We start from the raw sequence: 72,089 nt of genomic DNA on the forward strand, positions 1-72,089 counted from the left end.
TTTATGAGTTACATTATTCAAAGATGAGGTGGTAAACGGCGAAAGAATCTCATCATGTTGTCAATGCTTGTAACTACAATGGTGCTGGCCACAAGGTAACGGCAGGTTACTGTTAACTTTTGTATGAGCAGACCGGGCTCATTCTATCAAACTCGCTGGTGCAATTGATGGATTCACGTCAATATAAACTCAATGAAAGATATCACCATGACTCACAAGTGGCGGAAAATGAATATGAAAGTACCTATTTGTTCGTGAATGACCACATTCTCTCCAAACAATCGCGGGTGAGAATGGGATATTCGCGGTAATTTGAGCGTCCTTATAAGTGTTTAAAGAGGATTTGAAAAGGATTCATGTCTTTGGACCTCTTCTGTTATGTTTGTTCCTAATCCATAAGAAAAGGCTTGTGAGACGGTCTGCAGGGTATTCATGATTTTAAAAAATGTCTGGGTCTAAAAAAGACTGTATGCTATTAACCCGGAAACGTGAGACTCTGTGTGAAAGGCTGTGGTAGCCGGCCAATCACAGCCTTTGCGAGCTGTGTAGGGCCGTAGTGTTTTAAGGCCGAATTATGCTCTGTTTTAGACGTAACGCGTAAGCACGTAAGATACACAACCCCCCCTTGCGCGGTAAAATACCCCCCCCTTACGTGCTTAAGTGCGTCGCCCAAAATTCCTGACTATGCGACTAAAACACTACGGCCCTACACAGCTCGCAAATATGGAGTTAGATTAGTTTCATAATTCACAAACCAGCGAAACGCGTTTCAAACCAATGAAACGCGAGTCACAAACCAACGAAACGCGTTTCAAACGAACGAAACGCGAGTCACAAACAAACAAAACGCGATTCAAACAAACGAAACGCAATTCACAAATGTGTTTCATGTTTCACAAATGTATTTCATGTTTCACAAATGTATTTTGTTATTCACAAATATATGACCCCATGACATTGGTTTGAAACCTGACGAACACGAGTTACAAATCCCTGCATTCGTTCGTTTGGATTTTTGACACTTTCCTAACGCACACAGTTTCACAAAGGCATTTTTTCTAAAAGATATTCTCTGCAGCCTATCAGAGCTCTTCCAATTTTAGCCAATCACGTTATGGACTACAACCACCCGCCATAGGAACGGACATCTGGCTTGAGAGCTTAAGCAATGGAATCTGATACCTGCCCACCAAATGTAAGTGAAATATAGCTTTTTCATTTTATTAAACCGATTATCATACGTGGTTGAATATTCTTGAGAATGGCAGGATCCATGTTTAGTAATTCTAAGTGTTTCATAGGCTAACGTTAAAAAAAAGAGCTAGCTAGTCAATGTCTAACATAACTGTGTCCTTGCTAACATGGATAAAGCTACGCTTGACGCATTAGTTTTCTCTCTAGCCAGGTAACGTCTTACATGGGACTTTAGTGAACAAACCATTGAAACGATTTTTGTGGCATGACAAAATAATAAAATTGTGTGGCAGTAGCTTGGTAGTTAAGCATTTGTAGCTAGAAATTGGTTATTTCATGCCCGATGTAAAGTATAGCAGACATCTGGATGTTGGGATGGTCCATTCAGTTGAATTCTGAAGCACCTTATGTGTGTTTGTGCACTGTGTATATGTGTTTGTCTACGGTTAGGGTCTGCCTTTATATATCATTGCCAGACTTCTGGGTGTGTCTAGAACAACAGTGTACAGGCGGATGAAAGAACATACTCTATCGTTAAGGGCCTTGTACAGTAGTTGCAGTGACAATGAATTGGATGCTTTGATCACAGAAATTAAAAACACAATGCCTGAGGCTGGATATCGTGTTGTCCGAGGCGCTCTCCTTGCAAAGGGACACAAAATTCAATGGGATAGGTTGCATGCGTCCATGCATCGTGTAGATAGCGTTGGTGTGTTCTCCAGGCTGACAGGCCTTGGATGTGTGGTCAGAAGAACATACAGTGTACCTTGTCCAAAGTATTTGGTGCACATTGACACCAATCACAAGCAAATAAGGTATAACGGCAGTTAACAGTTTATTTATTAACATGTAAAAAATGATGTAGGCTGTATAACATCATTGTATGTCACATCATCGACAGACCATAGTAACAAGAACTGTATGAATTTAACGTTGTTTTAGAATGCCATTAACCAATTTTTGCTCTGCTAAGATGTAGATATTGTATCATGAGACCTATGCTGTTGGAAATGTTGTGTATTGTGTTTAAAATACACTTATCCATTGTTCATATACTGTTCTAGCTAATACGATTTCTTTTAATAAAGGTACAACTTTGTTATCTTCGGGGGAATAGATGGCTACTCAAGGAAGGTAAGAATGCTCAATGTTGAATACCATCTAAAACTATAGCTTATTCAAAATACATGGAATTAACACTTTTCAGACAGATGCAACTTCCATTTGGGCATTTGTTGTTTAGCTCAGGACAGTGTAGTACAGAAATATCTGTCCCTCATGTTGGATAGAAAACTAACCGATCAAAGTACTAACTTACTGTTCTATTTGTAAATGTATGTGAGGTTATAGTATATCTGAAGGTAGCAGACAACAACCGCTCTGACACACATTTGGCCTTCTTCACTGAAGCTGTCAATGAGCATGGTTTTCTTCTGAGGTACACACCACATAACTTTAAACCATTCATTTATCAGTTTTGTACATGGCAGTGGTAAAAGCACAGTGCTTGTTTGTCAGGTTTTGCTTTTGTTTTAGTTGGTTTACTTAACATTTGTTGTGCTTATATCTAATATCTATCTTTGTCAGGATATATTTGTACCAGAGATCGAATGGGAGGAAAGCTTATACATCAGTGAGCCACACCCTGGTGTCAATGTCCCTGTGCTGGACAGCCCACTCTCAGATGAAGAAATGGTGCAACTTCAAGACACCATTGAACCACTGCGAGACTCTGAAAGTTTTGGAGTGGACATTTATCTCAACACTGTCCAGTTAGTGGAGAATTTACTTGAGGCAAGATAAATATCCATTGTTTTACTGGGCAAGTTATTAATGAAACTGCATAGTTGGCTGTACATACCTATTAAACACCTGATCAGAAAACAGGAATTTTTTGTCACCGGGAAATCTTTTTATTAGCATAACACACAATTCTTTGACAATACAACACAAAATTATTGGAACAAAGCAGTTTATAATTTGTTACACGAGTGAAGCAGTCTGGTGGGGAAGATTGCCCTGCCAAATTAGTTTTGTGTAAACAGCTTAAAAACCTACACTAGCCAAAAACCACTATTGGTGGATCTGACACACATCAATAAGTCATGGTGGAACTTGATGTAGGTCTGGTAGTGGCTGGGAAGCCTCAATTTGAAGAAACAGGTGTGTGCTACCGGGTAGGTAGAGGTCACAACCTCAATGATGAGGTTGGTAGTCAGCTGCTCCCACCCAACCCAGAACTTCAGGAGTTCACGTAACATCTCTGGTGATGCTATGAAGAAGAATATGCAAAAATTGGTTAATGGCATTCTAAAACAACGTTAAATTCATACAGTTCTGGTTACTATGGTCTGTCGATGATGTGACATACAATGATGTTATACAGCCTACATCATTTTTTACATGTTAATAAATAAACTGTTAACAGCTGTTATACCTTATTTGCTTGTGATTGGTGTCAATGTGCACCAAATACTTTGGACAAGGTACACTGTATGTTCTTCTGACCACACATCCAAGGCCTGTCAGCCTGGAGAACACACCAACGCTATCTACACGATGCATGGACGCATGCAACCTATCCCATTGAATTTTGTGTCCCTTTGCAAGGAGAGCGCCTTGGACAACACGATATCCAGGCTCAGGCATTGTGTTTTTAATTTCTGTGATCAAAGCATCCAATTCATTGTCACTGCAACTACTGTACAAGGCCCTTAACGATAGATTATGTTCTTTCATCCGCCTGTAAACTGTTGTTCTAGACACACCCAGAAGTCTGGCAATGATATATAAAGGCAGACCCTAACCGTAGACAAACACATAAATACACAGTGCACAGACACACATAAGGTGCTTCAGAATTCAACTGAATGGACCATCCCAACATTCAGATGTCTGCTATACTTTACATTGGGCATGAAATGACCAATTTCAAGCTACAAATGCTTAACTACCAAGCTTGTGCCACACAATTTTATTATTTTGTCATGCCACAAAAATCGTTTCAATGGTTTGTTCACTAAAGTCCCATGTAAGACGTTACCTGGCTAGAGAGAAAACTAATGCGTCAAGCGTAGCTTTATCCATGTTAGCAAGTACACGGTTATGTTAGACATTGACTAGCTAGCTCTTTTTTTAACGTTAGCCTATGAAACACTTAGAATTACTAAACATGGATCCTGCCATTCTCAAGAATATTCAACCACGTATGATAATCGGTTTAATAAAATGAACAAGCTATATTTCACTTACATTTGGTGGGCAGGTATCAGATTCCATTGCTTAAGATCTCAAGCCAGATGTCCGTTCCTATGGCGGGTGGTTGTAGTCCATAACGTGATTGGCTAAAATTGGAAGAGCTCTGATAAGCTGCAGAGAATATCTTTTAGAAAAAATGCCTTTGTGAAACTGTGTGCGTTAGGAAAGTGTCAAAAATCCAAACGAACGAATGCAGGGATTTGTAACTCGTGTTCGTCAGGTTTCAAACCAATGTCATGGGGTCATATATTTGTGAATCACAAAATACATTTGTGAAACATGAAATACATTTGTGAAACATGAAATACATTTGTGAATTGCGTTTCGTTTGTTTGAATCGCGTTTTGTTTGTTTGTGACTCGCGTTTCGTTCGTTTGAAACGCGTTTCGTTGGTTTGTGACTCGCGTTTCATTGGTTTGAAACGCGTTTCGCTGGTTTGTGAATTATGGAACTAATCTAACTCCATACGCAAAGGCTGTGATTGGCCGGCTACCACAGCCAGTCTCACGTCTCACGTCTTTTTTCCTTTGTCCTGCTGCAATAAATAGGCTTACTTAACTAAAAAAAAAATCTACAGTTCTGGCGTCAATTTGCTTTGCAACACGCAACACGGCTCACAAGCCTTGCAACACGGCTCTGCGTCTAAAACGAACCTTAAATCAAAACTTGTCTAAAACAAGTTCCTTGTGTAAATTACGTGCTTACGCGTTACGTCTAAAACAGAGCATAAGTCGGCCTTTAGTCGCATTGTCAGGAATTTTGGGCGACGCACTTAAGCACGTAAGGGGGGGTATTTTACCGCGCAAGGGGGGGTTGTGTATCTTACGTGCTTACGCGTTACGTCTAAAACAGAGCATAATTCGGCCTTAAAGTTGCTGTTTACGGATTGTTCGCCCCCAGCCGCTGCATGTTTACGCGCTGCCAACGTCACGCGTTTCATTTAGGAGTAAGCAATAAAGGCTATTTACACAGCTGTACACTTACATTGTGTTTTATGTAGCCTTCAACTGAAGATAATGTCGACATGATCCTATTTATATTCAGACACTGTTATGAGTGTTCAGTTAGGAATTCCTTTAAATGACACAATGGATGTTTTGAGGGGGAAACTATTTTACTTATTAAGAGGAATTTTCTTATTTGATGACCCTTGACCCTTGACCCCACCTTTTTAGCCTTGCAGGGTCAGACATGTTTCAACACAAACCGACACAGACACAGACACATACACACTCTGACCTACATGGACAACTGCATCTGGAGATTCCCAAACACTCTTACTCATCCTAGAAGGAAGTGTTGTGATCAGAGAGTTTGAGATTAAAGTTACAGTTTTTATGATTTTTAACAAAAAGGCAAGGTTTAGATCATTAGAGTCAAAGGTAGAGTCAGCGATTCAAAATTCTTAGCCAAATTTAGCAAATTGCTCCTCCCAATCTTGTAACTATCTATTCAGTGTGTGCTTAAAAACACTCCTGCATTCGTGCACAGTCCTGGCTTTGTAAATGGGAAACAAACATAATGGCTGGCTACTAGAGCCAGCGCAGTGTTGAGTTGGTTTCAGTGATAAAATGTGGTCGCTGTGGTTGGCCATCGTACAACACATCATGGATTCTATACAAGTTTGTTCTGAGTTAGAACTGCACGTATGACACAATGAATCCAAGTGACTGAGAAGCGATGAAGAAATCAGAAAATGAGAGGACAAAAGAAGTGCCCTTATCACAACATCCCTGTTGGCATTGTGTAGAGGCTGAATTTGTGTCGGGGTAACCCATGTCAGTGACTTAAGCGCTATGTCAAAAACTGAATAGTCATATTGTAAGGAATATGTAAACAAAATTCAAACCATATTAATGTCCTTAAGGGATCCAACGAAATGCTTGTGTATGCTTCATTCTTTATTAAAGTGATGACTTGACTTTGTTCTGAGAGTGGAGGCTTGTGGCTCGCCACTGTAGGTGCATGCTTCAGTTCGGCGTTACCTTGAAGACATTTTGCAACACTGCCATGGGCATGTCTGGCCCTGTCTGAGACTGCGTGTGTGTGTGTGTGTTTGTGTGTGTGTGTGTATGTGTTTGAGCAGACAGCCGTGAGTCAGAAACACACCTTAGACTGCGGTGTTAGTCAAACCCATGTGGAGAAAAACAGAACACAGAATCAAGCGCCTGGAGCTATGGTTTATTACACAGAGGCTATGATACAGCGGGTACCACGCACACTGGGGTGGGGATGCCTAAGATTCAGCCTCTGTGGTTGATCTGCCTCCAGTTATGATTTTATGACAGTCCACAGGAATGTATGGATTTTGTTTACATATGATGCATTCAATTCAGATTAAGCTGTTTCTCTAGTCTAACCACATGTGATTAGCACTCATCCTTTAAGATCACAGCCTTAAGTTAGTTGGATTTGGTGTATCCAACGTTGTCTCCAAATCCAACTACATTTTCACTTCAGTCATTTCACTTAAGCAAACTAAAAATGTGTAGTTCTAAGACCTACATGTGTGTTACAGATGAGGGTTCCTGGGTAGTCCTGTGTGCCAAACATAGTCCACTAATCTAACCAACAAGCCCAAATCAGCTTAGATGTGGCCTCACACATTATGCTTTCTACATCAACAAGCTAGGTACAAAACTGGGAAAAGTATCATTTTAGGGCCATGCTAGATACTATGTTTTAAAAATCAGTGTTGGAATTGTTTCCATGTGAATTGGTTTGTAAGGTCTTACATGTAATTTGCTGTATTTATATCTGTACACACTAAAACTGTGTAAAAAAAATCCAATGACAGTGGTGGGGAAGAATGAGGAGCCTTATGTAGGGCTGGTGCAAACATCTCCATGCCCCTGCTGGGACAAGTTTAAGCACACTTCATCCAAACCGTATTCTATTCTATAACGTGTTGTGTTTTGCTACTGATACGTTTTCTGAATGCATAGCTCTTGTTAAATATATCTGCAGAATGAGAGAAAGATTGGTTCAGCTATGTCATTTTTTCCTACCTCTGTGAAATTCCAGATATCTTACAGTGCGGATGTGTGGCACAGAGTGTGTGTGTGTGTGTGTGTGTGTGTGTGTGTGTGTGTGTGTGTGTGTGTTGATTCACGTTGTGAAGGGTGTGGCGGTGGCAATGAAGGGTGTGTCACTCCGACACTCGTCTGACACACACCTCACTCAGCACAGGTGAGGCAGGACATATATAGGAGCACACTCAAACACTGCAACTGTTATCAGAGATTTTCACTGCAACTGACACGACACAAGGATTTTATTTCTGGTATGTTACCCATGTATTTTATTAGCGTAGTAGATGTAGACTGTAAACAGCAGTCTTAATGGCATTACTGTTAAATATCTGTATGTTTGAAAATGCTTAAGTATAGTATTTTTGAAGGTGATGATGTTATTTATACTATAATACATCCAACTCTATCATTACTAATGTAATATACATGAATCAATGTATAATCACGATTTCATTTTTTTGTGTTATAAAGGATTCCTCCTTATAATGATGACATGGATACTTTTCCAAGTAGCAGGTAAGGATGTACACACATTCCCATTCAGTTGATGATAATGTTTAAGACTATTGCCTTTAGTCATTCCGTCTCAACCTTAGTAAATAAAACAGCTCAGAGAGGTAACTGTAAAATAGCTGTAGTATCAAAAGCTCATGAAATGTTTGCTATTCAGTAATAAATGCATGAAATGACTTATCCTCTCCAGTGCAATACTGAGTTGCATCAGTTTTCTAAACTTTGTCTTTCAAAACTTTCCTGGCCTATCATTCACTGAAACCATAGTCCATCTTTTGACTGACCGGCTTTATCCTTTCCCCCCTCAGCACTGGCTGCTGTTTCCTTAGGCCAGCAGGACTGCTCCAGAGGAGCCTGCTACCCACCAATGGGAGACCTTCTCATCGGACGTGAGCAACAGCTCCGTGCCTCCTCCACCTGCGGACTCACAGGCTCGGAGACCTTCTGCGTACCTTATGGACAGGTAAGACGAGCTGGAGGTCTACACAGGTGCACCACAGCTGTTGGGACTTACTTAAAGTCTATAAGTAGTTAAGCTTTTGGTTGTGACCTTTTTGAAAGCACATGTCTCATGACCAAATGTTCAGCTCCTGAAACAAAGGCTTGTGAAGGATTTAACATGTGTTAATGTATTTGGCATACGCGGGTCGAATTGTAGCCCACTTAATTGGGTGCAATAATTGATCAGTGAGACCCTGCACGACAAATGTCTGGTTTGTGGAATATCCATCCAATATCAAAAGATTCCTTCTGCTTTGTTTATAGATTTATAATCCATTGAATTAGTTGGTTTTGTTAATAATTATTTATTTGTGGGAGATCACAGCACACATTCAAGATCAATATTTGGGTTTGAATAGAAAGATAAAACTGTTGACTATGGCAGGTGGGTGTAAAGGGAATGTTTGAACAGGCCAGGAGTGTGCTGGTTGACATTTAATGAAATTGAGCCTTGATCTGAAGCCATATGATGCAACTGTTGTCTTTGACCAAAGTTTATGTATATACATATATATATATTATATTTATATATATATACGTACAGGGACTGCACTGTTCCATGTCTGTTAATTTTACAAGTAGCAAGTAGTGCCTGGTGCCGTGATCTGTGCACCTACATGTACATGTAGGAGACCATCAGCTTTTGTAGAACAATTGAGACAAATGCCTTTCAGGCCTGCCCCACCTAGTCACAGGCAGGGCTGTGGTCACAGACATGTTAGGTCTGGTTGAACTCTTGCCTTCAGAGCATCACAAGGAATCCTGCCGCTGTGCTTGTATATTTCCACATGTGTGTCTGAGAGAGAGATTTGTATACATTAACCTGCTGATTATCAGTAAGGATCAGTATGGTTTTATGATGACTTTACACATTCATCTAGTCAACATGTTATTAAATCCATGCTTTAAACTTTATTAACAGGTTTATAAATGAAACATATTACAATGTGAAATCCCAACTCATACTTATTTCCAGTATGCCACTTAGTGGCAGTTAAAACAATACTTTCTGGGGTAAATGCCAGATTTTCCCACCGTGGCTGGTTTTTCATAAAGGCATGTGACTTCCAGACCTTTCATGATGGCAAACACTCAAATATCCCCACTAGCAAAGCAGAAACCCAATCAGACTTGATTTTACTATAATCCTTGAGATAGTCTAATTTCCCATTGATTTCTGTGGGATCCATCATCTGATGTGATTGTGTTTGGTTTCTACACATGGAATATCATGTGGCTCAACTATCATTATGAAACAGGACCCTCAAATACCATCACATGCTAGTAAGCTGTGTACACCGCTGTAAATACAGACCTACTAACACAGAGGAGATCTGTTTGGTATAAATGTTGTAACAGTTTTGAAGAAACACACATACTCTGCGACCCATTCAGAATTATTCTGGCGACCCACTTGTGGGTCACGGCCTACCAGATAAAAAAAAAGTTTTAAATACTCTTTTTGTCTAGCTAGATTTTCACAGTCAGAAGAGGACTAACTCAGGCACCCAATGAGGGACAAGCAGTAATGACATGGAACAAATATGGCACAGCTTTCCAAAATCTCTGGCAGATGGTGTTACCAAAATAGTTCTTAAGCAATGAATTCTCCTCAGGGTTGATTAATAGGTGAGCAGCCTATTTTTGGTCTCTGTAGAGGGTCTGTGTGCTAATTCCATAGACCGACCGTGTTGGCTCTCAGCATTTTTTAGACAAGACTGCTGCTGGTCTCCAAACCTCTCAGATATCCTTGAACTGACCTTGACAGTCTCTTATTGGTCTCCCTGAGCAAGTTCAGCAGAGGTTCTATCCAACATCAATTCAGATTCAACCAATCAGAGGCTAGGAAAGAGAGGCCCGATCCCAGTCCCCTAGGAGACAGTGGGGGTGGAGGCCAGAAGGGAGCCTGGGCAAGACAGAGGAGCCTGTCTGAACTACAGATGGCTGCAGTGAAGTTTCACAAATGTGGGCCATATCTCAGATTAAAGAGGTCATGACATGGCCAGAGACAAAACTGTGAAATATCATTGAGGTGCAAGATTGAAAAGACATTTATTTTATATTAGTGCAGTGCCCGTAGGAATTATGCATTCTGTAGTGTTAGCAGACGTAGGTGTAGCTGTTGGGTAGTGTAATAGCAAGACATATTTGCACTCCACATAGGTACAGGTTAAACTGAAGTATTATTGTGATGCATGTTTCCTTTTCATTAAGAAATGTTTTAATGTTAGCCTTTTTGGAAATATACCAACAAATAAAGTTTGAGATTATGTAGTGGATGCAGTTGAATATAGATGTCAACGTTGCTGTCTAAACTATAAACTAAATGGCATAAAGAAAGGAATTATTTAAAATGAAGATATGGTTGAAATAGGATCACTTCTTTATTGTAAGGGTAAGTGTAGGGTAAGAATGGTCATGCAGTTGGACTCAAATGTAGGTTAATTTTATTGAATGTATGTAGCCTACTGTACTTTATGACTTCGATGATGCTAGCTTTGACAGCCCACTCTCAGACAGATCGAAAGCTAATAAATGTCCTTACAATGGGAACACAGTTTAAATACTCTGACTGGAGATGGCGTTACTATCCCCCACCCGAACCCTTATCAATAAGCTACCATTTGTAGCGGTGTATACTCAAACGATAACCCATAGTGCCTAACGCAAACGATAAAATAGAAATATCTCGCGAACTATGAATTCAGAGAGAGAGTTGTATAGAGTAAAATTCATGCGTTTTGCATATGCCATGAATAAGTGCTGTAATCACAGTTACATTTCAACCATGCTTATGAAGTGAGTTTGCCAAGTTGTAAGTCGAATAAGTGCAGAAACGTACTGTAAAAATACGCTATACTAATAAACAATATGAATATTTTGATGGATTACTATTCCCTGTCTGTTAGATGACTGTACAACTCTAGACATTACTTTGAAACTTAATATAAAGAAGCTTAAAAATAAACGAATAGATAAAATCAATCACTGTTTTAAGATTACCTGAGCAAAATCTGTATCTGTTCACCAAGAAGAATTTGAATGCGGACCTCCTTATCGTATCCAACGCTATTCTGAACTTTGAGTGAAGGCAGGATAGTTTAATACAGCTACGCGTATATTGTTTGATTGTGACGTAATTTCGGTGGACAATCGGTCAGTGCGACTTGCAGCCATCACACACTTTGGCCCAATAAAGGCTAAACAGGTCAAAATGAAACCCTACCAACTCTATAGATTGATCAAGACACAGAATAAATTGTGTGACGCCTGTTTATTCTGAGGGCGGCAGTGCATTTCACCTCTTTCTCTGAATTACTACACTACCCATAATGCCTCACATAGTGCCTACGGGAAACGATAACCCATAGTGCCTACGGGAAACGATAAAATACAACTATCTCGCAAACTATGAATTCAAAAATCTTCAAAATCAAGCATGCACAGGTTCATGACATGCGTAAGCTACATGCGAAATCTCATAACTAACGTAACTAACGTCAGGGAGATACGCCCTAGACGGACACACTGACACACAGAGATTTCTGGATTTATAGATAGATTTATGATGTGAATTGGTTTATCTGCCATAATTATTATATTATCAGAATCAGAATCAGAAATATTTTAATGGCCAAGTATATTCAAACATACAGGAAATGAACTTGGTGTGGTCGGTGCATAGGACATAACACATAACATAACACATAACATAACAACAAAACAGCATAAACAAGAACAAAAGACAAATGTTTTACAAGATAATAATAAATAATTTGGGCACATGAAGGGCAAATTGCAGTTAATTGGAATATGTAAACCCAGAGTCAGTGTGATGCAGGGGGCTTGTTTGTGTGCCCCACTACCGTGGGGAAAAAACTGTTCAGGTGGCGAGAGGTTTTGGTTTTTATAGCCCGGAACCTTCTGCCGGATGGTAGACTCAGAAATAGGTGGTGACCGGGATGTGAAGGATCAGCGATGATCTTCCCTGCTTTCTTGCTGGTCCTTGAGTTGAACAGGTCCAGGAGAGACAGCAAGTCGCAGCCAATGACCTTCTCTGCTGATCAAATGATCCGCTGCAGTCGTCTTTTTTCCTTTGCAGTAGGGGCAGCAAACCAGATGGTTATTGATGTAGTGAGGATGGATTCAATGATGGCTGTGTAGAACTACACCATCACTTTCTTCGACATGTTGAATTTCTTTAGCTGCCGAAGAAAGAACATTCACTGCTGGGCCTTCTTGATTGTGGAGGTGATGTTCTCCGCCCACCTTAGGTCCTGTGCCATGACTGTTCCCAGGAATCTGAAAGACTCCACCATGTTAACTGGGGAGTCACATATGATGAGGGGGATGATTGGGGCTGGGCTCCTCCTAAAGACTTCTACCATCTCTACAGTTTTTGAGGCGTTCAGCTCCAGGTGGTTTAGGCTGCACCAGAAAGCCAGGTTGTCGACTTCCTTTCTGAAGGAGGCCTCATCCCCATTAGAGATTAGTCCAATGAGGGTTGTGTCATCTGCAAATTTTATGAGTTTGACAGAGGGGTGGCTGGAGGTGCAGTTGTTGGTGTATAGGGAGAAAAGTAAAGGAGAGAGCACACAGCCTTGTGGGGCTCCAGTGCTGATGGTCCGGGGCTCCGAGACAAGCTTGCCCAGCCTCATTGCTACTTCCTTTCTGACAGGAAATCAGTGATCCACCTGCAGGTGGGCTCAGGAACGCTCAGCTGTGTTAGCTTGTCTTGGAGGAGAGCAGTGGCGGCGCCAGAGATTTTTTTCTGGTGGTGCTATGGGGGTGCTCGGCGTTTTACTGAGGGTGCTATGAAATTAGGGTGATAGCATATGAGTCTCATTTTTCTCTACTACAACACCTCCCCACCATATCGTCACATATGTTTACACGTTTGATCTCTAACGCGTCTTTGGGGTACATAAAAAGCGTCATTCAAATCGATTGTATTATTATTATCATTAGGCTACTTCTGACGGACGCGCACAAAGCCGCGTTCATCTCCGACGGTCAAAATGGATGCAGCATGTTATAGATAACGTAATCCCAAATACTTCACTTACTTCAGTGTGTGGATTAAAGTTTGCGCCAGATGACTAACAGGTCACCACTACCATGTGCGACAAATTAAACTAAACATACCAAGTTCAATACACTTCTAACTAAAGACGGCAGATTAGAATATCAGATAGAATTAACTTAAACAGGCAAAGAGTCAGAAATGCTTCCAAAAAGTGTATATTATTTTAAGTCACAATCAATAAAAACATGAATGAGACCAAACAGTAGGCACTCAAAACCACAATAATAAGAGATCAAAAAGTGCACACAAAACTATGCTTAAAACATCCCTTAATTGTTTCCTAATCATTTCTGCCATTACATTGATGATCTCATTCTGCAGGTCATGGTGCACATACTTTGCATTTGACGGGTTGTTATCTAACTTTTTCTGAACGGTTTTATCAAATTTTCCAATTACAGATAGCAACTTGCGGACATTACCCCTGTTTGCTGAATCCTCATCTTCAATGTGGCCTCGCTGTGAGATCCCCTGACAAGCAGTGTAGCGCAAGCTTTCCACAACATTTTTGTAATATTGGTCTTTTCAGGCCATCCTGGGCGTTCATGCTTAAGTCACCCAGGGTGCTAGCAGCATGGCTAGCAGCGCCCTCAGTAGAGGTGAAGGGTTAACTTGGACCAGGACGTTCCTCTTCTTCTACATCAGAATCAAAATCCAATACCTCTTGCATTTTTTCTTCCTCTTGAACATCTTATTCAACTCGAGGAAATTTGCGGATCAAATACCGATCCATTTTCGTGATTTTGTGAACGCTTGACTTAGAATTGTCCGATCGCGAGGATTACTGTTACTTAGCCTACTACTCATTGAACAATCACGTTCACGCGCAACGTGTCTGTGTCGTGCTACGTGAACAATCTGTTTATTTCAATCTGTTATTTTCTTTTGTGATTAAAATATTATTATCACACAATACATTTTATTAAGAACTCAGAATGAAATTAAATAACAATAATAGGCCTAAATAAACCATTATTTTCTTGGGGGTGCTATGGGGGTGCTATGGCCAATCTAGGGGGTGCTCTAGCACCCCCTAGCCCCCCCCTGGCGCCGCCACTGGAGGAGAGCTGGGGCGATGGCGTTAAATGCTGAGCTGAAATCCACAAACAGGATCCTGGCGTAGGTGCCGGGGGAATCAAGGTTCTTGAGGATGAAGTGGAGTCCCATGTTGATTGCGTCATCTACAGACCTGTTGGCTCTGTAGGCAAACTGCAGTGGGTCGAGGAGGTGGTTGGTGATTGCCTTGAGGTGGGTTAGCACGAGGCGCTCAAAGGTCTTCATAACCATAGAGCTCAGGGCGACTGGTCTATAGTCATTAAGGCCTGTGATCCTCTGCTTTTTCGGAACAGGGATGATGGTGGATGTTTTAAAGCAGGCAGGTACCACACATATCACTGTTAGTATTTGATCAAATTCAGCCACTTCGAGAGGTGAAATTCAGTATTTGGATTTTGGATAGGATGTATGGATAGTCTTTAAGAAAGAGTTCTGTTGTTCTGAAAAATACTAGGCACACATTAACTAAACTGAACATGACATTGAAACCCTACTTCACTTCTTCATTACGTAATTATGTACAGTTCACATGTGATAGCAAATTCTGTGCTTTGCACTGCATGCTCACTGCTACTGAGCATGTGTACTGCTGTGTGCTTGACGGTCAAACTTCTCTTTGGTGATACAGCCCTTTAAAATGAGATTTCTAAAACACATTTGACTGACTTGACTGCTAGATCAGTACTGGGTTGCAGTGGTTCCCAGTCCAAGCCCAGGGCTCGGGGGCACGTCCCTGAGGCATGCTCTGCTGTTCTCTGGTCCAAAGAGGTGGCTGCCACCTGGCTGGTTAGTTGCTCGCTCTCCTCCACAGATAACAGCGGAGATAGAGTAGGTTTGGCAGAGACCCATCCCACAGGGACCTGATATAGCCAGATGACAGACACCCACTCAGACACACACACTCAGACACACTCAGACATACTCAGACACACTCAGACACACTCACTCAGACAAACACACACCTGCGTGTGCACACACATAGGCACACACCTTTGAGCAAATCTAATCTGTTTCCCACCAATAGCAAACACAAAGCGCCATTGTAGTGTATTTATTGTATAGTTTCTAATGGGCAGTCTTTCAAGCGCCACGTGAATGTTTTGGTCTGAATGCATGTGAGAAGCGACCATCAGACAGCTGGCATGTGACTGCGGAGTTCTAGTTTGACTCTTGGTAATACAGTTTTTCACTATTGCTAAAACCCGTTTTTCAAAACAATAACGGCTTTCTCAAAACTGCACACAGACAACTGAAAACCTCACACACAAAATGCTAAACCTGACACTCCCTTTGCAAGATGACTCTTTGCTATCAAATCTCTTAACTGTTCACAAAATGGAACTTGTGTTTTCATTTGGTACACACAGCCATATTTTCAAAACACGCACACATACATTCATTTAGTACACACAACTAAGCATTTGCTGCACACTACCAAGCATTTACAGCACACAGAAGTGCAAAATTGAAAACACAATCATCGAATCACACCATATGAATGACAATGACTCATTGAGCCATTTCTCCTTTTGTAAAATGTATCAGTGTGTAGGCCTACATTTTTCACAGTCAAACATAAAACAGCAATACCGTTGTTCTCACAAAACATATTTACAATTTCAGTCTCCTGTTCCAACAAACACTAGATTGTATTGACATAATATTGTATACAAAATGCTTACAGTTTTTCTCAATTGCTTACACACATTTTTGAAAGCATGCCTCGTTTTCTCAAAACTCTAAACACAAATCCCAAAACAACTAACAAAAAATGCAAAACCCTTTATATCTCCTGGAAAATGCTACTTTGCTTTAAAAAAAAATATTGAAAGAAATTCCTCCACAGGTGTGGTTCTCTTTCAGTCCTGCAAAATACAAATACTGTGAGCACACTATATTCTATTGATATGCAGTATTACAGAACACAAGGCAAACAGATTTCGTACTTGTTCTCCATCCTGAAGGTTCTAATGAAAAACCATGAAAAACTCATTAGAGATGACCATTCTCCTTCTTCTTTCTCCTCCTCCTCCTCCTTTTTCACCTTGTCCTCATTCTCTTCCTCCTCCTTGTCCTCCTCTTCCTTCTCTCTGTCCTCCTACTCCTCAACCTCCTACTCTTCCTCCTTCTTGTCCTCCTCTTCCTCCTCTTCTCACTCTTACCCCTCTTATCTGGTTGTCGATCTTTTCAAAGTTTTCAATAGTTTACCAAACAAAACAGAGGCTCAAGACACATTTATGCTGCAGTCCTCACTGCAAATTGGTCAAAAGACCTGAAAGTTTAGAGATTTGACTATTTGTGTCTTGCAGGTTGATGCTTTGAGATTTTACTTGAGAAATGTGTGCAACAACAGAACTTTGTGTACAGTGTTTTGACAACAACGTGATGTGTAATTGACATCAGTGTGTTCACAAGGAAAATCAGAGTCTAATGCAGATAAGGGAGTCTTAAATATTTCCCACTTGGGGCGAGCGGTTGATACATGACGTGAAGGTTGTGAAGATTGTGCCGAATTAGTAGTGAATTAATAGTGAAAAACTGTAATAATAATATTAATATTAATAATAATAACAATCATAATCATAATAAGATCTTACTGTTAATTGAAGGGATGATTCAACCTTACTGACAGAGACAAAATTAAAATAGTCTTCTGTGGCTTTCCAGGTGTCTTTGATTCTTTTAAAATTTAAATTTCTGTCCAATATTTACACGTTTTGATTAGTTATTGTTTAGACTTGTGTTTCCCAGGATTTCAATTTGTGGTTCAAACAGGCTGACCCCATTTTAAAAGACAGATAGATAATTGTGACCACTTTGATCTGACTTTGTTTCCCCTCCTACAAACACTTTTAGTGATGAAGGAGAAGCAGTGGCCTCCATGTGATCAGTATATCATTTATTTGTAGCCGCCATCACGCTCTCATGGTAGCATCAGGGTTGTTGTGATCACTTTTTGATTTAGACAAGGGACGTTTAGTGAAGGATTCAGGTAGTTTTCCCGCCTGTTATCAGTCTACTGAAACAAATGTTTCAACTGGAGACTCCCTACAACCAGAGGGAGACCGGAACACTTCAATGTCAAGGTTGTGAGCCCATTCAAAGTCTGTTAACTGACTTTACTCTCTGTCAGGTTACAGTTAATTAACTACGTGATGCTCATTTTGGTTTTTCCATTTGTCACTCTAAGGTCACACACACACACATTTACACCATCATGTAGACAGGATGTGACTCAAGAGCAGCTGATGGGAAATCACAGCCTGTTGAGTCATCATTTTAAGCCAGCCCTAAACATTATACATTAGAACCAGTCTCAAATGAAATGAGACGAGACGTTGATAAAGTCTAGCAGTGTTACAGACTGTGATGGACATCTATGTGTATGAGCGGGTGAGTTGGCAACGGTGTCTTTCACACACACTAGCAGTCTGCCTTTGTCCAGTTTGTGTAATATTTGCTTTGAGGGAGTGAACAGACAGCGTGGAGGCCATGGGATGAGGAAACCGCTTGGCTTTGCAGGACCTTTCCCCTGCATATGTGCCCCGGCCCTTTGAGCTTGTGGGAGGCTGGACAGTGACCAGTACTGGCCTACACAAGGGTAAAGACTGGGGCATGAGGCCAGGAACTGACTGGCATAGTGCACGTAGCAGAGCCACAGGCCAGATAAATGAGCCCTTACACAATGAGCCCTATTACCTGATATGCTGTTGTTACAGGCAGTTGAAGTGGAGCTAATGGCAGCTGATGGAAATCTTGACAAGATTTCATCATCTTTTCGATTTTGCAATTAACTATTCAGAAACATAAAAAAAAAATCCATCTTCCAAAATAATATACGTATATTTTGTATAATCAGGTTTGCATACAGTAATTTGTTTTGTTTCATTCAACAATTTGAGGTTTTGTTCCATGTTAAAATGTCCAATGATGCATCCGACACCTCTCTCACTCTCTATATCTCAGTGGAAGATGAAATGCTGCCCATGCGACTCACACAACCCTGCAGCCAGACATGCGCACACCATCCAGAACATCCTCTCCACAGCCGGGCACGACAAATGGTGGATGTCCAAGAAAGGTGAGACAGACTTTCACAGACAGGTGTTCACACTAAGCACTGATCTTCTATCAGACAGCTGCTCATAGCTGAATTGCTGTGACTGGCTGGCCCAATATACAATATGAATGCAAGTGATGAATTGAGGTGGGAATGAACTCCTCAACCGAAGAATAAAACTTCATCTGGTGTAAATCTATACAAGAGAATTTTTCAACATAAACTGTAAGACCCAGCTGTCCATAATATGTTGAGTTGTCATTCAATTCTGACTGTTGTTCCTCTTTTCTAGATGCCGGCCCCGTTACTATTCAGTTTGACCTGGAGCACATGTTTCAGCTAGACAACCTTATTATGAGCTTTAAGGTAAAATAACATTTTATCTCACCATTTTATCCCACCTTTTTATCCCACCATTTTACTGCCCTGGGTCTGGATATTAACCCTACTGCACACAGTGTTTGTTTTATGTTACTGTTTGTCTAATTACATCTGACGAAATCTTCACAGAGACACTTAGAGCACTTATAGCCTGGACTGTGTGACAGTATTGATCCAAGAGAGGTCTGCACTTGAGAGATCTGTGTGACTCAAACTCCCAAATACTTTATTGATCCAAGAAAGGTCTGCACCTGCTGAGATCTGTATGACCCAAACTCCCAAATGCTTTTTTTCCACCACAGGGGCCACGGCCAGATGCCTTTGTGATTGAGAGAACTACTGACGGTGGGCAGACCTGGGAGCCTGCCCGCTACATGGCCACCGACTGCTACTCAAGCTTCCCTCAGGCGGACAGGAACACGCCCCAGAACCTGGGGGACGTCTCCTGTTTCACACTTGCCCCGTCCCCCTCGAACCCATACCTGGACCAGAAGGTAAGAGGGGATGGGGAATTGACCTCAAAAAATGAATAAATAATGCACCAGTATGGCGAAGGCTTACGACAGGGGGCGCCATTGCAGATCATGTAAATAGGTTAATGTTTCCAAAAGAAGATTTTGTGTTTTTCGAGTAAAGATTGTAATTAATTCCATTTGACTACACTAGCACCTTGGCTCTTAATGTTTTATTTTATTTGATTCATCTGTTGTACCAAAGTGAATCGATTGCTCCTCATGACAAACTCAGCTTCTCTGTGCACCACTTATTCTTACTCTTTTCTTCTCTCCTTGTAGATCCATTTCAGTCCCCTTCGGCAGTATTCTGAGCTTAACTACCCCAACAGCTATAAAATTGAAAGTAAGATTTAACTTTCGTTGGATTATACCCCTAGGCAAATTCATACCCCTCAGGCCAGATTGGCAGGCATGATATCAGTAGTGTTGAGTGATATACACAACAATTACTTAATTCTTTAACATTTTATTGGGGGTTCAGCTTTGTAAGGTAAGTTAAGTGAGAAAGCTAACTGACTTAAATCTTTTTTTCTTAAAACTTTTATTACTTCAACCAAAAAAAAATGAAAAAATATTAGACTTCCACAAAGATCAAAGATTACTACGTCCTGAAACTTCAACTTCTAAGACTATGAAGTCCTCGCTACAATATAAATGTTCAAAGTTAAACACTGATAACAACATCAAAACATCCACAACGATCAAAGATTACTACAACACTTCTCAGTAGTGTAACACATTAAAATAAAAGCACATACCCAAAACGTAATGAAATTGTAAGAAAATATAATAAAAGTCATAACGTCCTGAAACTTCATCTTCTAAGACTATCAAGTCCTCGCTAGAATATAAATGTTCAAAGTTAAAAACTGATAACAACATCAAAATGATCATGCTTGTTTTCAAAATAAAGTGCATGTTCTGTTGAGGACTACAGATTGAAGCTTGCGGGATAGGTTAACCAATCCATGGAGTCACCGAGTTTTGTGTGGATGACGATGTCGCGACTCAACAGATTCGATGATCTCTGCATCAGTTGCCTATTTGCTGTCAAGTTATAATAAAAGAGTGTCCAGATATCTATTATTTTTCTTCCAGAGTGCTTGAACTTCAGTCATCATCTAAAATGTGTTTGTAAGTCTCTTGCATGTATGGACATCTCAGGGAGTGGAGGAGGGATACAGATCCGGGCAATATTCAACCAATGATATTAAGAATGTACTGCACTAGGTGCATGCAAGTTTCGAAAAAATAATTAATTACATTTTGTATTGTCGGTTCGACCCACACTTGACCCATACCCATCAATGCGCTAGCATGTTCTGACAACACCCCTACCTCTTTAGATTATGGCACATTTTCCCCTTATGTCAAATACATTTTTTAATGTCAAAATATTGGTTGCAAAAAAACTCTGCCCAGCAAAAAAAAAAGGCAACTGCCTATAGGAAGGACTGGCCCAACCTGGAGGGGAATAGTCTGGCCTAGGCTATTTTACACCCCCGGGTATAGTTTGGCCTAGGTCAGTTTAACCCCCTGGGGTATACTCTGGCCTGGAGGGGTATAGTATGGCCTAGGCTATTTTACACCCCCGGGTATAGTTTGGCCTAGGACAGTTTAACCCCCTGGGGTATACTCTGGCCTGGGCCAAAGTATACTCAGGTAAGAGGTTCATTTGGCCTGTTACACCTGTACCTTCAATGTATTGGTGGTGGTCAGAAAAATGTGCATGGAATTGTGTTAAGGGCAATCAGTATTAAATAGAGGGACTGGAACGTGACAGTAAATGAAACCCGTAGTGGCTCTAACTGACTGGATGAACTCTGTGTGACCGCAGCTGTGTCTGGCTTCAATGGCCTCCGGATAAACCTCACCAAATTTGGGCAGGTGCCTAAAATGCCCGGCCGCTCTCTCAGCCGCTACTTCGCCCTCAGGGAGATGAGAGTGATTGGCACCTGCTTCTGCCACGGCCATGCCAGCCGCTGCCTGCCTGTCACCAACAGCAACCAGCTGCCCAACACACAGGTATTTATTTATTAACACTCACAGATACAGTGTTCATGCCTGTCGGAGCATCCAGCACACAGACTCCCATATCAGGTGTGAAGTTAATAGGTACCCTTGACACATTCATACTCATACCTAGATTTAGTGTTTTTAGGGCTGGATTTGTGAAAAGCTACATGACCCCAACAGAAAGTGGAGAGGGTATATTTCTGTGTGTGCACAGTTACAAGTTATAGTTAATTTATTTGCATTACAACTACATACAGTGTGTTCTTTTCCCTGTAAATAAATAATAAAGTGTGTGTGTGTGTGTGTGTGTGTGTGTGTGTGTGTGTGTGGCAGATCAATGCCAGGTGTGAGTGCCAACACAACACTGTAGGCATGAACTGTGAACGCTGCGCTGACATGTTCAACGACCTGCCCTGGAGACCAGCAGAGGACAGCATGCCTAACATCTGTCAACGTAAGTACTCCCTATCACTCTCCCTCTATCACTCACTCTCTATCACTCACTCTCTATCACTCACTCTCTATCACTCACATTCTATCACTCACTCTCTATCACTTACTCTCTATCACTTACTCTCTATCACTCACTCTCTATCACTCACATTCTATCACTCACTCTCTATCACTCACTCTCTATCACTCACTCTCTATCACTCACTCTCTATCACTCACTCTGTATCACTCACATTCTATCACTCACTCTCTATCACTTACTCTCTATCACTCACTCCATATCACTCACTCTCTATCACTCACTCTCTATCACTTACTGTCTATCACTCACTCTCTATCACTCACTCTCTATCACTCACATTCTATCACTCACTCTCTATCACTTACTCTATCACTCACTCTCTATCACTTACTCTCTATCACTCACTATCTATCACTCACTCTCTATCACTCACTCTCTATCACTCACTATCTATCACTCACTCTCTATCACTCACTCTCTATCACTTACTCTATATCACTCACTCACTCTCTATCACTCACTCTCTATCACTCACTCTCTATCACTTACTCTATATCACTCACTCACTCTCTATCACTCACTCTCTATCACTCACTCTCTATCACTCACTCTCTATCACTTACTGTCTATCACTCACTCTCTATCACTCACATTCTATCACTTACTCTCTATCACTTACTCTATCACTCACTCTCTATCACTTACACTCTATCACTCACTACCTATCACTCACTCTCTATCACTCACTCTCTATCACTCACATTCTATCACTCACTCTCTATCACTCACTCTCTATCACTCACATTCTATCACTTACTCCCTATCACTTACTCTCTATCACTCACTCTCTATCACTCACTCTCCATCACTTACTGTCTATCACTCACTCCCTATCACTCACTCTCTATCACTCACTCTCCATCACTTACTGTCTATCACTCACTCCCTATCACTCACTCTCTATCACTCACTCTCTATCACTCACTCTCTATCACTTACTGTCTATCACTCACTCCCTATCACTCACATTCTATCACACTCACTTTCTATCACTCACTCTCTATCACTCACTCTCTATCACTCACTCTCTATCACTCACATTCTATCACTCACTCTCTATCACTTACTGTCTATCACTCACTCTCTATCACTCACTCTCTATCACTCACTCTCTATCACTCACTCTCTATCACTCACTCTCTATCACTCACATTCTATCACACTCACTTTCTATCACTCACTCTCTATCACTCACTCTCTATCACTCACTCACTCTCTATCACTCACTCTCTATCACTCACTCTCTATCACTCACATTCTATCACTTACTCCCTATCACTTACTCTCTATCACTCACTCTCTATCACTCACTCTCCATCACTTACTGTCTATCACTCACTCCATATCACTCACTCTCTATCACTCACTCTCTATCACTCACTCTCTATCACTCACTCTCTATCACTAACTGTCTATCACTCACTCTCTATCACTTACTATCTATCACTCACTCTCTATCACTCACTCTCTATCACTCACTCTCTATCACTCACTCTCTATCACTCACTCTCTATCACTCACTCTCTATCACTCACTCTCCATCACTCACTCCCTATCACTCACTCCCTATCACTCACTCTCTATCACTCACTCTCTATCACTCACATTCTATCACACTCACTTTCTATCACTCACTCTCTATCACTCACATTCTATCACTCACTCTCTATCACTCACTCTCTATCACTCACTCTCTATCACTCACTCTCTATCACTCACTCTCTATCACTCACATTCTATCACACTCACTTTCTATCACTCACTCTCTATCACTCACCCTCTATCACTCACTCTCTATCACTCACTCTCTATCACTCACATTCTATCACTTACTCCCTATCACTTACTCTCTATCACTCACTCTCTATCACTCACTCTCCATCACTTACTGTCTATCACTCACTCTCTATCACTCACTCTCTATCACTCACTCTCTATCACTTACTCTCTATCACTGACTCTCTATCACTCACTCTCTATCACTCACTCTCTATCACTCACTCTCCATCACTCACTCCCTATCACTCACTCCCTATCACTCACTCTCTATCACTCACTCTCTATCACTCACTCTCTATCACTCACTCTCCATCACTCACTCCCTATCACTCACTCCCTATCACTCACTCCCTATCACTCACTCTCTATCACTCAATCTCCATCACTCACTCCCTATCACTCACTCTCTATCACTCACTCTCTATCACTCACTCTCTATCACTCACATTATATCACTCACTCTCTATCACTCACTCACTCTCTATCACTCACTCACTCTCTATCACTCACTCTCTATTACTCACTCTCTATCACTGACTGTCTATCACTTACTGTCTATCACTCACTCTATCACTCATTCTCTATCACTCACTCTATCACTCACTCTCTATCACTCACTCTCTATCACTCACTCTCCATCACTTACTGTCTATCACTCACTCTCTATCACTCATTCTCTATCACTCACTCTATCACTCACTCTCTATCACTTACTATCTATCACTCACTCTCTATCACTCACTCTCTATCACTCACTCTCTATCACTTACTCTCTATCACTCACTCTCTATCACTCACTCTCCATCACTCACTCTCTATCACTCACTCTCTATCACTCACTCTCCATCACTCACTCCCTATCACTCACTCCCTATCACTCACTCTCTATCACTCACTCTCTATCACTCACTCTCTATCACTCACATTCTATCACACTCACTTTCTATCACTCACTCTCTATCACTCACATTCTATCACTCACTCTCTATCACTCACTCTCTATCACTCACTCTCTATCACTCACTCTCTATCACTCACTCTCTATCACTCACATTCTATCACACTCACTTTCTATCACTCACTCTCTATCACTCACCCTCTATCACTCACTCTCTATCACTCACATTCTATCACTTACTCCCTATCACTTACTCTCTATCACTCACTCTCTATCACTCACTCTCCATCACTTACTGTGTATCACTCACTCTCTATCACTCACTCTCTATCACTCACTCTCTATCACTTACTCTCTATCACTGACTCTCTATCACTCACTCTCTATCACTCACTCTCTATCACTCACTCTCCATCACTCACTCCCTATCACTCACTCCCTATCACTCACTCCCTATCACTCACTCTCTATCACTCACTCTCTATCACTCACTCTCTATCACTCACTCTCTATCACTCACTCTCCATCACTCACTCCCTATCACTCACTCCCTATCACTCACTCCCTATCACTCACTCTCTATCACTCACTCTCTATCACTCACTCTCTATCACTCACTCTCTATCACTCACTCTCTATCACTCACATTATATCACTCACTCTCTATCACTCACTCACTCTCTATCACTCACTCACTCTCTATCACTCACTCTCTATTACTCACTCTCTATCACTCACTGTCTATCACTTACTGTCTATCACTCACTCTATCACTCATTCTCTATCACTCACTCTATCACTCACTCTCTATCACTCACTCTCTATCACTCACTCTCCATCACTTACTGTCTATCACTCACTCTATCACTCACTCCCTATCACTCACTCTCTATCACTCACTCTCTATCACTCACTCTCTATCACTTACTCTCTATCACTCACTCTCTTTCACTCACTCTGTATCACTCACATTCTATCACTCATTCACGCACTCTCTATCACTCACTCACAAATTCAAATTCAAATTCAAATTCAAAAGAAGCTTTATTGGCATGACCATAACGGTCTACAGTATTGCCAAAGCATTTGGTTTGGATATAAAAGTGAATACATAAACAATACATATATAAGTGATAACATAGACAATACAATGCATATATTTATATTAGTGCTGTCAAACGATTAAAATATTTAATCGCGATTAATCGCATTTTTGTCATAGTTAACTCAAAATTAATCGCGATTAAATTAATCAAAATTAATCACGATCGCAAATTTGTATCTATTCTAAATGTCCTTCAATTATTATTTTTCCATCATTTTTATTTTATTGTAATGCTCTTATCAACATGGAAAAGTGGATTGGCTTGCTTTAAGCAATGTTTTATTTTATTGAAAAACAACATTGCCAAACAGGGCGGTACAAAATAAAATTATAAAGTGCACATTGAAGATAAACAAGGACTCAGCCTATAGTGCAGTTAAACCATGGCTTAATATTTGTTTTTTCAAGTTTGCTGTGAACATAGAAGTCAGGCCTCTTATTTAAAAAAAAATAAACCGTAACAGTTAGGTTACCAATAAAAGGTAAGCCAACTACTTCTGTGCTTTCAACCAGCTGCCTGTTGACATTTTCAGACAACAGTGAAGCTCGCTTCTTTTGCACAACACAACTTTTAAAGGTAAACTTTCTATTCAGAAGCTTTTTATCATCCATTTCGCCGTATCGCGCTCATCATTCACTCAAACGTGACGTTAGCCTACTACACAGTTTTTTTTTTTTTTTTACAACGCGTTAATCGCGAGATAAAAAAATGAACGGCGTTAAAATGGGTTTGCGTTAACGCCGTTAATAACGCGTTAAACTGACAGCACTAATTTATATACAGGGTACATCAGAAGGGGAAAGGGAGAAGTGGAAACATCTGTTATGTAGCTTTCTGTTTTCTTTGTGTACTCACCAGGATTGTTTCATTTATTGAACATAAAGTTGTGGAAATTCTTCTCATTCTTGATCATTGATTTTATGTAAAAAATGTGACTTTCTGTCTTCTTCCATCACCTTTTCGTAAGTAGTTCAGTTGCTTTTTTAAGGTCCAATGCTTTCACAACTAGATTACTCTGAAATTCAATGTTTGCTGTCTTTCTCTCTCTCTCTCTCTCTCTCTCTCTCTCTCTTTCTCTTTCTCTTTCTGTGTTTCTGTTTGCTCTCTGTTGCGCCTTGCAGGCTGTGATTGTAATAACCACGCCCAACGCTGCCGCTTTGACCCGGTCCGTTTTGAGGCCACTGTCAGGAAGAGTGGAGGTGTGTGTGAGAATTGTCTGCATCACACCACTGGACCCAACTGTGAGCGCTGTGCCCCCAACTACTACCCCAACCCAAACAGCCGCATGGACCGACCCAATGCCTGCCTCCGTAAGTCCACAGGAACCCCTGCAGCTCTCTCACACCTCAGGCAACCGCCTTATCACTTGTAAAAATAGGAAAACTATTCAATTCACAAATCTAGCTTGAAAGTCTCTCACGCCCTGGTCCTCTTCTCATTCTGAGTTACAGTTTTTCTCGATTGCTTTGGCGAATTTTTCCATTCACTGTTTACTTTTTCAAAACAGCTCACACACAGCCCTTAACAGAAGCTGAAATGACCAAAACACTATGATGTTTGCAGAATGACACTACCTTTTCCAAAATGGCAAAGGTTCTGACACAAAAATATTAATTGCAGTCCTTTTTCCACATTACATACTGTATATATTCTGTAAAAAATCAAAATGACAGGTTTCAGTATACAGTAAAAAGGTCAAATCTGTTCTGCAGTGAGCATTCTCCCCCTGTCACCAGTGTGGGCCAGTGTGTTGATTCTGTAAAAACAGTGCAATAGGCTGTAAATACTGTAAATATAAATGTATCAGAAATCGATTGTATATGTTGTAAATAACTTTAGTGAAACTACATTGTATTGTGACAACATACTTTACAAAAGTATAGAAATTGTTGTTGCCAAGAGTGCAAATACAGTGAAACACAATACATTATATTGACTGTGAAGGCCAGCAAAGTGTCATTGTCATTGCTGAACGTACAAACAATTACAGTAATGCCACAGTATGACAGCTCAGGTTTGAAAGAACCCTTTGGCCAGCCTCTCTCATGGAGAGATCATGATTCACTATGGATGGACTCTTGCCCTAATTTCATTTGAGCATCTTACACAAATGCCACATCCCCTGACAAGGGCCCCTCTACCTCTACCTGAAAAGGCCCCCTCTACCTCTACCACAACCTCTTCCTTGTCCTCATCATGAGGTTGTTGGTGGTGGCCTATTCGATACATGCTTGGTATCAACTTCAATCTATTGACCCTTTTTTAGAGGTTGAGAACTGCTTGATTAGTTTTGCACAGAGAGTTCACACAGGTGCTGACAATATTTAGAATATAGAGAGCAGTGCCAGTAGGCTGCTACTAAGTGTCTGCAATGTGTTGACATGGTTATTCAATTAGGTTTTGTGTCTTTCTCTGAGAAGTGTGTAAACTGTTTTGAAAAGTGTGTTACAGTGTTTCACTATTGCTAAAACCTGTTTTTCAAAACAATAACGGCTTTCTCAAAACTGCACACAGAAAACTGAAAACCTCACACACAAAATGCTAAACCTGACACTCCCTTTGCAAGATGACTCTTTGCTATCAAATCTCTTAACTGTTCACAAAATGGAGCTCGTGTTTTCATTTGGTATACACAGCCATATTTTCAAAACACACACACATACATTCATTTAGTACACACAACTTAGCATTTGCTGCACACTACCAAGAATTTACAGCACACAGAAGTGCAAAATTGAAAACACAATCATCGAAACACACCATATGAATGACAATGACTCATTGAGCCATTTCTCCTTTTGTAAAATGTATCAGTGTAGGCCTACATTTTTCACAGTCAAACATAAAACAGCAATACCGTTGTTCTCACAAACCATATTTACAATTTCAGTCTCCTGTTCCACCAAACACTAGATTGTATTGTCATAGTATTGTATACAAAATGCTTACAGTTTTTCTCAATTGCTTACACACATTTTTTGAAAGCATGCCTCGTTTTCTCAAAACTCTCAACTCAAATCCCAAGACAACTACAGTTTTTTACAATTGCTAAAACACTAAAACCCACTGCTTGAACAGAGTTCTCAGTTGCCTGAACTCATGAAGCTAATTGTGCAGTCTGTTGTCAATACCTTAAACTATTTCACACGGTAAAACACAATTTGCAGGTCTCACTTAGAATTTTCAGCAAAACTCTAAACACATTCTCAGTCTTAAAACACATTCTGCACTCTAATTCACATGTCATCCATACTGGTAAACACAAGTGGCAACAATCAAATACAAATAGAGAACAAATGTCATTGATTGAACACAACCACTCAAAATTGATTTAACTTGTATCAAATGATGTGACACAACCGATATGAGCCAGTTTTGGGAGCAAACAGGTTGTTGAAGGTGGGAAGGAGAAAGTCTGAGAATGAATAGAAGAAACAATGTGAGGGGAGGAGGACAAGTAAACACCACGTTGACTCCTTTGATTTGTGTCCCTTTTACTGTGGTAGTGTATACTGTAGTGGCCTACAGTGCATTGTAGGCTGTATAAGGACAATTACAACAAGTGGTATGGCCCTGAACATTGTGCTTTCTATTTAGTACAGTAACAGTACTGATTGCTCAATAGATTTTGACTGGTTGCAGGTTCATATCAACAAAGAACAAGAGTGAGTTGTGAGTAGTGAGATGCAGGGTACAGTACTATAGGGGTACAAGAAGGAGAAAGAACCAACACAAATTAGAGCAAAGCAAAGTAGTAATTTCTGATACATTTGTATAGCTACTATGAGAGAACATGTTTTCATTCATCAAAAGACAATGATAGATAAATATGAAATTTGTTTTGAGATTTAAAAAAAATGTACTTCTCCCTGAGAACTATATATTTTGAACAATGTGTTTTCTATTTTTTGGTGTATTGTTTACTGACTGCTTGAAAGTGTATATCATTTTGATCACTTTGTTTATGATTTGAGAGCAGTGTTTGATTTTGAGCACAGGTAAAACTGTTTTGAGGCGAAAGTTTCATTTTGCAAGAGGATTCAGAGGTTTTGTAAATAGTGCTTGAAGATGAGGTTTTGTGTTTAGAGTTTAGAGAAAATGAGTGACTGTTTCAAGAATGTGTTTTAGCAATTGTAAAAAACTGTAACAAAAAATGCAAAACCCTTTATATCTCCTGGAAAATGCTACTTTGCTTTTAAAAAATATTGAAAGAGATATTGAAAGTTTTCTTCCTCCACAGTGTGGTTCTCTTTCAGTCCTGCAAAATACAAATACTGTGAGCACAATATATTCTATTGATATGCAGTATTACAGAACACAAGGCAAACAGATTTCGTACTTGTTCTCCATCCTGAAGGTTCTAATGAAAAACCATGAAAACATGGTCTTCCAGCGGCCCAAATCTCATTAGAGATGACCATTCTCCTTCTTCTTTCTCCTCCTCCTCCTCCTTCTTCACCTTGTCCTCATTCTCTTCCTCCTCCTTGTCCTCCTCTTCCTTCTCTCTGTCCTCCTTCTCCTCAACCTCCAACTCCTCCTCCTTCTTGTCCTCCTCTTCCTCCTCCTCTCACTCTTACCCCTCTCCTTCTCTGGTTGTCGATCTTTTCAAAGTTTTCAATAGTTTGCCAAACAAAACAGAGGCTCAAGACACTTTTATGGTGCAGTCCTCACTGCAAATTGGTCAAAAGACCTGAAAGTTTAGAGATTTGACTATTTGTGTCTTGCAGGTTGATGCTTTGAGATTTTACTTGAGAAATGTGTGCAACAACAGAACTTTGCGTACAGTGTTTTGACAACAAGGTGATGTGTAATTGACATTATAGTGTTCACAAGGAAAATCAGAGTCTAATGCAGATAAAGGAGTCTTGAATATTGTCCACTTGGGCCGAGTGATTGATACATGACGTGAAGGTTGTGCAGATTGTGCCAAAAAAAATTTTAATCGCTTTTTAGGTCTTAACAATAGTGAAAAACTGGTAAAACTCAAAGAAATTTGTGTGAAAGCAATGAGAAATGGTTAACCCATTCGCCAGAGAAGACTCTTGCTGTGCAAAGAAGATGTAAGCATTAGATGAAGTTGACCCATGATTTGCTAAATGCCTGAAAACGATTGGGAAAAACTGTAAAACTCAAAGAAATTTGTGTGAAAGCAATGAGAAATAGTTAACCCATTCACCAGAGAAGATTCTCGCTGTGCAAAGAAGATGTGAGCACTGATGAAGTTGACCCATGATTCGCTAAATGCCTCAAAACAATTGAGGAAAACTGTATTGTGGTGAACATATTTAATCCACTCACCAGAAACCCACACAATCTGAGATGATAACCAACTATATTATACTGAATTTCATTTACAACTAAAAAGATGAGTCTCCGTCCCTAAGCAATGTGCGACTGACACTGTTGTACTGCAGTTCTTTGGTGTGGTTGTGTATTGTGTTGACCTCATCATTTCCGCTCCAATCCTCTTTGGGGCGCAGATTGCAGCTGCAATCCAGCAGGGACTGAGGATGGAGGCCAGTGTGATCCCAATACCGGGGCCTGCCGCTGCAAGGCCAATGTGGAGGGACCCAACTGTGACCGCTGCATGAGTGGAAACTACGGCCTGAGTGCCAGCAACCCATTGGGCTGCTCCAGTGAGTCTCTTCAACAGTTCATCTCTGATGGGAAGTGTCTAGGAGTAGTTGTCCACAAATGAGTGAAGAGATTCTGTCCCCAAACAGTCATGCTTTGTGTTCTCCTCTGTCTTTGAGTGTGTGAGTTGTATTTGCCAGTAACATCTCATAAATGTATATTTATGTTTACATGTTTGTGACTTTGTGTATGTTCACCTGTATGTTCAGAGCATGTGCACACCTGTGTTAATAATATGTGTTTTAATCTCACATCATTACACTTTTCTGTATACCTAGAGTGCAACTGTGCGGTTGCGGGTTCCCTGCATGGTTCCTGTGATCAGGTGACGGGTCAGTGCCAGTGCCAGCCCAACGTCCAGGGCCAGAACTGCGATCGTTGCGCTACAGGCTTCTGGAACCCCAGCGACCCCAGAGGCTGCCAACCTTGTGCCTGCCACCCTACTAACGCAATCGGAGCCACCTGTCACAAGGTGAGGTACATCCACACACACACACACATATAGTATATTCAAGTATAGTATGTACTATTTAACGCATGCAAATATTTAGTAGAGATTTATGACAGCAAATGTCAGTATTCTATAACTCTAATATATTACTGTCAACAATAACAAAGAACAATTTAGTACATTAATAAAGTTCAGTATGTAAGAGTAATAGTAGTATATAATATCTGTGTTTTCTTGTGGTTTCCACTCATGTGTTTTGGGAATTGTCTCACAGCTGACTGGTCAATGCCAGTGCCGATCTGGTTTTGCCGGCCGCACCTGCTCAGGTTGCCCAGACTTCAGCTACGCTGATCCACTCAGAGGCTGCCAAGGTTGGTAACCATGACAACACTACTTTTGGTTAAAGTTTACAGCACCTGTATCTATTTGCTGATTGTGTATTGAACTTCCAAGCTATTGGTAAAATCCTCTCTCTTTGTCTCTCCACTCACCTTTTCTCCACTTTACCCTCTCTTTCCTTCTTTTCTGTTTCTCTAACTATTTCATTGCTTCTTAACTCTTCTTAACTTCTCATCCCTCTCTCTCCCTTTCACCCTCTTTCCTTCATCCCTCTCTCTCCCCCTCTCTCTCCCCCCATTCTTCCCCCAGCCTGCCAGTGTGACCGCCTTGGCACTGCCAGCTGCAACCAGCGCACGGGCGTGTGTGTGTGCCACCCGGGGGTGACCGGTGAGCGCTGTGATTCCTGCAGCCGCGGCCACTGCGACAGCTTCCCCAAGTGTCCCACCTGCCCCTCCTGCTTCCTCGGCCTGGACGCCCAGCTCGGCAACCTCTCCTTGTTCGTACAGCAACTCTCCTCCAACCTCTCACTTCCCGGCGGGGGCTCCAGGACAGTCCCGGGGCACCTGGGCCAGCGCTTTAGCACTCTGGAGGACGCCCTGCGGGGGATCGGTGACCAGCTGTTCCTCCCAGCCCCCTCCATAGCCAAACTGGACCAGGCGCTTGGAGAGCTGGGCAGACTCAGGTGAGTGCAGTGCCTGTACACATGCTCTGATTGGTTCAAATTAGGTTCTGTTTGAGTCAACATTCTCTGGACGGTGCCCATTCCATGGCCCCCAAAAACCTGGCATGTGTATCATTGGCCTTACAGACAAAGCAGGCAAAGCAACAGTAAATCATTTATGACAGGAAAACATGACAGTGGATGGAGTCCAGTTGATGTAGTACAAGTGCATGAAGAATAGTTAAATGTTTATTCTGAATATTTACACGCAGTATATTTATTTATTGTGCTCTCAAATTATGCCCTGTAGCAGTATTTGTGAGAGCACCAACCCCTTATGTACAATTTATATATAGGGCTTCTCCCTAAACCTTCCCTTCTCCCCTTCACCCTCTCCAGGGAGCAGTCAGATGGGATGGATGGGTACCTCTGGGCGCCCAGGCAGAGCACCAACCTCCAGCCCCAACTGGAGGAGCTCCAGCATCTGCTGGATAGCCTGGCCATCCTCCATAACGCCAAGAAGAATGCCCTCCTGAACTCTGTCTCTGCCAACAACAAAGGTCAGCATGAGTGACTGGTTGCAAGGGGTGAATCTTTGACGAAATATCTTAGTTTAAACTGTGTTCAGGTTTTTCAACATCTTCACAATTCTATTCCTCAAAGCACTTCTTTCCCTGCTGTCAGATTAACTGTATTCTGATTACTAAAAGGAAACATGCAAATTAATACAATTAATGAAAGTGAAATAAAGTGAGTTGAAATAAAAAGAAGAAGAAAGGAATTAAAATGGACTCATGATGTGATACAATTCACTATAATTTAACCACTTTTCCTGTAGGTGCTTTTGGTGCCATTGAAAAGGCCTATGAGGATTCTAACGATGCTGTAAAGCAAGCTGAAGCCACAGGCAAGACGGTGGACGAGTCATCTGGCCTGCGGCAAAATGCTCTGGACATGCAGAACAGGGTCCAACCAGACAACACGAAAGTCCTGGACAAACTGGAGAACCAGCTGGCCACTGAGCCCAATCTCACACCAACCGCAGTCCAGGTTAGACCCCCTTGCCATGGCTGGTAGTTATGATACCAACCAGGTATTTAAACAGATTTGTGAGAGTGTAGATGCATTTAATTGTTCAGGAGACATATATGTATGTTATAGATATATACATGCCATGATACTAATGGACACATATCTTGTGTGCTTGCATTTGTGTGTGTGTGTGTGTGTGTGTGTGTGTGTGTGTGTTTATGTGTTTGTGTGTGTGTGTGTGTGTTACTGTTTGTGTACTGCAGGTGTGTGGCAGCACTCGAACCGACCCCTGCACTCCAGAGCAGTGTGATGGCGAGCTGTGCTCTCCTGACACTGCCTTCTCCTGCCTGCAGGGGGCGACGTGCGTGGGTGCTCTCCCTACTGGAGGCAAGGCTCAGAGGGACACTGAGGAGGTGAAGGGCAAGCTTCAGGAGCTCAGCCAGAACATCACAGAGGCCAGTGCACAGGTGGGACACGTTTGACCTCGCATCACTTAACTATAGGCCTTCACCAATAAGTGAGCCTACACACATCACATACAGACAGATTATATCATTACAGTAAGTGGCATAACTGGTAGAGAAACGAAAGGTAAAGAAAGGTGCTAACAAAACTCAAAACACAATTGGTACAAAACTCTGTTAAGTGAATAAATGTCTAAACGTATTCCACACAAGTAGTACAACCTGTAGAATAAGGTTTAGTCACACTAAGCCAGGAGTCCAGGCTTCGCTAATAAAACTGCATTACATTACTTCACATGAGTCATGCAGTTCCATCATATATAGATAAATAACATTATTCTTTTATTATTGGCTAACAGATGCAGGAAACCCAGGAGGTGGCCAATCAGGTGCGACTGACAGCCGACGAGCAGGCCAATCAGATCAAAAAGGCTCGTGATGAGCTGGAAGCGGATTTGCAGGAGACCAGAGATTTTATGAGGCAGCTGAAAGAGTTTCTATCTGGTACAACCTCCTGTATTTCAATCTGTCTTTGTGTCATTTTATGAAATTGTCTTGTTTTGTCTGTCTGTCTGTCTGTCTGTCTGTCTGTCTGTCTGTCTGTCTGTCTGTCTGTCTGTCTGTCTGTCTGTCTGTCTGTCTGTTTGTCTGTCTGTCTGGTCATTCATCCATATGTCAACCACCTACCCTGCTCTCTCTGTAGACCCCAGAACAGATCCTAACCACATTGAGGAGGTGAGTGAGGAGATCCTGAACGCTAAGCTTCCTCTCAGCCGGGACGCCCTGAAAAGGAAGCTGGAAGAGCTCCAGAGTCTGGCTGCCGGCCTGTCCAACAATTCCAAGGTTCTGGAGGAGAGCCAAATCCAGCTGGACCAGGCCAAGAAGCTTCTGGAGAGGGGGGAACTTAGGTACTGAACTGCTCAACACCTAGGACACCTATCTATTCATTTTTTACACATGGCAGTGACTCTGGATACCCTACTCTGTGTTTGACTGTGTGTGTTTGTCTCTTATCTTTCTCTTTCCACACATATACAGAACTCACGCACGGACACACACGTGCATGTGCACCCACACACACACACACACATACAGTATACAAACACACACAAACATTATATATTCTTTACAAACACAGAGAGAGTGTCTCTGTGAGTGTGTGTCTATGTGTGTGTGTGTGTGAACTGTGAAGTAAGAGAGAGGGAGATAAAGATACAGAGAGCTAAAAAGTGAGCCCCTTTATGCTGTGAGGTTCTCTGAGTGATATGTGATATGTGATATGTGATATGTGATATGTGATGTGTGCTGTGTGATATGTGCTGTGTGATAAGTGATATGTGATAAGTGCTGTGTGATATGTGCTTTGTGATAAGTGCTGTGTGCTGTGTGATATGTGCTGTGTGATATGTGATATGTGATATGTGCTGTTTGATAAGTGCTGTGTGCTGTGTGATATGTGCTGTGTGGTAAGTGCTGTGTGATATGTGCTGTGTGATGTGTGCTGTGTGCTGTGTGCTGTGTGATAAGTGATATATGCTGTGTGATAAGTGATATGTGCTGTGTGCTGTGTGATATATGCTGTGTGATAAGTGATATGTGCTGTGTGATAAGTGATATGTGCTGTGTGATAAGTGATATGTGCTGTGTGATATGTGATATGTGATGTGTGCTGTGTGTGTTCCCCTGCTACCTGCTGTGACTCAGTGAGACGAAAGCTGCGCTGCAGCAGTACTTGGACCGCATGGTGGACGGGATGGATGATTTGGAGAAGACTTTGGAGGAGTTGGAGGAGAGGTACATGGGGACTGAGCCCATCCGCCAAGGCTTCAACCCCGCAAATGTGAGACATGGCAGCGTACTGTCAGTGCACCTGACATTTAAACACAGGATTGTGTGAAGGCCCTGTATTTGTGAACCACTTGTAGCCAAAGATGATTCTTAACTTAAGTACTGATTTCCTTGATTTGCTTCTATGTTCCTATCGCTCACAGTTTAGAGCAACTGGTAATGTATATGTCCATATATGTAAATGTATATGTGTACCATGAGTCGTTTTGTAGAGGAATGATTGCTAACAGAAGAGATTTAAATAAATGTGATCATCCCCCATTCAATCACCTGATAGGTTGGACCTGAATTGGATGAAGCTGATAGCACCCTGCAGGAGGTGAAGGACACCGTTGGCACCAGGATCCCCGAGGAAATGAATGACCTGAAGGATCTGGTCGAGGACAATGACGAACTTGCACAAACAGTTCTTGAAGACGCACTGAACGCTCAGACTGCAGCTGATGGCATCACTGAGGTGAGGAAGAGGTTGCAGGGTACAGACAAAGGTCATGGGTCAAGCTAATGAAAAGATAAGTGGGTATTAATTCAGCTGTGGTGTGTGTGTGTGTGTGTGTGTGTGTGTGTGTGTGTGTGTGTGTGTGTGTGTGTGTTGTACATGACTTTTGCAGGACCTTGTGGCTTTGGAGGACAAACTGGAGGAGCTGAGAAAAGCAGGTGAGGATGCTGGGGACACAGGCGAGGCAGGCGAGACCCTGAGGAAGCTCCAGGAGGATGCCGCCAAGCTGCTACTGGACACGGCAGACATCATGCAGACCTTAGATGGTAAGCTAGCAGGGCACACACAAGCCTCCATTTCTGTCTGAGAGTCTGAAGAAGCCAGGTGACACAGGCTTCAATCTGCAGAACTATAACTCTAGAGCTGATGCATATTTGTTTCCCTTATTTCCGAAATGTCATTTTACTGATCATCATCTCTTATTTCCAACTAGCTAAATTATATTTTGTATAAGATGCTACTCTTGCCACTTATTTCAACACAATAGGTTTCCAAGGTTGTATACTTTAACAATGTAGTAACAGTAGTGTTGTACGAAATCACCTGAAAGAAACCGGACAGTACCCTCATCGACAACCTGTTGAGAAACAATGGGAGAATCGTGACAAAGATTCTTTGTTAACCAAATTATTTTATATATAAAATCAGGAGACTGATGATCTAAGACTTTTGACCTTCATTCAAAAAAGAACATCTGTGTTGACTAATGCAATGAAGGAAAGCATAATTAGAACTTACAGTAATCATCATTTTGAGGCCACAAAACTATTCTCTGATGGTGTTTGTGTGGTCAAAAGTTTTCATTGACCCAAATGATTACAACAGTAGATTGCCATGCTGTTCCCAATAAAACCTATTTTTTTCTGAGGGTTGAGATCACTGTAGATGATGTCAGATTTTGTGTGCTGTTAAGCCCAATGGTGAATATATGACTAAAAACCTTGTTTTCTGACTGTGGCTCATTATGTTACTGTATATTTCCAAATGCTAGCCTGGCACGTCCATTCTGGCTCACTAACCTATGATATTTTAGACACATTTCCTGCATTTGAACAATTTAAATCAAGCCTTTTCATCAAAGGTAAACCATCAAGGTTCAAATAACAAGTACTTTATAAAATTAGCAAACATATGATGAAATATCAGCTCAACAAGCAATGATAACTGAAAAACTGAAAAAAAATTTTTTAATGCCCCACTGTAATGCCTCCTGTTTCTATCAATCCTCTCCCTTCAGAAAAAGAGTCTTCAATCAAACAGGCTATGGATGAATTCAACCAGAAGTCCTTACTGCTGGCTGGGCTGGACACTAAGCTCCAGGAGCTTGTTAAAGACATCCAACACAAGGCCCACTCTCACAGCATTTGTATAGGATAAGCTCCACCTCATCAGCCATTCCCCGCCACCTTTGGTTGGGTGGGTTGTTTGCAAGCCAGCCTGCTCCCAGTGAAGCCACAAGATGGTGCCCTTTTGCACACTCTGCCTCTCCTGTGTTGTGTCTGTCATTTTACCATTTTACCAATTTTAAACTTTCATACCATTTATAATGAATAGTGTTATTAGTTATTTATATCACCAGGGTTTTTTGTGAATCTCTCTGGAAATACACACTGAAAAATATTCACCAGTTTCCTTTTTCAGTACTATTTTTGCCACTTTAAACGACCACTGAAACAGCTTTCAGGCGTCACCGACAGTATTTGTTACTTTTGTACATCCTGGGAATCATTCAATTTCTGTATATGAAATCTGTAATGAACCTCTAGGAACCACACAATAAATAGTTTATAAATAGTCGCATTTGTCATGCTGCATACTATGTCTGTCAGATATTAGTGTCATGTTTAATGTATAAGATGCCTATGATATGACTTACTTGTTTGATTTGATTTTGTTTTGTTTACTGGTTCCACATCACTAATTTAAACATTCTGCTTTAATGGCATTTATTCTTGAGACCTGCTCTAAGTGATTCACTAATGTCCTTACCCATTAGTATACCTGCTTAGTCATGTCTTTGAATGTTTTGAAGGGTATGTTCTTTACATTTAGCTTGAGGTAAAGCAAGCCAAGAGGCAATACACACGCACAGTGTTCTAGTGTGAGAGAGAGGATAGTGCTCTATGTTTAAGGACCGTTTCCACAATACTTCAGTGGTCCTACATTGGATACTTGTTAACCTGTATAAAGAAATAGGGGAATGGAGGTCTGAGAATATATATTTTTAATGACAAACAATGATCACTATAGTGACAATAGTGGGTTTTTACAGTCCAGTCACAGTGTGAGGAGTGCAACCAAACAGGTTGAGCCTCCCACAGAATGCCACTGAGTTAACAAACTCAGCACCTTCAACCACTGCACGCCTCCAGTGAAGAGGTATGTGATAATCTCATATTGAAACATATGGAAGCAACATGTACGGTGTGCAGTGGCTACTGTGTTAGGAAACACACGTGCGCGCACACACACACACACACACACACACACACACACACACACACACAGAAAAACAGAAGTGTACAGGAGATATCCACAGGTTGTGTCATAAACTATCCATTCACACCCGATGTGGATGTTTTTCAGCGCAACGTTGCGGTACACAGTAGCAAAGCTGCGGACACCTTCCAGTAGTCTTCACTGTAGAAGTGGCACTAGTCGTTCCGCCTTCAGAAATACGCTCCCCTTGGTCAGAAAGCAAGTATCTAGGGTTCTCGCACAACTATGAGTGGTTGTTTACATTCAGCCGTGTCAGTGAGTAACATTACATTAAACCATGACGCAAAAAAAAATGCAGAAAAAAAAAACAGTCAATGCCTTCAGTGCATTTACGTATACAAATGAACAAATTCATAGATATCAAAGCAGACAAATGATTATGATAAAAACAATACATATGCAAGTCTACATCATTATGATGAAATAAGGTCACAAGCCCAACAGGGCAACTGATATTTGGTTGAAGGATGGCATTGGTGTGGTGCTTGTGTGGTGCTTTGCCCCGTTACATGGAAACTGAGCTGTGCATCAGAAATGTGCGTTAAAAGCACACCCAACAGGACATGAAAACACGCATACACACATCACCAAACTGGTCTGTTCAGAATATGGGTCAACACAGTTCACTTAATTCATCCTTGTTGTAAAAGAAGATAACTTTTCATTCAAGGCATTTCAAGACACCTGACTAACACTGAGCGTGCTTCGTGATGTTAAGGAATGTTCAGCATTTACAGTCCTACACAGTTTATACAGATGTATACATTTGAAATGTCTCTAAAAGCTGTGTGCCACACATCCAACTTTAAAGTGCATATCTGTGTGAAAGCATTCAAGTGATTGAATCACTCTCGTCGATGGCTGTATTCATACTAGGTTTCTGGGCGGAGTGAACTCCACCAGATAATTCCACGTGTTGACTTTGAGTGTACAGACTTCTTGACGCTGCAAAAACAGCAGAAAAAAGGTTAGAAACAATAGAAAGCTATGGGTTAATAATGTTATAAAACTTTTTTGTAGATTAATGTATGTATGTATGTATTGTGCTGCCTAGGTAAATTCTAATTCTAATATTTATTAGACGGACAGGCAACCAACCTGTCAATCAACGAGCCCATAATCCATTGTTTGGTGATCACATGATAGAGCATATCAGGGTCCGCAGGGGTTGACCCAGTCCATTGGTTGCTCTGCAATGACACAGGCACAATTATCAGTAAGAAGACAATTCACCAAAGCAATATGGTACGGTATGGATTTTAAATATGCCATTGCAACACCATATCACTCTCACACTCACACATATCACAGGCAAACAAAAACCACAGTATCCAGCCATTCAAATCATCCATAACTGCAGCTGTTTGGACATCCAGTAAAGGGCGCAACCTCACATCTTAGTGCAGGGCAGGTCAGGCTCAGAACGGTAGGCATGCTTGCCAGTCTCTGAGGCGACGAGGGCGTGATTGGGCTCGGTGTAGCTGGGTTTGAGCGGGCACAAGCCCTTTGACACCTCCAGATGGCTGCTTGGGGGCACGGGGTAGGACACATCCTCCACCTCGATGTCGGGGACGGCCCCCATGGGGGACAGCGGAGGCTCCTCGTGGGCCAGCTTCTTCATGTGGCTGATGGCCGTCGCAGCATTGAAAGCTTTCTGTAGATCCAGACACACACACACACAACGTGCAATCAGTATACATAATGTAACGCCTTATGAGTGAAAAATGTAAGTAAGGTTGCTGTGTTACCTTCCATCTGGACTGGGCAAAGTTTTTCTGTATCTGCTCACAGACTGACTCACTGATGTCTTGACTTCGCGCGGTCTCTCCGATGATCCTGCGCACAACACCACAAGCCATAAATATCCATGGATTCAGTATGACAGAATGCTTACAATGCTTAACTAAGGAACATGTGCATGCATTAAAACCCATACTTAAAAACACACACACACACACACGCACACACGCACACACACACACACACACACACACACGCACAAACGCACACACACACACACACACTCATCTCCTTGAGCAGATAACTCACCATGGGTGTGACAGAGCCTGTTCTGTGGTAAAACGCTTTTTAGGATTCTTCTCCATCATGCTGCGAATAAAATCCTTTGCTTTGGGCACAAGAACAGACCAGCAGGGGAAGTCAGTCAGTCTCCTCACAGTATCACATTTGGTATTAAATAGACTACAGTTAGTTGGACTGAATTACTGTTTAAATAAGTAGGTAATTGTCTTGTTCAAAGTCTCTTTAAAATGTAATCTGGCAAGATGACATGTTGGTAGTTAAAATAAAGACTCTTTTTCATTTGAATGTTGGGGGATGGTTAGTTAAAGCACAACTTTGTAAGGACACAGGAAGAGGAAGTAGTCACCTGACTCAGAGATTTCATCCCAGTACGGTGAGTGAAAGGCATACTCCGCCTTCATGATCTTGGAGAACAGCTTGGTCTCGTTGTCTTCGTAGAAGGGAGGATAGCCACTAAGCCTAATGCAGATGCAGATGCAGATGCAGATGCAGATGGAGCGAGAGGCAGAGGAGTGGGGGGGGGGGGGGGGGGGGGGGGGAGAGGGGTAACAGTAGTAAGAAGAAGAGCATCTGAAGTACACAGAAGCACTGAAATACTTTAGACTGTGTGTGTGTGTGTGTGCATCCGTGTGTGTGTCTGCGTGTGTATGTGTGTGTGTGCATTCGTGTGTGTGTATGTCTACATCTATGTTGGTTGATATTATGTATCAGTCTTCATTTTAGAACAATAGTTTCCACTCACAGGATGTACGTGACAACTCCAATGGACCAGCAGTCTACTGCCTTATTGTAAGGCTTCTGAGCCAGGACCTCTGGGGCTGGAGGGTCAAAACAGAACCATCAAGAAACATTCAAATGAAGAAGAACAATTATAAGCAACACTGACCCAATGATAACCTCCCATAAAACTTCCAGGCTCAGGCCCATCACTTTTTTATGTGAATCAATGAACATTATGGTTTGCAATAGATAAAATACTTGTTAAATATTACAACTGGGCGCTTTACCATGTAAGGTTATTCGAGTGCAAAACTGTTCAGGGAATTGAGCTCTACACATGTAGTTTTTTTTGTGCCCTCTAAGCACAGGGTTTTCGTACCGACATATCCAGGGGTGCCACAGCGAGTGGACATCACACCGTGGTCGGACATCTTGGACAAGCCAAAGTCACTGATCATGATCTTTGCATTTTTGTCTGGACTGTAGTACAGCAGGTTCTCTGGCTGTGGACACAAACAAGAGGGATTACTGTTGTGTGTGTGTGTGTGTGTGTGTGTGTGTGTGTGTGTGTGTGTGTGTGTGTGTGTGTGTGTGAGTGTGTATATGTGGGAGAGAGAGACAAAGTGTGTGTGTGTGTGTGTGTGTGCAATCTTCAGATGTTTTGTACCTTCAGATCTCTGTGTACGATGCCTGCCTGGTGAAGGTAGCTGACTGCCCCCAGCACTTGTCTGATGACATCACTGGCGTCCTTCTCTGTGTACATGCCTTGGTCTATGATCCGGTCAAACAGCTCTCCCCCTGACACCCTGTGGAACAGAGCGAGTGGGACAGAGGGATATTACATTCATGTGATCATCATGACTGCACTGCAAGCGCGTAAGTTTGCATAGGTCCATAGGGACAAGTCACGACCAAAGTTTGGGAAAGACACAATTATCCCCACCAATATTGTTCAATATTGTATAATGTTCATTTAAATTGCCTGTCAGAAAAAAATATTTGCAAACTCATTTGTATTATTATCTATACTATGTCGCCCAGAAGAGTGAAACATTCATTTCCAAGTTTTTCCATGCGCCCTCGAGCCTGCGAGACAAGATGCTGTCATTTCATTGGCTGAAGAGGCTCATGTTCTCAGCACTACTTAAGCTACTAAATACGCCAGAAAATAATAAAGCCTATTAATAGTATTCCGTTTGGTCGCAGCATTGATATTTTTGACCCTTTTGTGCTTTGTAGAAAGGAAATTGCCACCAAAAAAAGAAATGAGACATCCAAATGTTGCCCCCCACCTAGAGAGTAAGTAGCTATCAAGAAGCCCAGGTCTTTGTTAGTTAGCTAGTAGGCTTCTACTCTGTAAGCAGCAGTAGATCTGGTTTAAGGCAGAGGGATAAAGCCAACCTACCCACATCATGGGACCCAGTTTAGCCTAGTACCAGCAGGCTAGCAACTCAAAAGGTACATAAACTGGTAATAAGTAGGCCTATGTGATCCCTTGGATAGTATTAATGCTTTCTCTGTTCGATCAATTTTAGCAGTCAACTAAGCATGGTTAGCGCTGTATTAAATTGATGAATTACTGTGCAGGAAAAATGACAATGTTACCCATGAATGTTATCATTCACATTGGCTTTTTTTTTTTTTTTTTTAATAAATGTTATACTTGTAGGTAGTTAAAGGGTAGTATAAATTGGGTGTATGCATCATATAATTAATTTATACATGATGTCATTGCTCAGAAATCCAGTACAGATGATGTAGGCCTAGTACAGCTCCATAAAACCTGAACTACCTGAATTATCATTATCATCACCATAGTACAAATTCATTTCAGAACAAACAAATGCATTGCATGTATTTTTCATTAGGTCATTTTGTTCTTTTAGGCATTCATTTGAAATGCATTCAGGAAACTCAGAAATCCAGTTCAGATGTAGTGCAGGTTGAGGAAGCAGCAGCTGGACCATCAGGGCTTCAGGTGTGGTCTTACTCATGTTTGGGATATTCAAAAAAGGACAACAAAAAGAAGTGATGTTAATATTTTCCAGGCAGTGTCCCTACCAATGCTGAGACCAACCTACGCCCTTTCTGCACTGGCATGGCAACTGCAACCAGGCCACCAATATGTAGTTTAGAGTTGTTAAGTGCTAAGTTCATGGCACAGTGGCCATTTTCGTAGTGTCTTTAGTGTGCCCACATGAAGATACCTCACGTACAAATTACTGTGTGTGTGATTTAGAGGGTGAAGAGGAGACAGTGAAAGATACTTACAGCTCCATGACAAGGTAGAAGTGGGTATTAGTCTCATAAAAATCATGCAGACCGATGACGTTTGAATGCTTGATTCTGAAAAACAATGAGCACTCGTTTAGCTTCCTCATATCGGCGCCTATGGTCTGTATATTGATGCACATGAATGTAAACAGGAAGTTCAGGACCAGCTGGCACTGAGTAGTCTGTGTTTGTCACGCTTACTTCCTGAGTACGGTGATTTCATTCTCCAGGTTACTGTGATGGAGCAGCTTCTTCTTCACACACTTCAGTGCGTAGAAGTTTCCGGTCTTCTTCTCTCTGACCAGAAATACTTGAGAAAAGGAGCCTCTGCACAGACAAATAAGAAACGCAGGTGATCAGCATCCTATGAATACATCAGGCAGACACGCACAGAGAATTCAGTTCAATTCAATTCAATTCAATTCAATTCAATTCAATTCAAATCAATTCAATTCAATTCAGTTCAGTTCAGTTCAGTTCAGTTCAGTTCAGTTCAGTTCAGTTCAATTCAATTCAATTCAATTCAATTCAATTCAATTCAATTCAATTCAAATCAGTTCAGTTCAGTTCAGTTCAGTTCAGTTCAGTTCAGTTCAGTTCAGTTCAATTCAATTCAATTCAATTCAATTCAATTCAATTCAATTCAATTCAATTCAGTTTAACTTATATAGCATAAAAACAATACAATATTTTAAGAGAAATAGTCAGATGGACAGATGGATGGTCGGACTGTAACACAGACCATTTAATTCCATTCCATTTCATTTATATAGGGTCAATAGCAATAGTATGATCTCAAGGTTACTCGGATGAATCTAAGGCTTAAAGGCGCAGTCCTATTCTAGCCTTGCACATTGTTCCTCCTGGTCCTCCAGCTGTCCATTATGTGTTGTTACATCATTTTAGTGGGAATTCAATTGATTTTCCCTTGATTTTGAGGGACAAACGCACCGGGTGTTTTGCATGTGTCGTGACTCTCCTGGGAAGTTGACTAATGAGGCTGGTTCTATCTTTGGTCATGGCCATGAATACCTGTCCTAAGGGCAGGATTAGGGCTCAAGTCTATTACACAACACCAGGCCCAGGTGGGGTCAGGAGTTGTGCAAAGGCCACCTGCCATATCTGACGTGTACATGTCTGTGGGCCGCAGGCGTGTGAACTAAACCTGTCTCAGCCTTTAAATCATACACTCATACAGCTATTATATGTAATAATTACAATAAACAGTTATATTAAAACATATTACTTACATTTACATGAATGTAATGCTGTTATGTTGAGCAATACATTATATTGAAACTTATCTGTATGCCAATTTCATTCTAAACGTATGGACACTGTGCCAAATGTACAAATGGTCTTCAGCACCACTTCTAACATTTCATATGGAGGCATTCAAGGTTCTGTGGGCGCAAACAGACCAGCATTCCCTCATATGTTCACACATACCTATACACACACACGCACACAGATATAGAAACACATATATGTTAATGCAAATATGCATCCCTAAAACTCCTAGAATAATCTTATAGATATACAACATCTCTCTCTCTCTCTCTCTCTCTCTCTCTCTCTCTCTCTCTCTTATAGATATACAGCATCTCTCTCTCTCTCTCTCTCTTATAGATATACAGCATCTCTCTCTCTTTCTCTCATCCTCTTATATATATATACAACATACCTCTTTCTCTTTCTCTCTACCTCATAAATATATACAGCATCTCTCTCTCTCTCTTTCTCTCCATCTCTCTCTTATATATATACAGAATATCTCTTTCCCTCTCTCAAACACACACTCTCTCTCTATCTCTCTCTCTTATAGATACAGTATACACCATTTAAACATATTCAACCACCCAGACAACAGCTGGGTTCCACACCAGCACAGGTGCTGACCACATATTCACACACTCAGACTTAATTCATTAGTTAAAGACACATCAACACACACACAAACACACACACACACACACACACACACACACACACACACACACACACACACACACACACACACACACACACACACACACACACACACATAGCGAGTAGGGGTGGGAATCTCTTGGCACCTCACGATTCGATTCGAAATCGATTCAGAGGTCAACGATTCGATTTTAAATCGATTATCGATTATCGATTTTAAATCGATTTTCTAATTAAAAAAAAACTTTTTTTATTTATTTATTTATTTTACATCCATTTTATATTGAAATGCAAGCTGCATCAACTATTGCATTGCTCATAGAAAGTCAAAATTGTGACAATTAAAAGCTTTTTCTCTAATAAAGCAAATAGAGAAGGTAATTCATCTGTTGATTTTCTTTTTATATCAAACACAAAGTAGGAAGACTCTGAGTTGCAAACTCAAATGATTCAATAGTCGAAATGCATCGATAATCGTTTGATCAGTTTCAAATTGATAATCGATAATCAATCGATAATTGCATTTCAACATAAAATGGATGTGTAAAAAAAACGATTATCAATTCTAAACCGATAAAACGATTGTCAATTCCTTTTCGACTTTTAAAACATTCGAGTTTGCTACTCAGAGTCTTTGCTACACTTCCTACTTTGTGTTTGATAATACAATCAACAGATGAATTACCTTCTCTATTTTTTATTAGAGAAAAAACTTTTCCTTGTCACAATTTTGGCTTTCTATGAACAATCCAATAATCGATGCAGCTTGCATTTCAACATAAAATGGATGTGTAAAAATTACAAAATAGATTATGAACTTTTCTGAATCGAGAGAGAATCGTTTTAGAGAGAATCGAGAAAAATCGAATAATCGATTTTTCCCCCCACCCCTAATAGCGAGCCAGAGACACCTTGGTAATCCTGAAGTTCAGCAGTGCTAGGATGTTCTTCCTTTGCTGACTGACGTCAGACCTCACAGGTCCAGGCCATGCCTCTCATTAACAATCCTCAGATCTTGCCCAGACCATTCATACCTACTTTAATGTATCCCTATCAATAAATTAATTCAGCTATTGAAACTGGACAAGTAATTATACATTTCTCATAAAAGATCATCCAAAATCTTACTAGTGTTCCTCGGTGATGCACCCTATACTGTACATATGTGTATACCACACACACACACACACACAAACACCAATCAACAATACATTTTTCACATTTGCATACAATTTGTTCTCACAGTTTACCACCTCTGTTTACAACACTCGTGCACACTCTCGACACACATGAACGACCGCTGTAATCCCCTAGTTTAGCAGTGCTAGGATGTTCTTCCCTCCCTGAGTGACGTCAGTCTCCACAAGCCCAGGCCAAGCCTCTCCTTCAGCCCTTCTGTGGGTGTGTGAGCCGTGCTGAGGGCTAAGCTGCTTTGAGGGGGTCTGAGAGGACCGTCACCCTGGCCTCCAGACGGCCTGAACCTGAGCACTCTGAGCCCCCCAGCTCTCAGCTGTCTTAGCGGGGTCAGGCTTGTTTGGATCGGCTCAGGCCATAAGGTACTAGTAGTCATTGCTTGTGGCTGTTTATGCTCTGATATTGCAGTTATTTTTGTGTCTGTTGAATAAGTGTTCTTTGATTCAGTTCAGCTTAGTTCAACATTTTCAAAAATGAGTTTCATTTTCTGCATGAAATGGAAAGTACTGCCCTGAAATGCTCCCAGATAATCTCAAACTAATCTGACATCCAGTCAGTATAAATGCAGTGGTTACATATTCATCTTCAACAGTGTTTCATTAGGGTGCAGACATAATGGGTCAATGAAGGGCTTCGTTGACAAAAATGGCTTTGGTACATTTCTAATCTGCTAATCCCAATTATAGCCACGATTGGGGATTATCCCCCTGCCAAAAAAGGGTCCTATCCTGTAACAGGTGAAATAGGTTCCAGGGAAATCCAATCAATCCATTAATGTTCTCTGGCCTTTTGCTTTGCAGCACTAACACTAGCCTAATCTTGTGAATTACGTAATTAATTACGTAATTTCCAGAGATGTAAATGCTACCAAATATCTGAGAAGTGCAGAAGCCCACTAGAGGACCAACTGTGAATGGCTTTCTATTCCAGCACCCCAGGTGAAGAGAATATGGTACTCACGATCCCAGCACTTCTCTGAAGTCAAAGATGTCCTTGATGTTGCTGATAACTTTTTTCCAGTTGCCCTGGATCTCCTTACGACCCATGGTGGCTCGAAGATGAATTTTGACTCCTGTAGTAATAAAGTGCTGTGTTATGTCGTTGCATGATAAATGACAAATTCTTCCTTTATGGATTTAGGCATGTCTGCAAGAACAATATTGCCTAATGTGTTGTGTGGTGTTATGATGTGTTGTGTTGTTGTTACTATGTCGCCTGTCGCCTGACGGTATGACGGTGGGCTGTCACTGAGACATTCACATGTGGAGGATGATGAAATCGTACCACCCACATTGAAACCCCATTATACTAACTTTCACTTAAACGTACTACCTAACTTTCACTGCCATCTTAACTATGTCTTAATCAGATAATCTACCCCAGTCTTATATAAAAGGTCTTCCATTTCCAGGTAAATTAAGGTAAGCTCTTTTTAACCTCTCACGTAGGGAGAGCTGAAAAGGGAAGATAAGCCTTTCATATTTGACCCTACCCAGTTGTGCCCTCCCTCCCAGTTGGAAACAAAGATTAGGTGTAATCTGGGTTACTCTCTACTGGCACGATCCCCTGGGTCGCTGACCTGAAATCAGTATCAACCATTCAGCCACTTTTAGTGTTGGATAAGGACTTTATGTCACATTTAGGTCACACAGTTGATGTTACATCAACATTTATAAATTCAATCATGATTATAAGAATATAATGAGGTATTCTTCATTAAGCAGGCCACTTGATTACCCATTTTCTGTTTGATGGTATTTATTACCAAGTTAGTGACAACACACCACAGGTGCTTTTTGAATCTTCATGAAAAGTTAAGCAGCAGCATTATAAAAAACGTACCGTCAAAAGCATACATGAACGAAGTTTCAACTCAGTTTGCTGTATCTTTCCCTTAAGAGAGACAATTCTGAGACACGCTAACTTACTGGAGGACTGATAATCATCAATCTGCAAACACCTTCAAAACAATCTTAAAACATGGAAAAAAAACATATCTTAACATTCAGTACCTTCTTGTCAAGCAGTAGCCTACTTCATGGCTTCAATTTATATTGATATGACCAAAACTGATATGATTCCAATTAACGACAAAACACACATTTCTCACACGTATCTCGATTCACCACACGTACTTAACTATAGCCTAAAATAGAAATAAGGCTGTATCCTACCTGAGGTTGTCAAGGAGCGGCACTGGCTGAGGCGAGCTCTAGATAGAACTACCCGATGGTTCAGTGCAGACTGGGTCTCTTCTCCGCCTGTAACGGGGAGGAGTCTATCACATCAGGTCACCTGGGACTATGATCTAACCGCATCGCTTATCGAGTTCTGACTAGCCCATTAGCGTTTTTAATCCTGGGCAGATATATCCAACGGGATGAGGCACATCTGTATCGTGGGAAAGTTTCGGGTTTTCGCTTTATTTCATTCTGACTTATGCATCCAAGAATCTTAATGATAAACAAAATATTTTTTTTCCCTGAATAGTAAATAGGGTCCTATAAGCGTTGAGATTCACTTACATTACCATCAAACTAATTCATTATTTTAGTTTATACGTTAATATTTCATTAACGATTAACATTACCAATGTAAACTTGTAGGCTACGTGTTCATAAGCGTATCAAAAGCCTATCTCACGCTATGATTTGCATAGGCTACATGTCAGCACATTCGCTATGGCATATTAAGGTCAGGTATGTTTAATAATCTAAGCGGTGTCCGCATATAGTTTAGGACAATTAGGACACTTTCTTGATCTGTCACATGTCTTTATTCTCAGGCTTTTTCATAGCCTATGAAAATCTATCTGCTTTTTTATTAGGCCTGTTTTCATTTACCATTGAACGTCATCGTGTGTTTCCAGGGAAAGACCTTCGTAATGTTGATAGTGAGATATGTATTGCTCAAAAGCAATCCAGTGAAACACTACAATTGGTTGTGTTAGTGGGCGGAAGGCTTTGCAGTATTTCTCCACTGCTGAGCCTGAAAGAAGGTAACCATGCTTACAGGTCAACAGAGTTTCAGGGAACATCAGCTCCCGCACTAACACAGAGCCTCTCTGTGTTAGTAGGCTACATTCATCTAATGAAGTTGAAAGAAAAAAACGTGCCATTATCCTCTGCTTGGAAATTCTGTACAAGTACAACTTTATCATTTAGTAGGCTACATAGTTATCTTGCACTAGTCTTTACTTGTTGCATACAGATAAGCAGGTGCAGGTCAGGTGTGCATAAACTGTAGGCTATACCACAGAATACGGAAGATTTACATGCATCAGCAAAAACAGCTAAATTAGGTTAACGGTCCGTGGATCTTCTGGCCAATCGATTTTCGTTTTAAAACCAGGAAATGGAAAACGGATAACGAGCCGTCTCCCGTCTCGGAGTCGGAAAATGGGAAACGAGGAACGAACCTATTTCCGATTTCAAAACGGGAAACGGGTCGTTTTCTGTGGTTCGTGTGCGTGATTATGAATGGAAATTCGTGTAAATAAAAACAGGGGCAATTTTCCACCACTGATTTTGACTTAATATGACCCGGAACTTGATGTCTGTTGTATGTGCTGATGACATTCATTCATTGACATTGACATTCATTAATTAATTAATTCATCATCAATCAATCATGGAGTCCAATCATTGCCCGTCATTTACACTATTTAGAGGGCCAAAGAGAGTCTGTCAGAAACACAAACTCACACCCACACCTGACGAAGACCAGACTGGTCGAAACGTTGTGTATAATAAACTGGGAGCAGAACTGTGCGGACCTTTTTCTTCTTTTGTTCGATCGCGTTTAGTCCGGTGTTGTACCCGATTCAGCACCCCCGTCAGAATATGCACCCCCTTGACGCACCACTCGCTTGCCTAAACAAACGCAGGGGAAAATACTATACTACGATTTCATTATTTGTGAAAGAGATCGAAGAGAAGAACACAAGTGATTACAGTCTTAAGAACTGTTCTAAAGAGTACAAACAACCGATGTTTTTCTATGCAACCCTTGACGCACCACTCGCTTGATCGGAAAGGAAAGCAGTTCGCCTAAATAAACGCATGGAAAAATACTATAGCCTACTACGATTTCATTATTTGTGAAAGAGATGGAAGAGAAGAACACAAGTGATTACAGTCTTTAGAACTGTTCTAAGAGTACAAACAACCGATGTTTTTCTTTCAAAAACCTCGGATAATAGCGAACGCAAAAGAACACCTTTTTGTTCTGTGGAAATATATAGCCTACCCAAGCCATGACTACAAAATGAATTAATGTAATTTTGAATTAGCAAGTTGAATGTATTTGACACGGTGTTTCACAAGACTAAATAACGAAATGCAGTTTAGGATCTAACAGGAAGTGCAAATAAGCAGAAAGTGCAGAATATGTGCATATGAATGGCAGTGGTATATACTGGGATAGTATAAGATACAGTATGATACTGTACTCTGCTTACTCATACTAGTTCCATGTCTGTACTCTGAAAAGCATTTGATGATCGGATCAACAGAATTATTTTAAAGGGGGGGGGGGGGGGGGGGGGGGGGGGGTGCATATCACGACAGGCCAATTTCATACCATGCAGAATAAGCACCCCCTGTTCAATTCTGCTAGGAAGGTGGCACATGCATGAAACTCACTCTGCCTACTCATACTAGTCCCATGTCTGTACTCTGAAAAGCATTTGATGTTGGGGTCAACAGAATTCTTTTAAAGGGGGGGGGGGGGGGGGGGGTGCATATCACGACAGGCCTATTTTCACACCGGTCAGAATAAGCACCCCCCTTAAAATAATTCTGTTGACTCCAACATCAAATGCTTTTCAGAGTACAGCCAAGGGACTAGTATGAGTAAGCAGAGTGAGTTTCATGCATGTGACACCTTCCTAGTAGAATTGAACAGGGGGTGCTTATTCTGACTGGTGTGAAAATAGGCCTGTCGTGATATGCACCCCCTCCTTTAAAATAATTCTGTTGATCCGATCATCAAATGCTTTTCAGAGTATATACATGGGACTAGTATGAGTAAGCACAGTGAGTTTCATGCATGTGACACCTTCCTAGTAGAATTGAACAGGGGGTGCTTATTCTGACTGGTGTGAAAATAGGCCTGTCGTGATATGCACCCCCTCCTTTAAAATAATTCTGTTGATCCGATCATCAAATGCTTTTCAGAGTACATACATGGGACTAGTATGAGTAAGCACAGTGAGTTTCATGCATGTGACACCTTCCTAGTAGAATTGAACAGGGGGGTGCTTATTCTGACTGGTGTGAAAATAGGCCTGTCGTGATATGCACCCCCCCTTTAAAAGAATTCTGTTGATCCGATCATCAAATGCTTTTCAGAGTACAGACATGGGACTAGTATGAGTAAGCACAGTGAGTTTCATGCATGTGACACCTTCCTAGTAGAATTGAAGAGGGGGGTGCTTATTCTGACTGGTGTGAAAATAGGCCTGTCGTGATATGCACCCCCCCCTTTAAAAGAATTCTGTTGATCCAATCATCAAATGCTTTTCAGAGTGCAGACATAGGACTAGTATGAGTAAGCACAGTGAGTTTCATGCATGTGACACCTTCCTAGTAGAATTGAACAGGGGGGTGCTTATTCTGACTGGTGTGAAAATAGGCCTGTCGTGATATGCACCCCCCCCCCCCCCTTTAAAAGAATTCTGTTGATCCGATCATCAAATGCTTTTCAGAGTACAGACATGGGACTAGTATGAGTAAACAGAGTACTGTATCATACTGTATCTTATACTATCTCATTATGTATATACCACTGCCATTCATATGCACATATTCTGCACTTTCTGCTTATTTGCACTTCCTGTTAGATACTAAACTGCATTTCGTTATTTAGTCTTGTGAAACACCGTGTCAAATTCATTCAACTTGCTCATTCAAAATTACATTAATTCATTTTGTAGTCATGGCTGGGGTAGGCTATATATTTCCACAGAACAAAAAGGTGTTCTTTTGCGTTCGCTATTATCCGAGGCTTTTGGAAGAAAAACATCGGTTGTTTGTACTCTTTAGAACAGTTCTAAAGACTGTAATCACTTGTGTTCTTCTCTTCCATCTCTTTCACAAATAATGAAATCGTAGTAGGCTATAGTATTTTTCCATGCGTTTATTTAGGCGAACTGCTTTCCTTTCCGATCAAGCGAGTGGTGCGTCAAGGGGGTGCATAGAAAAACATCGGTTGTTTGTACTCTTTAGAACAGTTCTAAAGACTGTAATCACTTGTGTTCTTCTCTTCCATCTCTTTCACAAATAATGAAATCGTAGTATAGTATTTTTCCCTGCGTTTGTTTAGGCGAACTGCGAGTGGTGCGTCAAGGGGGTGCATATTCTGACGGGGGTGCTGAATCGGGTACAACACCGGCACCTGTTTTAACTGGGTGCGCGCACTCCAAAACGCTAGCAGACATAAAAGACCCACAGGTCATAGGCCTAAGTGTTCACATACACATGACATGAGATATAACTTATTTCAAAGGATAAATAGGGCAAACCCACTGCCGAATACGCAGTAAATTTCTCATGGACGGGAAAAGGCTAGATTGACTGCATTACGTCCATCTTCATTAATAGAGCAGTAGTAGGCTAGGTACACACACATCATCATAATTATTTATGAAAAACAAGAAGAAGAGGATGTTCAGGAACACTTTATTCTGATCACCAAAAAATACAAGTTGCGTAAAATGTCAAATGTATGCAAGTAGGCCTATAGTGTGCAAAAGTTTGAGCTCAGTCCAATATTTTCGGGGGTAGGATGTCACGTCTTGTCGAATTGGGCGCATTTAATTGCAAACATGAGAGGGCCCTGACACTTCAAGTAGCCTACTAACCCAATTTTTGAAACAATATGCCTATATGGATCTGAGCTTCAACAAAACTTAATTTGCCCATCATTACATTTTGGCTCCGCGCAGTCGGCTTTCGCCCAGGCTACTAACCTACCTCATGAATCGCGCGAGCCACCTCTACCTCCAATCGGTCGCTTGACAGAGGACGCCTCAACAAATCATGCTCGGAGCAGTGTCGCCGAATACTTCTTTCTGATAATCATGGCTACCGTTGATGAAGTAGGACATTTAATACATGAAATGAGGCAAAGCGGCATGTCTTATGCTGACATTTCAAAAAGACTAGTCGCTGAATTTGGTTTGCAGAGAGCTGACAAAAGACATAAAGTTCCGGGTCATATATATTAATGCAAAATGAATGCAAAAATAGATATGAAAAGTGACCCTGTTTTTATTTACCCGAATTTCCATTCATAACCACGCACACGAACCACAGAAAACGACCCGTTCCCCGTTTCCCGTTTTGAAATCGGAAATGGGAAATGGGAAATAGGTTTGTTCCTCGTTTCCCATTTTCCGACTCCGAGACGGGAGACGGGAGACGGCTCGTTATCCGTTTTCCTTTTCCTGGTTTTAAAACGAAAAACGATTGGCCAGAAGATCTGTGTTGTTGTCCTCCAAATTCCGCAAGCGTGGTTGTCCATACGGTATGATGTTGCATTGTCGGGACACTTGGGCTGCAAATGAGACCCTTGCAGGATATTGATAGCATGCTTAAGGAGATGATCCTTTCCTAGCTCAGGATAAGAACCGCTCGGCACTCATTTGACCAACATTAGTCAGCTCTCACATATGTGCAGAAATGCAATTGAACAGCTGGAGTAGAACGGCACTGGATGACGGCACTAGATGTGCACATGAGGGACTTTGTACATGGGACATACTGCACATACAGTAGGTCCATGCTGCCGTGCCTCTAGGTCCATTGTAACATATTGACAATTCATATTCAGCAAGTGCATAAAGAGGAATTGCTCCACTTGCCCTACACTACGCACATGATGTAGTGTAATGGGGAACACGTGGAGGATTCTTGCAGAATCTGAAGTCTGTTCTTTGGGATGCAAAAGGATAAGTGAAATAATCAATTATAGTCATGAAACAAACACCTTTTGAAAGCAGTCGGGGGGAAAGTGATGCAAGTTATGCACAGTTATGCAAACAGACCATGGTATCTTTGGTATGCATACGCTGTGTTTTACAATGTGTGGCATCACATTTGTGTTGCATTTGAGCTCCTGTGTAAACAAACCCAGGTCCTTTATCATGTTTTATTCTGCCAAGACAAGAGCACACTACTCTTTATTATGCTCTCCACCATGCATACTGAACATATAAGGTTGGAAAACATGAATGTTTGAGATTTATGCTGCCATGGATTCAACCCAAGGGCACAGTGAACTGCCTCCATAGAAAAGTCTGAAACTGTACACGGCTGTACACTGCTGGTTCCTCACCTTCTGTATATGGTTTTTGACACGGTTAAAGTGTTTTGAACTTTTACAGGCTCGGTCTCCTGCCCATGCGTCCTTGACTTTGTTTATTCCACGGCACTATGTGAGAGCCAAGCCAAGCTCACTGATAAATCTCACCTAAGGTGTTACCGTTTGTCCCGTTCAGTTAATGGCCGCCAAGTTCTGTAGGCAGCTGCCCTTTTGTGTAGGCACCTGCCCTTCAGTGTCCAAAAATAAAGAGCTTAACACATCACAGCCGTACTTTGTACCTAATGTGTAATTTCCTATTGTACAACATTTTCAAACTGATGACCCATGGAACCCCTGAGATTTGAAGAGAATTTTGTATTAAATATGAGTATTTCAAATAGCTATTGCTTTCCAAATTAGTGCAACAGCTATGTGGAAAACTAGTCTTGGAACCAGTCTCAGGGACAAACCATTGTTCCTTGCACAAGATCATAGATCTTGCAAAGATCATGCATGGTATTCCGTCATTTTATGGGGGGAGAATTTGAGTGTGAGAATAGAGTAGAACAGAATAGAATAAATAGAATCCTCCTTTTAAGACTCACACAGAGGCCGCCAGAGACAAGAGCCAAGAGCCAAGAAGTGAGGTGCCATGGTACTTAATCCTTTGAATCAGCAGTCTGGTATGTGTACAGTCAAGCTGGCAGAGGTATGTCTTCCTCCTCAATCACTGGCTTGTCTCAAACCCCTGGGGTCAAGAAGCAAACTGAGGTGTGAGTGGAAGCCACAAGGTGGCGATGGCACCAGCATGCACTCCGTAAAGAGGAGGCATCAGAAGAGCGAGTGTGATGCTCTGGTCAATGTTCTGAAGGGGAAACCTTGGGTCTGGCATTCATGGGGATGCCAATTTGACATGTTCCACCCCCTAAACATCGTCTTATCATTCATAGCAATGGTATTCCCTGAAGGTAGTGCCCTCTTTCAGCAGAATAATGCACCCGGCCACAGTGCACAGATTTCTCAGAAACTGTTCCTGTGACATGATGAAGAGTTCAAGGTATTGCCCTGACCTCAAACCGATCACACATCTGTGTGAAGAGCTGCAACCGCAACTCTGATCAATGGTGGCTCCACCTCACAACTTACAAGACTTATAGGATCTGTGAGAGATGTTTTGCTTCCTAATACCAGTCCATGCCTTGTTCTGGTGGCAAGAAGACACCAGCAGCATATCGGGCAGGTGGTCATAATGTTTTGGCACATTGGTGTGAAGTCTTACACCACCTGAGTGAGTTAGTGAGTTAGTGTTTAGTGCAAACACTGAACGGACAGCTAGAAGACCTTTAATGTATTAAGTTTCGTATATTTTTCTCCAACAATTAAACGTTGTAATTTACCGGACAGGAGTGCAACAGTTCTTGATTCAGAAAAGCCATATTGGGACACGTCCGTATTTCACACTTTCCATCTTAACATAACTTCAGATCACACACCATACGTGTGTTCTTTAGGGGAAAACAATTGCAAACTAGGAGTTGCAAAAACACAAAAACATCACTTTAACACAGCTGATGTATTTTTGAAGGTGATTTTCAGTCTATGTCCTATTTTTCCCATCTACCCACCAGGCTTAGGTAACCAAATAGACATCTGTTTCCCATAATTGAAGTGGGTGAAATTATAACATAGGCTTCACAATAGAGGAGCCTTTCAAATCCCACTATCTGAAACCAAATAATCAGTTGTTGAATATTCAGACACCACAGAGTGCTAAATAAAGGAAATTGTCCCAATAATATTAGCATCCATTAATATGGATTGGAGCACAAAAAAAATCATATCTGGTTATTCTTAAGTGGACTCTCAAATGATCAAATGTATCTAAAACATCTGATGTGGCTCACACTGAAGTACGCAAGGACTCACCTAGAAAAGGAGTAACATCCACAAGTTCAGACCACCAGCCTGAAACTAAATACAAATACTCTAAATAGAACGTCACTAAATGTCCCTATTGCAGATGTTCCTCTCTGTCAAGCAGGCCCATGTTTCCCTCTACTGCCTCCTGTTGGCAGTGTGTAAGAAAATGCACCTATGAAAAGGCAGTGCATGGTCATCCACCCTAATCACAAACACTTCAGGGCTTACAGACACATACACTGAGGACGAGTGGTTATGTCACAGATAAACTGCTACCAGCACGACTATAGAACACTAACTGAAACACGATTTTCACATTCTGTGTTTTTTAAACTGCATCTGCTCTCCTGCTTAGTCTGATCGTCATTACAACTGGTCAACAGCACCTGCATTCTCAAAGGAATACAGGCTTTCTCTACTCAGGGCCGTTACATTTGTCTTTGAACAGTGCACATCACACTGTATAGAAAAACAAAGATGTCAACACCAAAGATCATAGAATGTTTGGTCAACACTACATTATAATTAATGAAAAGACAACAATGAAACAAAACTGATATCTACTGAACAATGGCATCCTGTTTATTGATGTACATTCAATTTTTTGTCCATGGGCACATGAATTTCCAAAATATACAAACACATGGGCTGTTTAAGCCTACTGAACTACATTATAAGCTCAGAGAGCACAGATTATTCGTGCATAAAGGTATGACCCTGTCATATCCGAAGATTTGATTGATTTCTTGAATTAAACAGTTGTTTCTCTTTGGTTGCAGGCGTAAAAAACATACACTGCTCAATAAGCATTTCATATATCACAAGTATCACCTGTTATACACAGACAGTCTTTCCTTAACAACCTTTAATTTAGCTTTTTATTGAGTGTCCTTTAGTCAGTCTCTTGTGCTGCTCAGGTCATCTGCATCTTCAGCAAAAGCAGTAGAACCCAGAGGAACACCACACAGATGATGGCTGCCAGAGAGAGCAACTTGATCACAAAGCGACTAGTAGACACCCACTGAGGCAGGGAACGCTGGACAGGACACCTACAGTGCCTACAGAGAGAAAAAAGCTTTATTCTGAGAATTGTGTTTAGTGGATTTCGTCTACATCCTTCACCTAGGGATGATGTTCACTGCCCTGTATCAATAACTTAGAATTGTATTTATTTTAAATGTTATTGAACTGAAAATATGCAATATAATTCCGCTATTCCTCAATAGTTACATTTATTTGTTGGATGCCTTTAACATGGTTACAGAGGTAAAGAAAAAAACAGAGATGGACATCTGTCTAAAATTTGCCACAGAGGTGAGAGAGAGTGGAGGTGGGGATACTGATGTTTATATTATGGATATATGAGTGACAGATCGGGAGAGAGAGAAAGTTGGTCTAGGCTTACGGTTCTGAGGTGGGTGGTTCAGAGACAGGAGGGCTCCGCTCACTAGTTTCCCTGGATCCCTCGTTCTCCTCCGAGCTTCCCGTTCCCTCCTGCTCCAACAGGGCTGATCGGCGACGCAAGAGCAGTGCTGGGGGAACTGGACTACAGATGAACATGAGTACAGTGCACTTAGATCACTCCACATACAAACTGCTGATAGGTTGTAATGAAATTACTTCTGTAATATTAAAATGTTTTAGAATTGCATTTTGTGTTTTAGAAGTTCCTTATCGCAGGAACTGCGATATAACAATACGGGACTTGACCTAGTGTCATGGACCATTCGCAGAACTTATTCATTCACGCCGATAGGCAGGGAGACGTGTGTCGCGCTCTGGCCCCGCCCCCACTGGAGCCCATAAATACCGCAGCGCACATCTCCATCTACCTTTTTCAAAATCTTTGCGTAAAATTTGGACTTCTAAGAATTTACTCAACGCTTTACTGGCTGGCCGTATAACTTTGTTTCTACTTTCCAAAAATAATTTATACTTGATGTGTGCGCGGTTATGACTATAGGCAGGGCCAGGAGACGTTTCACGCTATGGGAGCGCGCTGACACAGCGACTGCAGTGCCAGCCGGGGAGCAGTCCCCGGCCGGGCTGGTAGCCTCCTCGGCCCCAGGCAGCTCAGTGCCCGGTGACTGCCCTAGGGCTGCAACCGAGCGGGGCTGCCTGTCCTCTTTCGCCTCGCCTGCCCTCTTGGTCACCACAGACCCTGGGGTTGTGGAGCTACCCTCCGGTTTCTCGGTTCTCTCCGGAGCGCAGTACGATTTCGGGCTGGAGACGGATAGTCTGGTGGACTACTCCGATGCCTCAGGCGAGGAGGAGGAGGAGGAGGATGGGGAAATGGATGTGGCGCTACCACGGGCTAGCTCGCCCCCGGTCACATCCAGGATGCTGGGTCAGCAGCTCCACGAGGTAGCGATGAGAGCGGCTCACTCTCTAGATCTCCCTCTCCCTCCTCCACCCAGTGGGCGGACCTCCCTACTGGATGGGATGTTCTAGTGAAAGTCCTTTCTATGGCAGAGGTGGTGTAGACACACACACTCTGAAATCCACCTCTGCATTTAACCCATCCAGGGAAGTGACACACACACAGTGAAGTGAGGTTACACACTAACCCGGAGCAGTGAGCTGCCTTTGGCGGCGCCCGGGGAGCAGTGATCGGGGTTAGGTGCCTTGCTCAAGGGCACTTCAGCCGTGGATGTAGGCATGGGAGAGCAGTGGTCTACCACTTCCCCCGCCCACATTTTTCCTACTGGTCGGGAATCGATCCGGCCACCCTACGGTATCCGGCCTGAAACCCTAACCAGTAGGCCACGGCTATGGTGCCCCGCCGGTGGTAGCTCAGTGCACCCTCCCCGTCTTTGAGGAGGTGCACGAGGAGGTCAAAGCGACGTGGGGCACGCCCTACTCGGGGCGAGCCACGGTCCCTGGCTTCGTGTGCTACATGAATGAAGGCTGAGGAGTTCGGCTACCTCTCCTTTCCACCGGTTGAGGAGGCTGTTGCGGGCTACCTAGCACCTCCCTCCCCCACGATGCGCCTCGGCCAGGGACCCCAATTGCCCACCCAAAACAATAACAGAGGGCTACTCAGAAGGAAACTCAGAAAGCAACAAGCAGAAAATACAATTCATAAAATAAAAGACCCTGTCACTAACAAGACTGTTACAAATCTAGAAGATATACAAAAAGCTTTTGAGAAATACTACACATCCCTATACTCCAAAAGAGACCAGGCAGACATACAGACAATAACTGAATTTCTAGATTCATTAGACCTTCCTAATATTGGCACAGAAATAAATGAAAAACTAAGACTACCTATAACAAAGGAAGAGATAGACAAAGCTTTTTCAAGTCTGAATAACAATAAATCGGCTGGATCGGACGGATATCCCCAGGAATGGTACAAATCCATGAGAGTACATTTGCTACCTCTACTGGAAATCTGTTTTAATTATATATTGAAGGAGGGTTCTCCCCCGCCATCTTGGAGAGAGGCATTCATATCAGTTATCCCCAAGGAAGGGAAGGACAGGATGGATTGCAAAGGGTATAGACCAATCAGTGTATTGAATGCAGACTATAAGCTTTATGCTACAATCTTAACAAAAATAATGGAAACAGCAATGAGTCACTTAATAGATGAGGACCAAACGGGATTCTTCAGAGATAGAGAAACACAGGATAACATCAGAAGATCTCTCCATATCATTGAAAACATTAACAATGAACAATCTAGTGCCATCATTTTGAGTTTGGATGCGGAAAAAGCTTTTGATTCAGTCTGATGGGCGTTTCTATATGCAGTAATGAAAAGATTTGGTTTTGGGAATACATTTATACGTGGTATTCAGGCGCTTTATTCTTCTCCAATAGCAAGGATCAAGGTTAATGGCAGCCTCTCAGATCCCATTAGTTTGGAGCGAGGATGTAGACAGGGCTGCCCTGCCAGCCCCAGTCTCTTCAACTTGTTTATTGAGCCTTTGGCCCAAGCAATAAGACATGAGGCGAAACTGAAAGGTATTTCCATTGGAGGAGTGGAGTACAAAGTAAGCCTGTACGCCGATGATGTACTTGTCACTTTGACTGACCCAGCCACTGGCCTCCCAGTTTTAATGGATATGCTGCGAACATATGGGAAATACTCAGGATATGTCCTTAATGTTAATAAAACCCAGGTTATGACATTTCATTTCACTCCTACACAGGAATTCACCACAAAATACAAGTTCAATTGGTACTCCACCAAAATCAAATATTTAGGAATACATTTGACTAAAGATCTGTCCCAGTTATTCAACTCTAATTACAACTGTGTAAACAAAAAAATATATGATGACCTAGATGGAGCCTCCTCCCCCTTGATTTAGGCGATAGAATTAGATCAGTCAAGATGAACAGCCTGCCCAGATTACTATATCTTTTTCTGTCTCTTCCTATAGATATTCCCCTAAAACAATTCAGAGAATGGAATAGGCATATTTCACTATTCATATGGAATAAAAAGAGGCCAAGAGTAAAATTTTCCACACTTCAGTTACCAAAGAAAAAGGGGGCTTGGCTCTCCCATCCTTAAAGGATTACTATATAGCCGCTCAGCTAAGGCCACTTGTATGCCTGTGTAGCCCTTCTTACGAAGCCAAATGGAAAGATATAGAGACATATTTGACAGATGTCCCGATACAATCATTAATAGGTTGTATTGACAATAATAAGGAAAAAGCGCAGACAGACGGCCAATGGGTGAACTTATCATTGAAGAGATGGACTGGTGTAGTTCAACGCTCTCAGCTTCAGAGAGAGGTAAAATTACTCAGGTGGCCTGCGTACGATCCTGACTACAAGCCGTCATTGTATGATCTCAGATATAGACAATGGGTTTATCATGGCATTACATCTCTTTGTACAATTATTAAAAACAGGGCACTTCATAGCTTTGAACATCTATGTCAGGTTTATGGGCTGAGTAAAGTGGATTTCTACAGGTATTTACAAATCTCTGATTACTTCTGTAAAGAGGTTAAGGATCCTAACCAGAGGGAATTGTCAACTGTTGTCCAGCTGTTTGTTGATGCCTATAATGGTAGATACTGTAAAGGTATGATAAGCAGACTGTATCGTGGCATCACATCACTCAAAAAGGACTCCACAGAGTATGTGAAGCAACGATGGGAAAAAGAACTGGACATTGAAATAACAGAGGACATGTGGATGAACGCTTGGAAAACACAGTCCTCTACTACTAACTCTTTTGGTTGGAGAGACTTTTGCTGGAAAAATCTGATTCGATTTTTTTATCACCCCTAAACAAAAAGGTAAACAAACAGACACTCAGTTAGGGTGTTGGAGGGAATGCGGAGAAAGCATGGTAGACCACGCCCATGTATTCTGGCTGTGCCCCTCAATCCAGATCTACTGGAAGGATGTGATAGAAGTCATTGATAAGGTTTTGGGTTTTAGTGTGGATGTAACATTCATTTATCTTTACTTGTGCCATTTCCCTGAGGGATTGTCCAAAGACGATGAGTATCTTTTAAAAATGATGTTGGCAGCTGGGAAAAAGTCGATCACAAAATATTGGCTTCAGAAAAACGCTCCTACTGTAGGCACGTTTGTTGGTATTGTGAAACATTTGCACCTCCTTGAACAGATGACATATTCCATACGGCTCCAAAAAGAGATTGGAGAAAAGAGATGGGGAAAATGGTCAATTTACATAAATGACCTAGTTCTGACAATGTAAATTAACTAGCCATTCCTGACTGATTATAACTTGTACACATTATCTCTACGACCTCATGTTTTTTATTTATTTATTTATTTTTATTTTCTGTTTTACTCTTTGTCATAAACAGGGAAAAGAGCGCTTTGGTCCCCCAACAGCGCGCTCCATTTCTAGGCATGGTGCTAGACTCCACCTCAATGAAGGTTTCTCTGTCCCCAGCGAGAATAAGGGCCATTCAATCATGCACACGCTATTTCAGGCGGGGGTGGACGGTTACGTCTCTGCTGTCAAAGGCTACTAGGGATGATGGCGTCAGCCGTGGTAGCGTTACCCCAAGGGCTATTATGCATACGGCCGTTTCAGATATGGTACCTCTCTATGAAGCTCAGCTCCACCAGAGACAGGTATCGCAAGCTGGCAGTGAACGCCAGATGCATGAGGGCGCTGGCGATCTGGAAATCACCCCAGTTCTTTGCCACAGCGGGCTCGATGGGCGTGGTGACGCACCGCGTCGTAGTGACCACAGACGCCTCCACAACAGGGTGGGGGGCAGTCTGCGAAGGGAGATCAGTGAACGGCCGCTGGTCCGGAAAGCAGGTCACGTCACACATCAATGTGTTATAGCTACAAACAGTGTTTTTAGCCCTGCAGCATTTTCTACCCAGATTAGATTAGTCATCATATACTGGTAAGAACAGACAATACTTCCGCTATGACGTATATAAACCGCCAAGAAGGTGTTCGTTCTCAGTCACTGTATCAATGGGCGAATCGCTTGCTCTTATGGGCAGCAGCGCATTTTCCCTCAATGAGGGCGGTACACATACTAGGCAAGCTCAACTACGGAGCAGACCTACTATCGAGGGGCAACCCTCGGGTGACGGACTGGGCCCTGCACCCTCAGGTGGAAGAACAGATATGGCAAGCGGAGGTGGACCTGTTTGCCAACAGAGAGAACACCTGTTGCCCCCTGTGGTTCTCGCTGGGGGGCGACGGCCAAACATGCGTCTGTATGCATTTCCCCCGATCCTGCTTCTCCCACTGCTGTTAGGCAGGATAGCGGTCGAGGGCAGGGAATTGTTGTTAGTGGCCCCCCACTGGCCTAGTCACCCGTGGTTGGCGGATCTAATCAGAATGTCTGTGCAGCCATCATGGGAACTACCTCTGAGGAGGGATCTCCTAACGCAGGCGCACAGGTCGGTCTGGCATCCCCAGCCAGAGCTGTGGCGGCTCAGAGTTTGGCACCTGAAAGGCATAAGCTCCTAGCCTCAGGTTTGTCTGACTCGGTGCGAGGGCAGCTTCGACCCGGTCTCTATATACGCTAAAGTGGCGCAGGTTCGAGAAGTGGTGTGTTGAGCGTCAACATGATCCTATCAACTGCGCACTGGGCGTCATTCTGGAATTTCTCCAGCAGTTATTTGATGAGGGGAAGGCTGCCTCCACTCTCAATGTCTACCTGGCAGCCATCTCCGCCACGCAGGAATTAATAATAAATCCCCGAGCTGTCACCCATTAGCGTCACGCTTCATGGCAGGTGTGAGACGTGTCAGAGTGCCGGACAGGCACCTGGTACCGTCATGGGATTAACTGATTGTGTTACGTGCGCCCCTAGAGACAGCGGACATAAAATATGTTTAATTGAAAACGGCACTGTTATTGACACTGGTGTCAGCAAAACGCGTTAGTGACATGCAAGCCCTGTCTGTCAGTCCATCGTGCCTTCTCGATAGCTGGGGACAAGGCAGTGATGAGACCGAATGCTGCATACACACCTAAGGTGGTAGCAACCCCGTTCCGCAATCAGGTGATTGAGCTGGCAGTGTTCTCGCCTCCACCGTTTGCGTCAGCAGAGGAGGAGCGCTTGAATACATTGTGTCCGGTGCGCACTCTTCGTGGCTACGTAGAGAATATGTGATATTTATTCATCGGTTCTACGTGGTAGAATGCATGAACAAGGTAGTAAACGTAAGAATGTTTAGTTAAACATAGGTTCATCTGCCTCTGCTTGTCACGACGCAATGAACCGATCAAGAGGTGACTCTATGGACAAGGGGATAGTGATTCCTTTGACATATGTGCACGGTGAAGTGCTAGTAAGTGTTCACAAGCACAAGTAAGGCCCCAGCTGCTGTATGAACCTCTGTGAGGGCAAAGCATAATAAAGTTGGGGTGATATGGCAATCACTGCATTTACACGCGCTAATAGATACGGTGCCGTATTGTTTTATCGCAGTTCCTGCTATTAGGAACGTCTCGGTTACTTACGTAAAGTTACGTATAGTTGCGTGATACAGGGTTTTCTTCTTTGGTGGGTGTTTCGATGCTCAGATTTTGATCCAAGGAAGATGGAGACGTGCGCTGCGGTATTTATGGACTCCGGTGGGGGCGGGGCCAGAGCGCGACGCACGTCTCCCTGCCTATCGGCGTGAATCAATAAGTTCTTCAAATGGTCCATGACACTAGGTCAAGTCCCATATTGTTATATCTTGTACCTTGCTCAAGGAACCGAGGTTACGTAAGTAACCAAGACGTTTTGTGCAGAGTGAAGGCATAGGTTTCAATAATATATTTGCTCCTAGGAAGAGAAATAATGGGCCTCATTTTGAACGCAGTTGCAAAGAATTTAAGAAGGAATTCCGGTGGATTTAGGAAAATATTTGGCATTCATGAAAAGGTTCTCATCTGGGATTTGTTCTGAACTTCAGAAGACTTTCAGAACGCAAAATAGCAGTTGTAAATCCGCCAGATTTTTCCCAAATGTGATTGCTTAAAAAAACGTAGGGAATCGCATTTGAGAAAACTTTCCGGTTTAAGGGCTGAATTTGTGAGAAATCGTTGGTGATTGCATTCACGTCAACTCTACAGACATCCTCGGATTAAAATAATTATAATAATAATAAATACGAGAATATTTGTATCATTAACAATTGTGTTTCACATTTCTAGTCATGATTCTATGAGGCATCGTGATGTCATAATTTAAATAAAAGGTCTACACCAGGATGCTAATCCAGCTAGCACTATCAGAGCAGGCGCGTCCCTCTCTACCTTTAAGAAGCTTTTGAAGACCCAACTCTTCAGAGAGCACCTCCCTTCCTAACTGGCACTTGGACTAGTGCTTTACTTGCACTTACAGCAGTTGCATTCCTGCACTTCTTTTTTCTTTTTCTACCTCGTTTTTCTATTTCTTATGTAAAGTGGTATTTATTTAGCCTGACATTCTCATACTCATAATTCTAGTCAGAATATGAGTCTGATACTCAGTGTTGTACCTGAACGCGTTCATTGAAGGAAAGTTCATGAACTCGTTCATAATTTTGGTGAACGTGAACTGAACGTACTGTATTACTGCCTGATGAACGATACTGTGAACGAGTTCATTCTGGTGTCTGTGAACGGCATGTTCACTCTTTTTAATTTCGTTCAATAAGGTGCCAGATTTCTAGAGACTTCCAGGCGAAAAATATACCGTTAACAGTCCTGTATCCAATCTCTGCGTGCTTTCTTCTACTCTGTCTATTAGTTTGATATTTCCTGGATAGCTGAGAAGACTTCTGCTGCTAATGAACACATTTTCAAGCGTTCGTGAATTTGGCGGAGGTCTTTAAGAAAGAAACATTTCAGAAGAAACTTCAGAAAACGTTCGAGAATGAGGCCCAATGTCCTTGTTTTTTTTATTATAACTAGCAGTTAGTTGACCTGCTACAGACTATTCCAGGAGCACACAAAATCTTCAGTTTATAATACTTTTTAATAATGTCTTCCCTGCCATAGAGGCTGTTGGTAGGGTAAAGTAGTCCTTTAATGACAACATATAAATGACTCTTCTGAGCCAGAGACACAAGACCAGTGGTACCTTGGGCCTGCAGAACAGTCTGACTCTGACTCCTGACTCTGAATGGATGCCTGTGTTTGAAGTGTGCAGCGTCGCAGTCGGTGAGGGAAACAGCTTTCAGGAGAATCTGCTTGGGTATGCCTCTCTCTGAGAAAGGACACATAATGAAGCATGGCTGACAGATATATCAGGTGTGAAGAAGGTTACAGAAATACAGAAGGAGTTGTTTGCAAAAAAAAACATCAGGTGCTACATAGAGGTCTGTTGTTTGATGTTATTTGGACATGATCACAGATGCTTCTGCCATAATGAAGCAGAATTGTCTAATAAAATAATTTAAATTGCGTTGTCATCAATATTCATGACATTTCCTCCAGGAAATATCAAACGCACCAAGTAGTGTTTTTTTTGTGAGTAGAGTAATTTGAGAGTGGCCAACCAATAACTTGGAAATAAGCTGTGAAACCTGTAGTGCTATTGGCCACCTGAGCCAACACACACTTATTGATGAGAGACACACCTGGGCCCCAGAAAGAGAAGGAACCCATCTCAGCAGGTGAAGCACAGTGTTGACGAACCTCTCTGCAAAAGCTAAGAGCTACCACAATGACCACAGGCCCCGTAATGTCTCACTGTCATTCTATTCTGCAATTCTCCTATTTTTGCTGTGCTGATATCCACCTTGTGTCTTTCCTTTCCTTTGCACGTGTTTAAAGACTTTTGCTTCAAAATGGCTGATAGCTGTAGATTAGTGGTGTTTCTCATAAAGCCGCATGACTGCACGGTTTGGATACTCCCCAGAGGAAGAAAAAAACGGAAGAACACATCATTGAAGTCCAAGTTTCCTAAGCTCATACTCCATATGGTACACCAGCACAACTAATAGTCGTCCTTATTGGACCTCATCAGTTATTTTGTAAACCCGGACCTGCATATTCTGGTTCAGTTCTGAGCACCACAGGCTTACCTGCTGCCCCCTTCTGGTCGCTGGCTGCCAGTGTCCTCGCCGGCCTTCATGCCCTCTGAGAATCTGGCCTCAAGATCACTGAGCTGTTGTGAAAGTTCACGAAAAATGTGACTAAAGTTTTTTTAGTTGCTGTTTAAATGATTGGCTGTACACTGGTAGCTTCTTTTAACTTCTCTTAATATGCTATGTGAAATATAAAACACTGAAACAAAAATGACTGATTTACACAATTAGTCTAGCGTTTAATTAATTGAAAGCATGTGTCGCCAAATGTCATCATAAATATTTCCATTTAAAAAAAATGCTGGTTTCTGTACCTGAGCCACATTTGGAATGAGAGTCACGCTCACTCTTCGACGAAGAGCAAAATGCTGCAGATGAATGGAAAAGAAAGAGTGAGATCAGAGAGTGAGACAGATCAGAGAGTGAGTCAGATCAGAGAGTGAGATCAGAGAGTGAGAGTGAGACAGATCGAAGAGTGAGATCAGAGAGTGAGACAGATCAGAGAGTGAGATCAGAGAGTGAGACAGATCAGAGAGTGAGATCAGAGAGTGAGACAGATCAGAGAGTGAGATCCGAGAGTGAGAGTGAGACAGATCGAAGAGTGAGATCAGAGAGTGAGATCAGAGAGTGAGACAGATCAGAGAGTGAGATCAGAGAGTGAGACCGATCAGAAAGTGAGACATATAGGCCTAGGGATGAGCACTGCTTTGCACTGAGTCAAGCAGCACACCCAGAATAACCAGATGGCCCTGCAGACTATAGGGCCTATAGCCGTGCACTGTCTTGTTTTCACAGTTCACAGTGATTACTATTCCATGTATGTTCCAAACTATGCTACACACTTCATCCTTGAAAGCCTGATTACCTGTTGAGATGACTGCCTCACAACTCTAACGTCACCGTCATCTACATGAGGGGAAAGAGTAGGATCTTATTAGTGCAAACCTTATCCAATTAAGTCTATCTTTATACAGGAAATTCATTGGATTTAATCAGCTGTTTCAGGCCATTTTAAAAGGCGTCAGCACCACTCCAGATGATCCCTCACCAGTGTTGTCACTCAGCAGGCGCCCGCGGGTCTTCAGGAGGAGCCTCCTCGTCTCTAGGAGCTCAGCGCTGTCCATGGTGTGCCTCCTCTTCAGGTGGTCCACGTGGACCGACATCAGCTCTACCGCATGACTCACGCGAGCCTCCTGAAGCCATGAAACACATCAAACAAGCTAAGGGGGGCGTTCCCTTGGCCAGACACCCTTCGGAATGTTTAAAAAATATTTTCATCCAATGTGATTCACACGTTCAGAGAATTAAAGTAAACTGATGGAAAGCTGATTTGAATCCACAACACTGGCACGGCTAGTCTAGTGACACGTGTTTTATATCACTCACACGCTGTATAACCACATGTCAGCAAATGATGGTGGTGGAGGTATGATGGAGCTCATGTTGTCATACAGAGTACCTGGTGAGCTGCGCCCAGCATCTCAGCAGCGGTGATGATGTCGTCCATCGCACTGCCCAGCGTCTTCAGACACGTCTCCATCTTGCCCAGGATTTCTACAGCTTCAGCGTCCACGCACCGCGCCTTCAACAGCTGTTTGTCAACACAATGGGTCATTCGAAAAAAAACACATTCATCACGTCTATTCACATATAGAAAAACCCATGTTTGTGTATGCAATGTGTATATTGTATGATTAAGAGATGATATATCACAGACATAAATGTCATGGTAATGTATATAATGTATACATTTAATAGCCTACATGTGAAGTTATATCAAGGCTAAACGTAGAATGTTTTTCCTAAATAACTTTAATTGAGTCTTCCCATCTGTATGCAACCACACTATCCTTAACCATATTTGGTGATACTCTTGAGTCTTGAGGGGAATAAGGTTAAGCACAAACATAAATAATGAGGTCATTGACGCTGTTTGCAGCTGAATTCCTTAGTTCCTGGGGTGGCGGGGGCGGGGGGGGGGGTTACAGATATAACAGAGCTATCACCATACCATATCAACAACCATGTGAAGCTGGAGATGAGTGTAATCTCTTGTAATGTTTCTGCTAGAGTGTGGACCTGCAGGGTGTCTTTGGTGTGGGTGAGCTCCATCTGCAGGTTCTCCTGCGCCACTGCACGGTCATGCTCCTCCGCCTGGAGCCGCTGAGGGAGGGTGTACTGGTCACAGCGGAACGCCATGGCGAACTGGAAGAAGGCACTCTGTGGAAAGAAAGTCATACTGGTAGTCACCATTTTAATGATCTAATAAGGCTTTTCTAATGTCTGTTTCTTTGGCTAAATGTTTGGTTTGCTTTCACAACCGCACATTTGGATAGGGTTTCCATATAGGGACACTAACAGGCTAAATAAAGCTGCAAACTCAGCTCATTTTGGACAGTGGACATGTATGTAGTATGGACAGTATGGACAGTATTCATGGACAGCATGTAGCAAGCTCGCTGTTTAATGTGTTTGAGCGTGTGTGTATGCATCTGTGAAGTCTGGCTTTCAGAGCTTAAAGACGAAACAATGATGTACAGCACTGTGCAGAACAACGAAAATTATGTGATCACCATGGTGACTGCAAAATAAATCAATGATGAACGGACAAATGAGATGAAAGACATCCGCAGGCAGAGAGTTGGAGTATAGAAATGGGGTTGTGCTGATATAAGGAATGTATTGCCGTTAATGTCTTACCTCAACCTCTTCTTCAGTCATCTCCTCACAACTACGAGAGATAAAAGAGAACAATTCAGTGACACAGAGAAGAGAATCAACAGCACAGCTTATGACAATGTGCATCAACCATATTCCAATAGGGCAAAATAACTCTGGAGCTCTGTAGAGGGCAACACATGTATAATTTTTTTAAGCATAAAAACAGCTTTGTGTTTAATATAAAATACACACTGCCACTTTAACTACTGTGATGAAGAATGTGGGAGGGTTCTTGCCAAATAAAGTCATATTGCTATCCTCAGTTGTGAACAACAATATCAAGTGACCAACAACAAACAAATAAATGAATATGTACATTTCTGCTATGGAAAAATGCGCTCTTGAGTTCCAGGAGCCACTCTGGTTAATCTTTAATGCTAACTGGTGGATGGCTTTATCTGGAAATAGTCAAGGCCTCACCACACCCACCTGGTCAGCCCCAGTCTCTCCAGTATGGGGAGCTCATCCCAGGAGGCTGCCAGCAGTTCCTCAAGCCTTGGCTCTGATGGGCAAAAACCGTGACTATCAATCCCATACTACCACTACATGCAGTAGAGTAAAAGCTGTCGCAGTTCCAGACACAGACAACACATTTCATAAGTGAGGAGGTACCTTCATCGCTGCTGTCACTGTCATCCTGCAGCCCAATAAACCCATAAGGCCTAGAGGCAGGGATCTGTGCATAGATCAAGGAACATGAAAGACTGTGTGAAACTACATTGATAAGAAGAATTACAGAAAGTTTATATTCAAGGAATAAAGCCCTGATCAAGGCAGGATTTAAAATGTTTGGGCTTGTTTAAACCCCTACACCCTCTCTGACGATAACATTTGCTCTGACACAAGTCTGGGAACACTCTGGATGATGCCAGAAAAAGAGAGCGAGAGAGAGACAGAGTGAGACAGGAAGAGTGACAGAGACGAAGTGAATGAGAACCTTTTACGGAAGTTTGGCCACTGGCTGCTCTTTGTGCTCTGTGTCTGCAAGCACGAGAGTATGTGTCATCCCTCTGCCTCTCCCAGTTACTTAGCCTCTCCAAAAACCTCCTCTCACTTATCCAGCCACGAATATTGTGAAATAGACAGACAACTGGCCACACGCAGACAGTCTGTACCTGTACTAAGAGGTATAATTTATGTGACTC

At 42.0% G+C, this 72,089-nt stretch overlaps 3 protein-coding genes across 3 annotated transcripts; 2 read left to right on the forward strand and 1 right to left on the reverse strand.

Annotated features, from left to right (window-relative positions):
• Positions 1–7,969: 7,969 nt before the first annotated feature.
• Positions 7,970–18,789, forward strand: LOC308373603 (laminin subunit beta-3-like; the record flags this gene model as incomplete). The annotated part of the gene is made up of 3 exons (XM_080849173.1): positions 7,970–8,000; positions 8,306–8,460; positions 18,607–18,789. 3 exons carry the CDS (start codon positions 7,970–7,972, stop codon positions 18,787–18,789), a joined length of 369 nt encoding a protein of 122 aa, XP_080705299.1.
• A 217-nt stretch (positions 18,790–19,006) lies between these two features.
• On the forward strand, positions 19,007–38,235 carry lamb3 (laminin subunit beta 3; the record flags this gene model as incomplete). Its single annotated transcript, XM_080848922.1, has 19 exons — positions 19,007–19,066; positions 19,384–19,575; positions 19,876–19,939; positions 21,434–21,621; positions 21,946–22,066; positions 27,052–27,240; positions 31,411–31,566; positions 31,843–32,036; positions 32,290–32,386; positions 32,664–33,036; positions 33,415–33,575; positions 33,854–34,065; positions 34,311–34,514; positions 34,871–35,015; positions 35,215–35,419; positions 36,216–36,351; positions 36,637–36,816; positions 36,971–37,124; positions 38,096–38,235. The coding sequence occupies exons 1-19, from the start codon at positions 19,031–19,033 to the stop codon at positions 38,233–38,235; spliced, it is 3,147 nt and encodes a 1,048-aa protein (XP_080705048.1). The 5' UTR covers positions 19,007–19,030.
• Positions 38,236–40,492: 2,257 nt separating this feature from the next.
• On the reverse strand, positions 40,493–48,563 carry camk1ga (calcium/calmodulin-dependent protein kinase IGa; the record flags this gene model as incomplete). The annotated part of the gene is made up of 11 exons (XM_080848883.1): positions 40,493–40,547; positions 40,752–41,011; positions 41,106–41,193; positions 41,407–41,485; positions 41,747–41,859; positions 42,143–42,218; positions 42,500–42,623; positions 42,788–42,926; positions 44,392–44,466; positions 44,596–44,721; positions 48,478–48,563. 11 exons carry the CDS (start codon positions 48,561–48,563, stop codon positions 40,493–40,495), a joined length of 1,221 nt encoding a protein of 406 aa, XP_080705009.1.
• Between the last annotated feature and the right edge of the window lie 23,526 nt (positions 48,564–72,089).

Source organism: Sprattus sprattus, assembly GCF_963457725.1.
Source record: "Sprattus sprattus genome assembly, chromosome: 12".
NCBI classification, from domain to species: domain Eukaryota; kingdom Metazoa; phylum Chordata; class Actinopteri; order Clupeiformes; family Clupeidae; genus Sprattus; species Sprattus sprattus.